The sequence below is a fragment of the Thunnus thynnus genome, chromosome 18 (assembly GCF_963924715.1).
Source record: "Thunnus thynnus chromosome 18, fThuThy2.1, whole genome shotgun sequence".
NCBI classification, from domain to species: Eukaryota; Metazoa; Chordata; class Actinopteri; order Scombriformes; family Scombridae; genus Thunnus; species Thunnus thynnus.
In genome coordinates this window covers 21,452,279-21,513,226 of record NC_089534.1, presented here as the reverse complement: position 1 = coordinate 21,513,226, position 60,948 = coordinate 21,452,279, and the positions used below count along the sequence as shown (strand labels likewise).

At 40.5% G+C, this 60,948-nt stretch overlaps 2 protein-coding genes across 3 annotated transcripts in view; one reads left to right on the top strand and one right to left on the bottom strand.

Annotated features, from left to right (window-relative positions):
* The first annotated feature begins 383 nt into the window (after nt 1-383).
* On the top strand, nt 384-36,339 carry slc24a4b (solute carrier family 24 member 4b). 2 transcript variants are annotated; one of them, XM_067572260.1, is made up of 17 exons: nt 384-1,799; nt 7,159-7,263; nt 18,429-18,505; nt 21,299-21,373; nt 21,468-21,552; nt 21,654-21,757; nt 22,083-22,157; nt 22,278-22,303; nt 22,897-22,950; nt 25,453-25,544; nt 28,388-28,557; nt 28,744-28,879; nt 30,202-30,368; nt 31,026-31,140; nt 31,633-31,745; nt 31,910-31,975; nt 32,893-36,339. In XM_067572260.1, exons 1-17 carry the CDS (start codon nt 1,643-1,645, stop codon nt 33,040-33,042), a joined length of 1,767 nt encoding a protein of 588 aa, XP_067428361.1. In that variant the 5' UTR covers nt 384-1,642; the 3' UTR covers nt 33,043-36,339. The 2 variants fall into 2 exon arrangements, with proteins under 2 accessions (XP_067428361.1, XP_067428360.1); XM_067572259.1 differs by having other exon boundaries at nt 537-1,799; nt 28,738-28,879.
* A 21,621-nt stretch (nt 36,340-57,960) lies between these two features.
* tmem121ab (transmembrane protein 121Ab) overlaps nt 57,961-60,948 on the bottom strand; it is a 3,284-nt gene continuing 296 nt past the window's right edge. The window contains exon 1 of the mRNA XM_067573041.1: nt 57,961-60,948. This exon is cut by the window's right edge and continues 296 nt beyond it. Coding sequence (XP_067429142.1) covers nt 59,117-60,061 — 945 coding nt within the window. The 5' untranslated portion in view covers nt 60,062-60,948 and the 3' untranslated portion in view covers nt 57,961-59,116.

Here is a 60,948-nt window from a genome sequence, read left to right as displayed (position 1 = left end):
ATATTGATCTTTTTCTACATTTTCAAGTCCAGGGAATGAGTCCACAAAGTGACAGCTCCAGGTGACAACAGCTAACACCAAATAATAGGTGTGCAATGACACTTGAACTTCACCAATCACCAGCAGAGCAGGCTGCAAGTCCAACACTAATAAGGGGTGTAGCTGAGGCTAAATCCATGTCAGCTGAGCATTTTAAGCTGACATATACATTTGTGGAAAATTCATACTATACATAAAAGTGATGTGAATAACCAAAACAGCATATTAACCTAATGCTTTCCTGAATATACAGTATTTTTTTTTCTTATAATAGTAATTATTTTCTTTATAATGATCCCTGACTGCAGGACATATTTTACCCACATCTAATTTACTGCTGTCACACTGACAAAAAGGTCCCTTTTACATGATTCATTTCTAGTATGTACAGGTCTGTTTGTGTGAAGCAATTTTCTCAAGAGCAAAACGTACAAGCCATTATAATCTTGGCACAAAAAAACCTTTAGGCAACGAGAAATTATTTCATGGTTGTAGATTTGAGGATGGGTGCCCGTGAGCTGGAAGATCTATAACCTCAATTATTCAGCATGATATCAAAATGAGGATAGCAGGTAACTTGTAGGCCGGTTATTAAAGGGGCTGTGCTCGGGACCCAGAAAGATATTGGATTTGGTTTCATAACACAGCATTGGGATACGGGTGGTTTTGTGTTGGGCTTGTTGTGAGTGGCATGATAGGGCTTGCCTCGGCGCACAAATCCTGTACGTTTGGTCACACGGCGACGCGCAAATAACGTGAAAGATTTCCGGACTCCAGGGTCCAGAGTGATCGATGAGCAGCTGTCTTGTGGGTGTTTCAAGGTGGGCAGTCGAAGCAGGAGCGACATGATCTTTTTACAGGCTGTTTGCACATGCAGTCCTCGGGAAAGTTAAAGGAGCCCCGGTCTCATTGAGGGAGGATGAAGGGCGCAGAGTAGGAGAGCAGCTGGAAGCAAAAGGGAGCTGATGGTCCTCTCTCATCAGCGCGGCTTTTCTGCACTGAGGAGGAATTCATGCGGAGGGGGAGGCGCCCGAGCGAGGCGAGCAGCACGACTGCTGCCCGAATTTAACAATTAACCTTGATGAACACAGATTGGTTTCACTTAACAGGCGCAGGTGCGTGGAGTTTGCGATACGGCGCAGCTGAGCCACTCCACGTTTATGACTGGACACTGACGCATTTTATGCCAAACACAGAAACTACAGGGATAGAAGGATATTGCAGCTGATGTTTTTTTTTTTCTCACGGGACAGGATGCAGGTTGCAGCGGGAGCCCGTCCGATACTCATCATCTTGCAAAATCCGAATTCTGGAGCATTGTTAAATTGATTTGGAGACCCATATCGGAATTTGACCGCCGTGTCATTGCTTAGTCTACCAGTCCCAGCGGCTAAAAAGGCATCTTCTCAACGGCGGAGACGAGAAGGAGAGAGAGAGAAAAAAAAACCTGTCCGCCTCACTACTCTCCATCTGCGCCCTGGACGGCTTGAAATGAGGACCACATCCCGACTCTGTTCCGTGTGAAGAGGCAAGCGGGGCGGCAGTTTCTTCGGCTCTCAAGGACGCAAAAAAAAAAAAGTGGCCGCCGGCCGAGCTGAGAAGCATGGAGCGGGACGACACCGTGAGCGTGTCCAAAAAGACAATAATTGCGAAGATATTTAAAGTTCGCAAGAGGAGGGAGATGCTTTTCGTACAGGTGTGCTTTATCTGCAGTGTCCTCTTCGTGGCGTGGAGCATGTCGGCGCTGTTGACCAAGACAGGTGAGTGGGGGAGAGACTGCTGAGATACATCGGGGGCACAGAGAGCTGAGGAGGGAGCGAAACGGCTCAGAAATCTGCAGTATAATCATACACCCGCAATATGGGACCCACATGCACATCAATTAATTGTAATTATAGAGCTACCTCCAATCGATTACAGAGACAAATGAGCTGTAATGTCAAGGGCATGGGATCAGAACATAGTAGCCTATGTGTCTGTATTTTCAAAAAGGAGCAGGTCCGTCTTCCTGCCCAAAAAAAAAAAAAAAAAAAAACACACATGCGATGCCTCTGATTGTGGATTTCCCCCAATTTAGGTGAAGTGTGCAGGTTGCATTAAAATGCATTGAATAGTCTAGGATGTGTTTGGTGTTTATGGCCCATCACACTCAGTATAAAAAGTCAGCTGCACATGTTATTGTCAGGTTTGTTTTTTTTTTATCTCAATGTTGGGGTATACATGCGTCTGTTTGTCCGTATATGCCGCAGTGTGCGCGCTGTGGCAGCGGCACGTTTTTAATTTGAGAGGCAGGCTCATAATCACAGCACACGCACACCTCATGGTTCACACGCACATAATGATCGTAACCGAGCCCATAACGCTGTTTGGTTCTGGTTTGTTTGCGCTTCGCCTTTTTTTTTTTTCTTCCCAAATTGTGCTTTTTTTTTTTTTTTTTGGCGCCAGGCGCATCGTCGGTCACACTACACCGGAGCTCAGGCTCGTGGTTAATGCTGGCATCATCGCGTGTGCCCCGGAGCTTCAAACACACACACACACACACACCATTGAACACACTGGATCACCTCAATCACTCCCGAGCATCATCACGCGTCCAGGTTCCGCATGGCGATCGAGGGATGCCGATTTTACGCAGAGGCCATTGATCCTCATTGAAAGAGGGGAGGGAGGAGGAAGAGGAGGAGGAGGAGGAGGAGGAGGAAGGGGGGGCGTAAACACGGGGATGCTTTTTTGCTCTGCTGTATGTTGCAATATTCATAGTTGATGTCCGAGGTGTGCGCTGAACAAACGACTCAGATGACTGGTCATGCGTGATGCGTGTGATGCCCCATGCAGGCACACGCACACACACACTTCAAACAACATGCTCCCCTATGCACACGTCAAAACTCTTACCTCAGGCCCGTGCAAACACTGACACGCAGAGCATCCCACACGCCTCACACAAGGTTATGTAATCTAACGGCCAACCTTGACATTTTGCTGGTGAAGAATGATATCTGCCACACCACTGGGATCAGAGGTTAACTAGTCAAAACACACCCCAAGGACAGCACTCTTAATAGACGGGGAACATTAACACCATGCTTTTGCTTCCAACATGAATTTTGCAGTGTTTAGTTGAGCCACATTGCAGGAGGAGACTTGCTGCTGCATTTAAATCATGAATTTTTTTGCATGTGTGCATGAAAGAGAAGAGTGGCCGGCTTGTTTGTTCCCCCCGCCCCCCCTCAAAGTGCTTCTAACCTTAAGCCCATCCCCAGACCCTCGTGCTATCTGTCCATCTGCAACCACTTAGGCCCCAGGGCTGGAAGCGGCTGTAAATTCACCACAACTGCCTGAATGTAGATCTCTAACGGATGTATCAGGAGTTTTATTAATTACATTAAAAACAACAAGAGGCTTAAAAGATTATTCTGGAATGATATCATACAGGCGAGTGCAAATCTCTTATCTCCAAAGGCAGGCTCTGGAAGCCAAAGTATGTCTCTCCCCCCCACCACCATCACCAACCCACCCCGTCCCCCTCACCAGTCACTAATGGCTTGCCTTTATTCATTTAATCAAGTTCGTATGACCCTCACAATGATTGTCATGTAGGGGTATGTGACAGAAGGCGTTTCTCATGAATTCCAGCTGTGGTTGACCAGCAGCAGCAACAGCAGGGGTGGTGGGATTCTCAAGGTGACACGCATGAGAGGTGTTTTGATGTGAGAGAAACAGAAATTCCCTCTGAACCCGTGAGACCCAAAGCTCACCATAATCAGATCTGTCTAATTGAATAGCTGCGGCCCCGCTCATCTTTCAGCCATCACAACAAGCATTTGTCATGTCACGGTAAAACCTGTGCCCTGTGTTTGCCACCCATTTGATTGATAGTAGTGTGGGGGGGGAGTGTTGATGTGCTGAATGGTCCAGATGGATGGGATTTGATGTACTACTCCAGGGTTACATCTCCATAAAGAGGGGTGGGGCGCAACATGCTGTTGTGCATGACGATCTGGCTGTGTGTGTGTGTGTGTATGTGTGACGGAGCTCTGCATGGGGGAGGGGGGGGAGAACAGGTGTTTTTGAGAGGCAGGGCTCAGCTCTGACAGGTAGGTGCAGCGGGCTGACGGTGATAGCTGAAGGGGGGAGAGCACAGCAGGGGCAGCAGGGGGCTCGACAGGAGGCGGATACTCCATATAAGGGAGCATGCTCATAGCACAGGAAGATTGATGGATAGCTGTCCTTGGTCCATCTCCCTCCTGAGCTGATTGAACAGAGCTGGAGGATGACATTACCACAGGGCTATTGTCACCCACTTTTGCTCCCTCTGCTTCTCACTACAGTGTGTTGGATATGCAGGAATCTGCTTTTTTTTTTTTTATCCCATTTTAGTTAATTTTGTTTTGTTTCTGCTCAAAAATAGCCAAGTAGCTTTCCTGTCTCCTTCTAATGTTGTGTTAATACGCTGCATTTATCAGAATTTCAGGTTGGCTTTATGTATACAAGGCAATGTAACACATTCTTACAGATGCACCAATCTATAGAGCATCTTGAGGACACACACAGAACGTAAACCTCCACCAAAGCTGAGCAGTTCTAAACCTTGTGTTTACACCTTTATCAGACCCTGAAGATGAGTTTATCTCTTGACCCCATACAGAGAAATTTTAATCAAATGTTAATTTTCTATTGGACCTGCACTAATGACTTTCATTGTCAATTAATCTATTTTTAAACTGTTTAGCCTATAAAATGTCAGAAAAATGTGAAAAATAACAAATATATCAAAGTTTCATTGACATTAAACAGAAAAAAATCATCAAATCCTCAAATTTCTTTGACAAACTGGAACCGGAGAATGTTTCCAGTTTTGCTTGATAAATGACAGTTGACAGTTTTTCCTGTCAATCAACTAATCGATTTAATATACCGATTGTTTCAGCACTAGGCTTGTTGATTATTTGAGATCTTAGATCTAAGAATCGCATCACCACAGTCATTTCGTTGTGATCTGATTCTTGGCTCCAAGTCCCTGTCCACCAAATTCCACTGAAAATTTACAATGTGTTTGAGATTTCCTGCTGACAAATGAACAGCGGTTAATCAGGGAACCTTCAAGTTCTTTATGACACCAAAACTCTGATAAATCATCTTATTCTTCATGTATGCTGACCAAAACGAGTCAACTGGGGGAAGAAAGCGGCAAAAGTAGAATTAGCCAGCAACATCATGCCTGTAACAGCCCTTATTTTACCCCAGTCTGCCTAGAAATACTGACAGAATTGCGTCTCCGTTATTTTTTCTTTCAGATGCTGGGCAGGGAGAGCACAGCACACTGAATGGCATGCACACACACACACACACATGCACACACACACACGCACACATGCACACACACATGCTTCCAGGAAACATAATAGAATCTGTGTTTGTTTTTATAGTTGTGGTCAAATGATTCCACACATAACTGCCAGGAGAAATTGCATTTAGATGGAGTGTAATGCACAATTTTCCAAATAATTAAAATGATCCACTATGTTCAAAGCTGTTGCGTAAATGTGAGCGTTCACAGCCTGTACCTTACATATAATTCTGTAATTGTGATAAAAGTGATTAAAAAGCCATCATTTGGCACAAAGTGTCCATATGTTTTTAATGGCCCTGACATTATTCTTCCTCTTAGCCCCATTTCTAAAAACCATCTTTAAGAGTAACATGATCTTAGCCCAGAGACTTAGAATTTGACAGAGATGATCTTAGCTTTCAGATGCTTTTGGGAAACGCTGCACTGGTTAGTGAGGAGGAACAGGTTTGAGCGATGACTGGAGGGTTTGGTCTTTTGGATTGGATAGCTGTGGGAAGCAGCTGCAGTCGCCTTGTGTACAATCTGTTTGTCCAGTGCCTGCTGATCTTCAGGCTGTCTAACCATATATTGGATTGAAAGCCATTTAATGAAGACATTTCTGTGTCAGTACATTGAAGGAAAAAATAAGTGACGTTGTCTAGAAAATGAGGAATTTAATCCTGGATGTGGAAATGCACTTGGGGTTGATGTTGAAATTCACAAAAATTGATCTTATATTTGCCTGTTGCAGCTGGTTTTAGTGAAATAGCTCTGATAACATCTACTATACAATACAACATGTTGCTAGAGGTCTATACACTGTCTAAAAATGGCTTTTTAGGTCAGTATGCTTCAATGTATTACCCTTTAAAGTAATGGTTGTTTAAACCATTACTTCCTGAAAGAAGGGGAAAGTACCCTGCAGAGTCAGAGTGATCACACGGAAACGTTCACATGGTTGGAGACATTTACAAACACTGACATCATGTGAGTCTGCTGCTAAATAGGCTGTCTTTCACAACCATTGTGCAACCTACGACTAAAAGTCAGACAGATGTGGTCTGTTATAGATCAACTTGTATATGAATTAAACACAGGCTATCTCTCCTCAGAGTATTCCCTAGTGATTGACTCATAATTGTGTATACAGTAATAGTTTTTTAACTTCCTGCAATAAAGTTACTGCTTTGTCGACTCCAAATTGCGTCTGTATGGCGACATTTTATGAAAATTACAAGTTTAAAACGCTGCTCGGCTGGTTGGTGTGTTTTTACATAATAGATTTGGGATTGCAGTCTTTTATGTCCTCATTACAGAGGCTTAAGAGCAGTTTAATGAAAAATGAAACTTGTACGCTCCTCCTCCCCACTCTCACCCCAAAACAGAAATGGCACAGCAGCTGCATTTTGATGTGTTATTGCCGCCGTCTGATGAAAATGGCATATCTAAACTTTTTAAGGGATTAGGAAAAGCAACCTTGTTTGGATTAATGACCGTGATCATGATCATAGATTTTTTTGGGTCATGAAACATGCTCTGTAGCAGCGGCCATGATAGTTTTGGTTGCAGTGTTGTTGTTTTTTTTGTTGTTGTTGTTTTTTTTTTGTTTTTTTTTTTAATGTGTGCAAAATGGAATTACTCGAAAAAAATAAAGACTTTCAGATTTGTCCCAAAACATCTTTAATATGTTGTGTACTGTAGACTTGCATATTTGGCTACAAGCTTAGATACTATATGTATGTGAATGTATGATAAGCTGTTGAAAGCTGTTTGCGTTGTGTTTGCAGGCCATGGGATGATAGTGGAAGGCCATCCAAACCATGAACACTGGGGAAGACGGCTAATGGCTTCAGCAATGGACAATGAAACGGAGAAGAACTGTTCAGAGCCAGGTACGGTGTTCTGTGAAATTAAAGCTGCACTAATCAGTATTTTTATATTAACAATGAATTAAATGTGTAATATGAAAGAGGTACTTGTAGCGATGAATGCTCAGCCCTATACAGTGTTTTAGTGTCTTTCAGCTCATTGTTTTGGTTTTGCAGCCCACAACTTTACCGTTTTGGTTCACTCTCACCGCTCTTACGTTTGTCATGTGACCTGAAACATGACTCCAAATGAATGCTAATGTTGCTCCGTGTCTGCTGGATGTGTAAATATGCATTTTCTAACACATTAGTCATAGCAACCTAACATGAAAATAGTGTGTGTACAGCTTGTTCCACTGTTCCCAAGGGGCCAAAAAAATCAATGAGTACTTTTTAAATGAGACATTTCGTGCTGAGCATACAGTCAAGATGTCCTTACTGAGTCAAAAAACACAAGACCAAGTCAAGCCCAAAACAAATTTTCAGACTCATTAAGCCATGAAAATTCTTTTTAAATGTAAAAATGTAGATTCTCAAGATATTTCATGCTCTTTGTGCAATAGGTTAGAATTGATCAATTAATGCACAGGGCATGACCAATGCAAACCTTTAAATACGCATGTATCTATAAGTCAACTCTATTTAAGGGGATGTAGTGTTTAGGAAATATATCAATAAATTGTTTGGAAAAACTCAAACATCCAATACTTATGGAGTTTGTGTTTATATGCTGCCGTATTTCACCTCCTCGTTGGGTTTATATTGCTCTGACTTTTTTAGATCACTTCCGCTGCAATAAACACTGAAAGAGCTATTAAAGGGGTTGGGTATTGATTATGTTACAGAATCTTTGGTACATTTAAAGGAAGCAGCATTCTCTATAATTAGTTATACTGGATTGTATGCTGACACTTCCACTGACACTGCTGACATCTGCATCAGGCCATTAAAACCTGAAAGCTAAGTTGTTGTTTTTTTTTATGAAATTATTGATCGAAGTGTAATTTGTTTGTCATTTCCATCTGATTTGAATTGACTCAGTCTGTGTTTTGTCTGGCATGGCATTAATGCTGCTAAGGTTAAAGGTTTAGTCCCATTTGGTCATTTTTGTGATAAATGTATGTAGCTCTGGTCATGTGATTATTAAGGAGGATTTTTAAGCTCCATGAATAATTATCTTACTAAATAGGATGCAGCTCAGTTTTGAGGCTTGTTTTTACTGTTTGTATTTGACTAGCATACAGAGGATGACACCAGGGCACAGACAATTTGGAGGTAATTTGAAGTGTTAAATTTCCTGTTGACTGTGGCATCACAGTGGGCACTAACTGGCTATTACTTCATTACTGGTCACAGCGGGCAGAATCCCTCAGGGATTAGTGAACTCACTGGTGCTGAAACCAGCTATTTTATATATAAACAAGCAAAGCAAATACTATTTGTGCACCCCTGACATTGAATGTAAACTTTTTTTTCAGAGTCACAGCAGGGTCCTATTGAAATGAGTGCCAAATGACAAGATTATGTGCTGGAAGTTTTCCTCCTAATCCTCAAGGATTACCTTTTTTTTCACCCCCCTTTTCAAATGTCTTCTGCACTGGAGGCACCAGACTGTACTTACATTCCACACATTTCTCATCGGCTCTAGTCCTCCTCCCTTTTATCCCACCACTGTTCTGCCTTGTCAGTGTGAGCTGATCATATGACTGTTGTTGCGTCTTGATCTTGTGAATAATCCTTCCATAGACGCACACTTCAGGCACATTAGCTGGTTGCTCTGTTCTGACCAGTATGCGTGGTTCTGATTATTGCAGTGCAAGACTATTATATATATGCAAAATAATTTTTTTTTTACTACTTTGGTATTGCCTTTATAATATATTACACTGCAAAACCAGCATTTTTAACAAATCATTAAGGCATTTAATATGTATTTGTTCCTGTGGCTATAATCAACATTTTCACATGACTATGTATGTGTGACTCGTGGTGACAAACCCAGAAACAATTATCACCTGACTCTACAATTCCCCTCAGCTCTATGGAGTGTTTTTAGCATCTTTGAGCTCCTTGTTTTGGTTTCCTGACCAGCAACTTTGTTTGCAGGAAACTGTTTTCAGTGGAAAAAGCACTAAAATTCACTGTACGCTACTGTCCAGCACCAAACAGCAGACCAAAAAGTTGGCCACTAGCTGGCGAATGTAGTGGAGAGCCAGATATTTCCCTCAGCAGTTAACAACCAAAAACAGAGCTAAAGGTAGTGTGAATATTGGTCTTATATTTGCCAGGTGGAAAAAAAAAAAACACAACTCCAAATGAATGTTAATGTTGCTCTCTCTCTGTTGGATGTGTTACAGTGACACACAACTGAACAAGCTACTATACTAACTTAACAGTTAATAGGTCAGTGTTGTGTTTACAGCTTCATGTGCCCCAAGTGACCAGAAAAAGATCAGGTTTAAGGAATTTTCTGTAGAAATGAGTCTTAGTATAATAAACCAAGAAGAGGGAATAAATCAAATCAGTGCACAAGTATCAAGAAAATCACTCATAATTCTTGAAAAGTCTCCAGCTCATTTTGTTTTCTGTGTAATAAAATTACGCAGCTGGTGTTTTACACTTGTTTCAGAAAAGATGAATAAAATGAACTGTTACAGTGACAATATTTTAGTGGTATACATGACTGTGAGCTAACATAAACAGAGAAACCCAATTAAACAACTAGTCTTGTCTGAAACTAGTCTTTGATGTAAAGGTGGTTGAGAACAGGGAAGCATTGAATGACTGCATATTGCACTTGTCAGGGGGAATTTTTGCTATTGAAACAAAATTCCATCAGGGAGACAAGGAAGTACAAATACGACTGTTTCTGAAAGAATCAAAAATACTACTCTCAGTGAGGTGCATGTATGTATCACAATCTGTGTGTTTCAGAGTCTCTGTGCAGTTGTTTGTTCAGAGCTGATGATCCAGCAGTGGACCAGCGATACCATTGGACTGCACCCCTCCAGGGAAAAGCACTAACCGTGGATGAACCCAGGCTAGATTGAATGAGAATTTATTATTGGAGGCTTATTGGAGGAGTGTGTGCAACATCTGAAGCTCCGTTTTAATTAGGCTGCTGTTTGTGGGCTGCATAGATTATACTCAGCCAGCTTTGGTCTCTCTTCCTCCTCTTCATCATTATTTCTGTGATCAGTGAGGGAGTCTTTCTGGGTTCATGGCTTGGTAATGTTGTTTTCCTTGTCCTGAAACTAAGGCTAAGCCATTCATCATAAGTGTCTCTTTTATTGGCCATTCAGCAGTGGTGGAAAGGAATTAAGTACATTTACTTAAGTACTGTACTTGAATACAGTTTTGAGGTACTTGAACTTGAATATTTCCATTTGATGCTACTTTGTACTTCTGCTCCACTACTTTTATTTGACAGCTTTAGTTACTTCCCAGATGAAGGTTTGACACAATGGATAATATATAAGAAGCTTTTAAAATACAACACATTGTTAAAGATGAAACCTCCAACCTTTCCAACCTTTTTTGCTTTTGACGTCTTACAAAAAGCTGTGTTCAGATGTCTGAGTTGTTAACAGCATCACCAAATAGTGATTTTTCCCTCTAAACTTCTCATATGGTTTCATTTCAATAAATGTTCAAATGATCCAATATTTCAGCAAAAATCAAAGATTAGAGAAAAAGTCCAAAAACTGAAAACAGATTTGTGTATCATAACTTTGTTTTTTCTTCTTTCCTCTCCCAGTAATCATCTCACGACCTCTCAGATTTATCTGGTGACCCTTTGGAGGGACCCGACCCCTAGGTTGGGAACCGCTGGACTAAACTAGCTAACTGTATATAAAGTAGTTGAAACTAGCTTTACCTCCAGCAGCTACAACAGTAACATGCTGCTCTAACACTGATGCTTCAGTATTAATAATCTAATGATGTCATATATAATAATATATCAGTCAGAGGGACCAAACCACTACTTTTACTGCAATACTTTAATTACATCAAGCTCATAATACTTATGTACTTTTACTTAAGTAGGATTTTTCATGCAGGACTTTTACTTGTAATGAAGTATTTTTACATTGCTGTAATGGTACTTTTTAGTTGAGTAAAGGATCTGAATACTTCTTCCACTATTGCCATTTAGTAATAACACCTTGAAAACACAAGATGCTGTCCAGACTATTTGGTGCGCTCCTGCTTGATTACAATGCATGCTTGTAATCTACAAAGAACTAAACCACACTGCACTGCAAGAGGCCGATAGAGCCTCTGAATACTCCTTATTTAAGCATCACATGCTGACCTTAAGTCATGCCACCCCTTGAGGTGCATTTCCCCCTGCATCAATCCCATGGTGAAAGGAACTAATGCACTTGCACTTTTTCCACCTACATTTGGCAAGTTGCAATAACTCTGGAGCAAAAACAATGGCTGTTTTATTTCAGAATTAAAATGTTTCATGTGCTATCCCAGGCTGTGTGAGGAGGGATCTGTTTGCTGAGGAAAGATGACATGAGGTTCGCTCAGGGACACAGAATATAACACAGAATACTGTGGAGCATACAAAATCGGAGAGTGGGCAGAGCGCTGTGCTTAATATTCTGTAGGAGGAATAATTTGCCTTTAATAAAGGTGCTGCTAATACCATATATTGAAAACTTCCCCTTGAGTGGCATAATTGGGCTTGTAAAAGTAGAGTGCAGTGCAAAAAGTTGAAGTGAACAACAAAGTTAGTATGGCTATGAATTAATCTCACAAGATTCAATTGTGTTTTTAGATATTTAACACTAATCTGCTCCATAAACGGGGGTATGAGATGTAGTGTGGGTGAGGAGGAACTGTGTTACTCTGGCCTGCAGGTACTGCAGTGTGTTGATTCGGTATAAATGTTTGTCAGTGAGTAGAGTGTGAGTTCAACGGTTGGCTAGAACAAAAAAGCAGGATTTTAGGCAAACAAGGGGATGGACGATACTGAGTGTTTTTTCAAGGGGAACAGGCAGGAAACTTGGCGGCGACATGAGGGCAAAGCTGCCAGCGAGTAGCGGCCAGTCCATGTTGGAATGCAGGTTCGTCAACTCCAGGGAAACACCAGAAGGAGGCTTTTTAAAAGGGAATTACACAAGCGGGGATTATGCTGCTGTGCATAATGGAAACTGACCTCGCTTTTGCTTCTCGCTCGCATGCCAGTGGTGGAACAATGCAGCGGAGAGAGGGGAGCGCAGGCACGAGCACCTGCACAGAGCACTTTCCGCGCTGTGCAGTTCAAACACGCCTGACCTCTTTCTGTATTTATTCATTCACATTCTGTTCTGCTTCAGATTTGCTGGCTTTTTGTTATTCATACATTTTCATTCTGATCTGCTTTCGGCTAGCATGGAGTACTTTTTAATTAACACTGAGACTAGGAAGCACATTTCACCCGGTTTAAAGGCAGTTCTGTTGTGCCTTTTGTTGTGGATCCATACCTCGGCCTGAGGGAGTTGTTTACCTAGTTCTCCTGTGCACAATAAATACATACGTTTCACAGTGGTGTCCCCTTTAGGTTATTGAACCTTCTGCTCCATCAACTTAGCCTCTTTCAACCACTCACTCTCATACACACAAATGCATAAATGCTGAAGGGAATTCATGCTAAAAGTAGAAGTGTAATAGGTATGCGAGTGTGTTCATGCAGGTAACATTGCATGTGTTTAAGTGCTTACATGACCATGTGAGAGCAGCTGTACATGTGATGTTTGAGCATGTGAAAGTATTGACCTAACAAGAGGATAATGGTGTGTGTGGGTTGGGTGGGTGTGTGCGTGTGTGTGTTTTGGGTGAACCAAGCTCCACAATATTCATAACGTATGGTTTGTTTTTGACCTAGAGATTTTCCCATAAGGAGAGTCGTGATGCTGTCGTCATGTTTACAAGAATGGCTGCTGTCAGTCACAAGCGAGTGATGCTACACGCTGCTGGAGCAAGCCAATTATCTAATGCACTAATAATGACAGAGTTATCAGTATCCTCTGAAGAATCTCTTGAATATTGTACTGAAGTGTCAATTGTGTTCTGTTAATGACTTGGCTGGTCTGTTGGTCGATGAGCGGGCTGGGCTGTGACAGAAGGTAGCACCGGGCACTCTGCCAAAACATCTTGCTCACATCATAATATTTTTATTCAGCTGTATAATATGTGACGGCACAGTGTTTTGCCCAATCAAAATGATCTATTTTAAGATTCCTCAGTTGTAGACCACAAAATTTTAGAAAAAAACAACAACAAAAAAACCTGTATACCTTCGCATGGCTCTATCCCAGTAATATTTGGATGTTTTGCCCAGGCCACCGCAGTAGTGTTGTTGAAGACTGGCCTGCAATGTGCACTGTCCTGCCAGTCGTCCCCTCTCTGGGACAACAGACGGCACCCGATACTGAGCTCCATTATGTAACAGCACCATAATAACTGGAATATTACCAGATTATGGAATAATAATTGCACAAATGTAAAGGATGGCTGGCATGCTCTGGCTTTAATACGTCAATAAATTAAGGCTATCTGAGAGGATTTTTGCATATTAAACAAGACTTAAAGAGGTTAGACTAGGGATAGTTTGACATTATGGGAAATATGCTTTTTTTTTGCTTTCTTATTGAGAGTTTAATAAGAATTATACTACCCATGTCTGTATGGTAAATTACAACCAGCAGCCGGTTAGCTTAGCACAAGGACTGGAAACGGGAGAACCAGCTAGCCTGGCTCTGTCCAAAGGTAACAAAATCCACCTACCAGCAGCTCTAAATTTCACTAATTAACACACTATAACTCATTTGTTTATCCATACAAAAAAGTGTCAACAAGAGCCAGGCTAGCGCTTTCCAGTGTTTTTGCTAAGTTAAGCTAACCAGCTACTGGCTGTAGCTTCATATTTACCGTACAGGCAATGAGTGTGTTATCAAGCTTCATATTTAAAGGTGCAGTGTGTAGAATTTAGTGGCATCTAGCAGAATGGACTTGGCAGAAATGGAATATAATATTCATAAGTAGGTTTTAATAAGTGTATAATCCCATGAAAATAAGAATTGTTGTGTTTTTCGTTAGCTTAGAATGAGCCCTTTATATCTACATAGAGAGTGGGTCCTCTTCCATGGAGCCGGCCATGTTGCACCACCATGTTTCTAAAGTAGCTCAGAGTGGTCAAACCAAACACTGACTCTAGAGAGGGCCTTTTGCGTTCTTTCACAGCCACTATAGGTTCCCCTTCACACATGGAAGTGGAAGGAGCAGAGTTTTCTGTTGGTTGCAATCTGCAACCTCACTGCTAGATGCCACTAAGTATTATATACTGGTCCTTGAACTCTTGGTAAGAAGGCAAATCAGTTTATTTCGCAAAATGGTGAGCCATTCCTTGCCTGTGTATAGACAATATTTTAAAATGACTGAATGTAGAATTGATTTTAATTTTGTGAATTGTGTAGCAGTGCAACAACAAATCAAAGAAACTAATAGTACACCCTTGTTTGTGCCACATAGAATAAAAGCAGGAGTTTGAAGAAACTAGGTCTAACTGACCATGGTTTAGTCAATAATGGCCTTCGTAGCATTAATGTGAACTGTAGCAGCACTGCGTCTCATAAAATCCTCCAACACTTCTTGTGAGGACTCTGTGTGGACTTGTAATTACTTCTGGGGTTGATAAGATGAGGGAATGGGTGTTGGACAGACACATGAACAAAAGTGTTGCCAGTAATTTCTTGCATAAGCGGCACAGTCAGGTGTCCAAACAGAGAATCCAGGGTTTATTTATAGATTTGTAGCTTAGCTTCTGGAGAGGACTTGTATTTTTTTGCCTCCTGCCTTCCGTGCCAGTCCAGACGTTCCTCTTTCACGCTCTCCCTCCCTCGTTCCCTCCAAAAAGGACAGCAGTCACATGCAAACACAAGAACAGCAGGATACATGCAAGTTTGTTTTTTCAGACATTTACAATCACCAAATCTTTGCCCAGCAGAATAGATTTGTTATGGAAGTAGCTTGCTTGGCGCCATTCATGTTACACATATTTACATGAAGATTTAGAATTTCTGGCCGAACTGTTAATAAACTGGCTCACATCATTTGATTCAAGATGTCAAATATTTATGTACCAATTATAACTCCTAGTTATTTTCTAATATTTTTACTAATTATTTCCATTATAGATGATTCTATTCATTGTTCTGAAATAAGTGATATTGTAATTATCAATCATGTATTGTATAAAGTCTCATGATGACTGATCATGTAACAAAAAATTAAGTATTCAAGCAGACTCCTCAAATTCATGAAGCTCTAATCAACAAATGGTTGGCCATTTGTGCTCACTAAACTTTAAAGATTAAATTTGCAAATCATTTTCTGTCAGTTAATTATTTCGCAGGGTAGAATGAGGTGCCTTCTCCAATTTATTTCTCCCATTTCTGTCAAAATTACATTTCCCTGCTTCCATGAAGATGCATATTATTTATGATTCTCATCATTTGAGATGCACTGCTTAAGCAATCTGTCTGTTGTCCTCCCGTGTGTACATATCGTCCTGTCCTTGTGTGGGAAATGGCTGTGGAAGCATGTTCATGTCTGGTTTGACCTCCGCAGTGAGGAGACGCAGACGAACCCTGCAGACGCTGTCTAGTTGAATGTTTACAGGGACTGGGAGGTGACCCCTGCTTGCCTGTCATCTCTGCCTTCCCAGTGCTGGCGTCCTTTAAACACCTTTGTGATCACCAACTTTTAACAAACTCTCAGTCAGAGCTGATTGTACACAGTGGTAAGGAGGCTAAACAAGTAACTAGATTGCTATGCCATTTTAATTATTGGTCGGTGACAGACCTGCAGGTTTGGTGGCTGAACATGGAAGCAAGATGTGTATGGTCTTGGACAGCAAGAAAATTTAAACCTGCTTTACTGAGACACTTTTGTATGGTCTTATGTTTTTCAGGACAGGCAACTTTCTGCAGCTTGAATAATGTATGTGTGTGAGGTTGTTTGTCCATGAGGTATCAGTAGGAGTTCAGCCTTCTGTACTGGCATCAGTTTGTTTTCAGTCACCTCTGAGGCCACAGCTGACAAATCCTGTAATTGATTGTGCCTTTGCTTGAGGCAGTCGGCTTTGCGACACGTTTCATTCAGCACATAAACCTGTCAGAAATGAAATGAGCTAAAGCCGCCTGCCACAGTCAACGTTGCTATAAGATTCCAATGTCAGCCAGGTGTTTTCCAGCTTCTCATTTTATATTAAGGTCATAATCTATGTTACTCATATATTCAAGTTTTTATTATTGTGTCCTCTAATCTTATCAGTTGCATTTACTGTCATGAAGTCAGTCAGAACACTGCAGTGTTGGCAGTGAGATACCAGAAGTCTTACAAATCAAGGTCGGATTAATTTGTGCCCTACAGCTAGAAATGGTACTGTAGTGTATATGTGTGTGTGTGTGTATGTCTCATTACTCTTTGTTCAGTTGCAAATGTAATGTGTTAAATGATACATGGACTTAACAGAGATATAAAAAGGTTCTACATTTCCATATGTGATGTAATTGAATGAAATCCAGGAGGCATGCAGATGATCAAGACTATATCCTGAGGATATTTGGTTTGCCTGTGCAGTGTTCCAAATGCTGCGCTTATTCAGACATGTGTGCACACCATCAAATATTATAAAAACAGACAACAGTGAGGGTTGGGACAGATGCAGTGAGAAGTCTCAGGTGAGCACTGTTCCACTTCACGAGTCCATATGTGACAAAGGCCCAAGTCTTCCTTTATTTTCCTGTTACTGCATTGTTCTTCTATGCAGTAGTACAGCAGCGAAGCAGTCCCATCTATTTGAATTTTTTTCTTTTTAGCCATGATAGCGGCATGGTTCCAGGCATTGTAAGGTCAGTCGGTCCCACACATTCATCGAGAGGGAAATATCTCAACGACTGAATGGATTGCCATGCAAATTTGTAAAGACCTTCACGGTCTCCAGAGGATGACGCCTACTTTGATTATCACCTGCGCCACCAGCAGGTCATAGTTGTGGTTTGGAGTGAAATGTTTCAACAACTTTTCTATAAGATTTGGTACAGATATTTATGACCCCCACAGATTGAATGTCAATAAAATTTAATTACATACATTTTAGTAAACATGTATGCTAACTATCTTAGAATTGTCCTTCTATGTTGGTATAACATTTCGCTCACAGAGCTGCTAGCATGGCTCTAAACTCTTAGTCTTGTTTTTTTTCAGCTGGATAGTTTATCCTGCCTGCAGTATAAGGCTAACTAGATCTTATTGATAGCTGTAGCTTGTGTAAGCAATATGCTAGTAATGTTGCAGGCTTCATACAAGGCAAGACGAGATGAGAGCCTGCAGTCCAGGTCCAACAGGAACAGGTCAGACAGAGGCTGTTCCCCACAGATGCCGGGTCCCGTCAGGGAGACGGCCAGCTTCTGTCTCCAGCCAGGTGCACTGCGGAGTGTCTGTGCTCCCAGAGATCTGAGCCGTATGGTAGTACCATGATCACACTGTGTTCCAGCTGGAGCTCTGGATGATGGATGATGAGTCCTCAGCATGGGAGGTTTTTCTGCCTGCTTGCTTTAATCCTGTATGACTTCAGGCTCTTAATATAGCCCAAGCTTTTACATTTGTTTTTGAGATGTGATGGTTGACTGTTCTTGTTCTTTTTTTAATTTTTTTTTTTTTCCCCACCACCAACTTGGGCATAAATAAGTATGAAGTCATTGATTACTGGGTGGTGTGACATACTGCGGGCTGAAGATGATTTTCAAAGTGTTTTGAGCCATTTCAGTCCTTTTGAAAATTCAAAGCCCTTGATGTTTTCTTCCAGCTTTTTTTGGATGATGATCACAGGCTGCTATTTAATTTGCATTTAACCCTTCCTGGCTGTGTTGGCCTGTTTTTAGGTAAACAAGATAATTTTGCTGTATTAGATAATCCAGTGGAATGAGATGTAAGAACAAGAGAAGGAATAGCACTCACATATGTGCTGCAATGAGTTCAGTGTAAGCGTGCTGAACCAACAGGGCATCTCAGGACTGTTCCTCTGAGACCAACATCCATTGTGAAGTCATACAGTCCTCTCGGGGCGGGGATATGCACCTTGCTGTCATGCTGCTGATATGTGGTGACCGTTACATTTCCTCTCTCCTCAGCAATACACGAGTTCCCCGAAGACTTTTTCACCAATAATGAACGGAAGAGTGGGGCCATTCTGCTGCACATTACGGCGGTAAGAGGAGTCTCTCTCTCTCTCTCTCTCTCTCTCTCTCTCTCTCCCTCTTTTTTTTTTTTTTTTTTTTTAAGAGGCTGCACCTGCAACTCCCTTCACCTTGGTCCCCAGTCAACATTCACTCAGTGGAGCTTAGCGTGGACTTGGAAGCTTTTCACATAAGTGAACTTTTCCAGCTCATAAAGCCTGGTTGTTAAGGTGGGGTTGCAGTAGTAGGTTTTGCTGAGCTAGACTTTAAAGATGCCACAGAGGATGTTTTCATCGCTCACATGATGATACACTGATGGTACACTCATTGTCATTAAAATGAACAAGCGCCAATTTTTGTACAAAAACTCAGACACAGATCATGTATTTAGTCAGGAAGGTATACTGGAGGGAAAAAGAAAAGAGGTGTAAAGCAATTCAGTGGTACTGAAAGAAATCTTGCAGCTACATTTGGGATTGAAACCATGAGAGCAAACAAATGGAAGTGTCAAAACATCTTACTAAATTATTTAAGTCAAGGCGCATCTGCATCTAACTTGTAATGTAGTAAACAAACAAACACAAGATCTAAGCTTACTGGTTAAGAAATACAAAATGCAGAACTTCATTAAAATCAACCTATATAAGCCATTAAACAAGTTTAATTTGTGTAATTGTATATACTATGTAGCCTTTTTGTGGATGTATAGAATGCACATTGTTACAACTTACAAAACATCATTAATTTAATTTTATAGTTCCGAGTGTTGTAAAATGATGTCTCTCTATGGAGAACTTCTACTCCTTTGAGTGTCTGTAAAAAGCTTCATAAATATGGTAGTACTTCTCTGAGGTTGAGGTATTTTTAGTCTTAGTTCAAATGTGAGCATGATTCATAAGAATGCTTGAAATATACAGGCACGGGTCAGGAGTTAAGGACAGGCAAATGTCTTTTTCTTTCTTTTTTTGTGTGTTGGTATAAGCTGCTTCTCCACGTTAGAAACCATTACTGTCTACATTCAGTCCACTGACTTGACATAAAACCAGCAGTGGATTTCAATGGAGAACCCAGTTAATCATATTGTTCATTTTAGTGCACTGGTGAATGAACTCTTCATGCTGGATTGAACTGGCTTTAAAAAGTTTCTCTTTATCAAATACACCCAGGGCTGCAACCAGGATTATAGAAACACTGAGGTCCTTAGTCCCCTCAAACACACTTCCCGCTCCGCTTACAACATTTTGACCAGAGACCAAAAAATAAAAGGAATAGTTTGACACTGAACCCCCTGTAAATGGCGAATTGCCATTTTTTACTCTTTGGTTTTTGTACAGATTAAACAAACAGGATATAATTTGTTAATTTATGAGCTTTAGAGGAGTGGGTAGGCGGATTTTGTTACCTTCAGGCAGAGCAAGGCTAGCCGTTCCCCCCCCACCCCCCCGTCTCCAGTCTTTGTGCTAAGAAAAGCCAACTGTCTGGAGGCTAGTTTCAAATTTACCACACATACATCAGAGTGCTATCAATCTTCTCATCTAACTCTCCACCAGAAAGTAGATAAGAATATTTCCCAAAATGTTAAACTACTCCTTTAAATGCAAATTAAATTTTATTTCCCAGCATGAGGGTTTAAATGTTTTATCAAAGCGGTCTCTTCACTGTCAGGAATTAAATTCTGGGGGAGAAATGCTGAAGCTTTTTAATAATGTATTGTTTTGATGGCTTAAAAGGCGTCACATGTAAGATTCATTGAGTTAAACAATATCAGGAGCAGCTAATAAATATGCTTTTTAATTGTAGAGACTCCCCCTGGGTTGCTTAAACCCTCGAATTCACAAAAGAGAAAGGAAAATAAGGACATGACCTCACTGTCATCAGTGGTAGGGAATGTCCTGAGCACACAGTCTTGTTACACACTGAGAGCCTGTTTGAGCCAAGGTGTAGATGTAAGAACTATGTTACCTTGCCTTCCCTGCATGGTTGAGCACTGATTTGCAGAAGCAGGGGAGTAACCTCCCTTCTCAACTCAGTGAACGCATGCCCTCATCTCCTGCTAAATTGACCGCAACAGTGATGCTGAAATAAACCAACATTAACTACAATATCAGCGGTCCTTGTTGGAGTTTGTGTTTGGTTTACCTTCAAAAATTATGAAAATTTCTCCTCCAGTAACACACAGAGGAGTGTTCATGATCAGGATATAACCAAAACTGACATTTGAGCTTCAATCCAATATACTAAACTTACTTTTTGTTAGCTGTCCCCATCTCTACTGTATGTTTGATGCTAAATTACGACTTAATATTGTCCTGGATTCAATACTAATGAGGATAAATGTGTTGGAGTCTTATCATATTGCAGTCCTGCACTGCCCCCTGTGGATAGCATAGAGCAGAGCACGACTGTCAGAGCTGCCGGGCCATGATGTCACACCTGATCTATAATTTATAGATCTCGCCTCAGCCACTGAAATAGGCTGCCTCCCCCTCCTCTCTCACAGCGGCACGAGTATGCAGATCCCGTAGATTTTTCACATTGTAAGGAAAACGGCTCGTCACTGAATTGACATTTGAAATGAATGCAGGCCCTGTTTTAATTGGGTGCTGTGCTTTGAGATTCTCCTTCACCCGTCCTTTAGCAGCAGAACATCTTTGCTCTGCCAAGGCTCTATTAACTCATCTAATTTCTGCTGATTAAGGATGTGGCTATGCAAGCATGCACTGCCACACACACAGTTGTATTCTCACTTTTTGCCCTTGTCTCTCACACACACACACACACACACACACACTCTTCAAACTTAACTCTACTGCTTTTGTCCATAGGCGCTCTACATGTTTCTTGCCCTCGCCATAACATGTGACGAGTACTTTGTGACATCGCTGGAGAAGATCTGTGAGGTACTTAAAGGAGTTGTAGTCTTTATTTTTAAGAGTTAGTTACAGAGTGTGGGTTTGTTTATTTAAACCAGCCATCTTTGCTTTATTTATGCAGAAACTCGATCTGAGTGAAGATGTTGCCGGAGCCACCTTCATGGCAGCTGGCAGCTCTGCACCGGAGCTGTTTGCATCTGTTATTGGTAGAGAGCCACACACACACACACACACATTCATACTCAAAGGCATTCCCAGATGGTTGGTGTTATGGCTGATTCTGATTGGCTATTTCCCCTCTGTGCAGGTGTCTTCATCACCCATGGTGATGTGGGGGTGGGGACCATCGTGGGTTCAGCGGTCTTCAACATCCTTTGCATCATTGGAGTCTGTGGGATCTTCGCTGGACAGGTGTGTGTGTGTGTGTGTGTGTGTGTGTGTGAGAGGCATTGACTTACTGCCGCGGCTGCATCTTCTGTTTATTTATAGACTGCAGAACAGCACATATGTGGTAGAAGTTCTTTACTGAGGGGAAACAAAGAAGTTTTCACAGAACTGGTTTTATTGGAAATGGAGAAGTAAACTCTGAAGGCATACACAGATCAGAAGTCTGTGTTTCTTCTCTTATGCTCTTCTTCAATTTACACATTAAGTGCTTTTGATAATTCCATATGTATGACCAAATACTCCATAAAATATCTCAAATATGACTTGACTCTTCTCTGTGGATTCTTAGGTGGTGGTGCTGACCTGGTGGGCGGTTTTCAGAGACTCCTTCTACTACATCTTGGCTGTTGTGGCTCTTATTGCAGTAAGTTGGACAAGAAAACCTGCTCGTTACATGCATTTATAAATGAAGACCAGCAGTGATTTACTGCTTTCATTCTTCTTTTTAAATGTTTTAAAAGAAAAATGTTTCTTTATTTTCCAGTTCATCTATGATGAGAAGATAGTGTGGTGAGTTATTCATCCAGTTGATTTTTATTTTTAAAATTCCAGGTTTACATTTACTAGAATTTGAGGTTTGAAAGAACCTTGGGAGTATCTTGGTTAGGGCTTTAACTACTTTTTTCCTGATGGTAAAAAAAAAAAAAAAAAAAATGCACAACGCAGGTTCCTAGTGTGCATGTTGAGGTATATAAATGAACTTGTTTTGTCTGACCATCTGTCTAAATCCCAAATTTATTCAGTTCACCATCATTAAAAAACAAAAATGAGCAGCAAATCCTTACACTTGAGATGCTGGAATAGATAAATGTTTGGCATCTTTGCTTAAACAACGATTAGTCGGTTATTTTTTATATTTTGTTAATCATCTTATTGTAGGTTTTAATCTCAGTTTGTTTAATGTCAATCTCAGATTCTGCCCCCTGCTAGCAGATCTAACTCGGTTTTTGAAGCCCTTACTCTGGTCATTATCCCAAATAATGGTTGTATTAGGCAGATATAAAATCAGGAGACATTCATATAAGCTATAAGCTTAAGTGTGTAAATTGTGTGTGTCAAAGTGTGTCATTTTAACCCTCATCCTGTATCTTCTTCGTTTTTAGGTGGGAGAGTTTAGTGCTGGTTGTAATGTATGCGGGATACATCCTCGTCATGAAGTGAGTTCTGCACATTCTTCACATCTCTTCTACACTTTGTTTCTTTTTTTTTAACCAAGCAAGTTGGTTGATGACAGATTCCCACTTCAACAGCCTGAGTGTATGCATGGGGAGAGATGCTTCCACTCTTGCACACTAATACCTGTGAGCTGTTGAATATATCCAATCGTGCGCTCAGCAGTTTCACAAGAGAAGAGTGGGCTTCCAGCTGAAGGGGAGTGTCTCATTCACGTCCGCTGCCCAGATGTTGGCAGCAGACTCTGCTCAGGAGCCCTCTGCTGAAAACTTTGCACCTTTTTTAATGAATTAAGCTACAGCAAAAGCAACTTCCATTATGTATTTTATTCAGTTAGGACACAGTTTTATAGCTTATCATAGCAGCACATTGACTTATTTGACAATTATACCAGGTATCAAGATTAGAAATCTAAAAAATACTGCACATAGCATCTGCCAGTTGACAATTTTCTATTTTTAGTGGCTTGTTTTGAACAGTTAATTTACCTCTAAATCCTCATTTCAGATGTAACACATCTGCTGTCCCATGAAATTTACATGAATCTATTGTATTTCAGTATTGTAGCTATTTAAGAAAAGCATCAGAGTAGGGATGTTTTAGTAGTCAGCTACCCGGCTACTCTTGTCTGTTTACAGTATCTGTCAACTTTTAGCTTGTATGAGCAAATTGAGCATAAAATGCAGATTCAATCTATTATGCCATGGCTGTGTCTTTATAGTCCAAACAGCATAATGCCACCACGTCGTCTGTGCTGCTGTCTCTGTCCAGCTGATAATCTGTGTTACATTCAGCAGCAGCCTGCTCTCTCCCTGCCATAAGAGTTTAATCTTTCTCCCTCTGCAGTGGCTAAGAGCACAGGCTTAACCGGATCACTCCTCTCCTTTCTCATTTGGAGGAAAGAAGTGCTTACTGTAGGATATGCTGTCATATGTCTCTCCTCTCCCAAAATATCCACTGACCATTTTGGGCTGTTCCAGTCAAAATGGAGTAGAGTGGGTTTTATATAGCGCGATCAGTGCTCTGAGGTGACCTTCCAGGGCTGGACAGTGATATATTTTTTTCCTTCTCAAATAGCATGTGTGCTGCAAATTAAAACTATACCAGCATAGGGCAAAAGGTAATGGTGCAAATGTTAAAATAAGTAAAAAAACAACAACAACAAAAAAACCTTATTGTATCTCAGATCAGGAGCAGTTGTTTTTGGATGTGATTAGTCAAATATACTTGTATAGGCTTTAATGTATGGAGGCCCAAAACTGACTAAATGAGCTGTACAAAATATAATTAATATGAATGTCTTCTTTAGAAGTCTTGGACTTTATTATTTCATCCTTTCCCATGACAATTTGTAGATATACTGTATGCAATTAAATGCGATTTCATTTCTATTTTCTTATAACTTCAAAAAAACCCAAAACTTCTAAGTAGGATTAGCTAGGTAACTTTATTAGTGTTTTTGACTGCTAAAATGCGTCAGCTACTCCTACAAAAGTTTTTTGCAGTGATGCAGCAGTACACAGTACTGTACATCGAGGATTAACATTATGTGCACTGTCTAGTTGTTTTATGATGAAAGTTAGCTTCAGCTAGCTAGCTATCTTGCTGAAAAGCTGGTGTTCGGTGTGTTTTCAGTTAAGCTTTCTTTAATCACACATTGGATGTTGAAGGAAAAGTATAAAGCTTTAATTTTTTTTAAACTTATTTTTAATTATTTAGCTGAAAGTATTTATTTGTGTAATTTATTGTAGCCTATTTTTGACTCATCTGATAATCTGCTGTCAGTTTTAGGCTCGATACTTTACAATCTGTACAAAACAAGCAAAACTTCTCTGTTCTCAAGCCCTCAAAAATCTCACAAAGTAACATAAAATCTGGAATTGAAATGCGAGTAAGGCATCCTGTGCACCTTCTGTGAGAATCTCAGACATTTTGAGTTTGAAGGTAAGATCAAACTTTACTGATAATGTTGGCCTCTGAAGGTGTAGAAGCTCTCACAGGGATAGAGCATCTCTTCTGATGTTGCCAGTATTACCTCTGCACACATTATGTTCAAAGGCAGCAACAGTGTGTTCAGAATTTGTGAAGCATATTTAAGTAATGGCCCTCATATGGTCCTGCAGCGGATGAAAGCCCTGTGATTGGCTCTTTGAAACATTTCCTTGACTTTCTCTTTCTTCTCTATTCTAATGCCAAAAGTAAATTTCAGATATTTTTTTGGACAGTGTAATGCTGGTTCTGTTTTTTAGAAAGTAGGCCATCTTGCTGTAAACTCACTGTATAGAAGTATGCAGCATAAACAGGTTATTTTAGCTAATTAATACATATTTCAAACAAGTTGGAGCCTTTCATCTAGCTGGTAAACCCTATTTGCAAATATGAATCTTGACACTGTATCTCCTATCTTGTTTATTTTTTTCCCTTTTAGGACTCTAGACTGATCTATTTCAGTATAATTTAGGGATTATGTTTCATCTTTTTACTAGATTCAACTCCAGCATGCAGAGATTTTTCATGGGGAAGTCCAAGAAGAACGTGGCCAATGGTAACGCTGTGGCCAGCAATGAGATGGAGGACGGTAATGCTAGTTATGACTATGTTTGGGATGACGACCCGTCATCGCCATTACTCTCAGCAGGTAAGGTTAATCAGACAGGCTGGATCCTAAAGACTACTCTTGTTGAAATAAAAAAAAAAAGACTTTGGAAGGCTGTGGTTGATATCTCCTGCTAGAGGCTCTGTGGCTTTAACCTTTCCTCCTTTCTGCTGAACTAACTTGAATTGCTTTAGCTGATAGTCATTCTGCTGAAAAAAGATTAAATACAATATGATTCTGCTAAATTTTTCAAATATCAAGAAAACTTCAGTCCCATGACCTCAATGAACTGCACTACCTCAAGAGACAGTTTGGCAAATTTTCTCCTTACTTTTTCCCTTCTTCTTTTAGTAATTTAAAAAGTTATACATGTCCTTCCATTAAATTTTCCTCTCGGCCTGCTTAGTCCTTTTTAGGATGATAAGCAACTGAGGCTTATCTGAGCATACAGGGGGCACAAAATGAAATGTGTTTTTAAAATGGGAAGATATTAATCTTCTTTTCTGTAATGCAGTTTAATGTCAAGGGACTTTGTTGTCTTGAGTCTTAAACTTAAAAGAAAAATTTCAAGAAAAATCAGCCTTTTCTAAATAATATCTTTAATGTTATGTTGGGGTGAAAGTTTCCTTTCTTTTAGCCACAGTTCTCCACTTCTTTTCCTGCCTTTGACCTTTCTAGAAGCTTCTAATCAGCGACCTTTAACCCCACTTTGACTGCATTAGTGTTAACATGCCTGTCTGTTTAGCCTTACTAAACTTATTCTTGCTTATTGTCAACAGTGTTGTGTTGCTGTGTGCCAGTTCTTTCTGCTTGCATACTACTTTTCTTCTTCTGGTCTCTGGGGCGTAGACCCACTCCCTCCTGAAGTGGTAATGAATTTCACAAGAGGAATGTTTATACCGGCTCTGTTTACATAGTTAATTTATGTGCATTCTTGCATGCATAATAAGTCAAATTAAGGCTGAGTTAAACTAATAAGTGCACTGTAGAACTTTTTTTTTTATTCCCCATACAGCACATCTTATAGCCAACTGTGAGCAAAGAGCAAATGAGGAATTATAGGATACCAATAAAACATTTCTTATTGTCAGATCAATCAAAACAGACAAAAAGTCTGAAGAGGCCCCCACATGTGTTTTAAAATGTCCGCCACCTGCATTACAGTTTGAGATTCAGCTCTAAGATGCCAGAGGTTACATCTCCAATGTCACAGATTTTGAAATCAATCTTGGTTGTGCCATAAATATTCACAACTAGTAGGCAAACTTCAAAGCTACAAGATGCAATTTGGGGAAGCTATTTGAAGTTCGGTGCTCGGAAATGATGTGATGTGTCGATAACTGCACACAAACACGCTCATTTCAACCGACCCAGCCGGTGTGTGACGTTTTTATACCAAAGGCATGTGAGGGGCAAAAGATTCAACGCTGGTGAGTCCAGGGAATGAATCCTAAAGTTTCGACACCCGTAATATCCGACAATATCCGTGACTATTCCTTGTTTACCAGCAAGTGACTCAGTGGACGAAAGAAGACTGTTATGCAACTGCATGTAAACTAGATAATTGATTGACGTCGTCACATCATTACTGATTTTGCTCAAGCCCAATAGAAGTGTCACAGCCACTCAAGGTTTTTCTGCACATATGTGGGTGTCACATTTGTATTTACATGCATACACCTGCTACATCTTGCACATACATGCAAGTTTATGGAATCTTAAAATGTTCTCATAAGTGAATCTTTTACCACATTGTCCTCGTCCAGGGACAACAGTGTATCTACAAATTTGATTCTGATTTTTTAAGATAAACTGAAGGAGTAGGTGAAATTCCCTTACTACTTAAAATAATTAGACCACTTGGATTATCTGAAAAATGCATTGTAATGATGCTAAGAAAAACCGTTTTTCCTTTACAGATTTTTTTCTGGATAGCGACGACATGTTAAATGTTCTCAGACATTGGCAATAAATTTGAGTGGACACACTATTTTGTAAGACATTAGAATTAAAATAGGCCAGACCTACATACAGTATGATGATCCCTTACAGTACAACCTGTTTCCTGGAAAGAAAATGCGTGTGTGTGTGTGTTTCCTCAAACTATACTACCAAGAATCACTTTCCTCATCTCTGAGACAACAAGCAACATAAAGGCACATCAATTTCCAGGCCATAGATGGAAAGAAAAAGAGGAGAGTGTAATATTCGGAGCTTTACCACACTAAGTTGTCAGACCAGATCATTCACTCTGTTAAAGAGACGTTTTTGCACTTTCATTTGATTTGTGTAGGCATTGAAACTGTCACATCCAGGCCATGGTGTGAGTTAAGGTGATAGGGATGGTGTACATTGACATAAAAACTTGCCTGCTGCAGCTTTAACGTTGACATAGGAATATTAATGGATGCACTGAACCGGAGACATTTTGTCACTAAGAAACTTGGCTCTGTAGCACTTGAAGATAAAAAAAAGAAAAATGACACCATAAATGTTTAAAGGACACTACATTGGTTTTATAGCTTTTTAAAGATTATCTGTTTAGTTTTAATACTGGAAATAATTTGCACTTTAGGATGTTCCAATCAAGTGTAATTGATTAATAATGAACTTTTATATGTATATGACTTTTCCAACACATGACAAAACACTTCAATGTCAGGAAGGTATCAAGTATAAGCAATTAAAATGATAATTGAAACTGCAAATATGATCTACAGGAATGAAAATACATGTGCGGTAGACTTACATGTTGAGTGAACACAATCTGTTAACTCATTTAAGATTATTACTCATCTTTGTATCGTATCCCTCCACGACTTCAGTCAAGCCCAGCAAGGCTTACAGCCGTGGCTCTGTGGTGATGGTGGACGAGATCATAAACGCCAGCCCTTCAAAGTTCAGGTTTCCAGAAGCTGGCCTGCGTGTCATGGTCACGAGCCACTTTGGACCCAAGACCCGTCTGCGCATGGCCAGTCGCCTCATCATAACAGAGGTACAGATGGGAGTTGTTGCTCCAATGTGTTAATGTCACTGCTGTTGCTATCTTCAGTTTCTTTTGATTAGACTATTTTCAGCTTTGTGTCAAAAAGGTTTCCTTATCTCTCACACACACAGTGAAAGTAGCAGCGTGTCTGCTCATGTGCCCTTTGACTTAGTGTTTTTTTTCTGAAAGCGCCAGAAGTTGGTCCAAGCTGCCAATGGTGTGGAGACACAAGTGATCGACGGGAAGGTTGAGATTGAGAACGGAAACGTGCCAGAGGACAAACCCACCGAGGCGGAGGAGAACGACACCATCTCCCCATTTCATATTCCAAGTACGTGATTCATGTATTTACTTGATGAATGTGTGTAATTTGGCATGCATGGATGGATACTTCGGGTGCAGGATGAAAAGATGTAGGAATAAAATCATCTTGACATTTCAGTCATGTTTACAAATCTATTTTATTTCGACTATGTGCTTATTTTAAGAACTTGAGGTCTCATTCAGTTGAAAGAAGTTTTTAGTTTGACAGCTCTGCTTGATCTGCTTCAGAATTTCTTGCTGCTTCCGAAATGATTGACGTCCTCACTCTAATTAGTCAGAGGCTTCATAATATACTGACTAATGATCATCCTCTTTGACAGCTCTGAGCATGGCTGCCCTTTTTATCAGTCAGTGGCTGCTGATGTGAAAAGAATCCGAGTTTGGTTAATCTGATTTACCACGAAACAGACAAATTCATCTGCGTGTATGGAAGTGTTGCATTATATTGGTTTAAAAGGCTTTGAAAAGAAGAGGAAGGGTGGGGGGTAAAGTTTTGGTGTATACAGTCATTTTAACATCAGTATTTACCACATTGATCTGACCTCAAAATTAAAATCACTGAGAGGATCAGCAGACTTGAACAGCCATTAAGGTTGGATTTCATGGAATATAAAATATGCTGAAGTCATCTCATGTCACTAAATAGGAAGAGGGCGCTCGACAGCATAAAAGCTTTTGCAAAAAAGCTTTGTGTTGTGGAAATGGCAGATGGAGGGACGTGTTTATCCATTTCACTTAAGCCAAAGAGGACAGAAAGGCAGACGGGACATGGTTTGGGTACAAACAGAGGCATCCTGCAACCTGAAGCGAGAATATTATTCATTCATTTATTACCTTTCAACTAAACAATATTAACAGAGCAAAAGCAGAGAAAAGAGAAAAGAAATTGGGTGACTCTCTATGTTTAGAGTGTAGGTGTAACATAAAGCCTATTCATACATGTAATGACTAAAGTAGCCCAAGTTTAGACCCTTTTATATCATAAATATATTGGTGCAGGAGTAGACTGCAAACAATTCGAGGATTGAGGCAAAAAATAAATGACAAACAATATCCTAAAATCCAAAAATAATACATGAGAAATGTGTATGCCTCTGGCTCCTAAAATTGAAAGATGTAAATATGTCTGCTTAATGATGACATTAGCAATCAAGCTGCTAGAATGGTAGATTCTCCACATAATGATGGGAACTTCAGGTTCTATATCTAAGAGGCTACCGTCATCATAATACGGTATTTAATACTTCTCATACAGAGCATTAACTTAAAATGTGTTTCTGATCAAAAACACAAGACCGATCTTATTGCTAACGTGTGTTTCTGCTGCAGGAGGTATCGGCAGCAAGGTGAAGTGGCTAATATCGTGGCCTCTGCTCCTGTTGTTGTTTTTTACCGTCCCGAACTGTGCCAAGCCTCGCTGGGAGAAATACTTCATGTTGTCCTTCATCCTGTCTACTGTCTGGATCGCTGTCTTCTCCTACGTTATGGTCTGGATGGTGAGTGTAATATTTATGGTGGAATGCAAAACTTAATGAGAAATGCTACTCTTCAGGGTGAGGCGTTCAAATATTTTCAGCCCCCTGATCCACCAGGGAACTTGAGTGTTTACTTGAGTGCTGAAATAATTAGTTGATTAATTGATACGTGGAGGAACAGGGTATTAATTGACAACAATTTTGATAACTGATTTATCTTTCAGTCATTTGTCAGGCAAAAATGACAAACACATTCCATGTTCTCAAATGTGAGGATTTGCTGCATTTCTGTTTTTATACAATTGTTAATTGAATATATTTTGGATTTTGTGACAGTTTATTGACTAAGCAGTCAATCTGGGAAAATATAAATTTTAAGATAGTGTTTGTTGGAGACTTACTTAATCTTGCATTGCTTGCCTCATATTAACTTTACAACTACAAACAAAATGGAGATCTTTTAGAATTAGCAGTAGAAGTTTACTCTGTAAGTCTGTGCTTGGTTAATTGTGTGTTAATCTACAAGTAGATCCTTAAGATCTTAAACAATGTTCAGATATTTCCCACTAAGTAAGGGAACATTAAAGTTGAATATTTGATATGAAGGTTGACGTGCACTTTCCCAATGCAGACAGAGAATTCCATTTGTGAGCTCTGACAGTCTCTGTGCACTTTCAGGTGACTATAATTGGCTACACTCTGGGAATCCCTGATGTCATCATGGGGATCACTTTCCTGGCAGCAGGCACCAGTGTCCCAGACTGCATAGCCAGTCTCATTGTGGCTCGGCAAGGTACGGTATACCTTTCCCTCTGAGATGTGTTTAAATCTTTGGTTATAAAAAACTCTCGTGATCCCTGCAAGGTCTTTGTTGGTGAGTCATTAAAATAAACTTACTAAGAATAACACCAGAAATACTGTATAGATATAATGTCTACATGGTTTTCATCAAGTGCGCATACTGGATCCAGATATGTAAAGATTTGCACTTGTGAAAAATTTAGTGAAACATACCTGTGTGTCCAGAAATCTCTATTGTCTCCTGCACAGAACCCAGTTATTCAAGCAGGGATGTACAAATTGGCACAGAGCTCTTGAACAAAAGGGAATAGTGCAGTACTGTTTATAGATATGACAGTACAGTCATGCGTCACCACTGCCCTTGTGAATATCAAAGTACAGAATAGTAAAACGGCCATCTTCAGTTGTATCTGGAGGAAAAACTTATGGCGTAACATGAACGTTTCTTGTTTAATAACTTGAGCTGGTCTTTGTTCTGTTTTAGGTTTGGGAGACATGGCGGTGTCCAACACTATCGGCAGTAATGTGTTTGATATCCTCGTGGGACTCGGGGTTCCCTGGGCCATACAGACCATGTGTGTCAGCTATGGATCAGAGGTAACGGACTAGTTTGCTTTACAAGCGTTCAGACTTTGTCATCTCTGCATGGCCCTGTGTGTGTGAGGAGAAAATGAATCCAGCGAATCCTCCTCTCTGATGTTGCATAATGAGTTTGAAGAGCTGCTGATGATTTACTGATCTCACCGTCTCGTCTGTTGCAGGTGATGATTAACAGTCGGGGGCTGGTGTACTCAGTGGTGCTTCTGCTGGGCTCTGTGGCCCTCACGGTGAGCAGTCATTAATAATGTTTATTTACACTAAGCTGGTGCCACGGTGACATGTTGACCATTTCCAGGAATATTTCTGGTTTACTACTGTCGTGTACTATACGTGTCTAAAGTAAAACATCAAAGCTATTTTTATTTAGATACATCTCCATCTCATCACCTTCTGATGCACTGTTACATAATACTGCCTAAACCAAGTTATGTACTCTAGTTAGCTGATTTAAATCTTTACATTTGGCATTCTGAACCTAAAGCTCTTTCCCCTGAAAATGCATAAAAAAATTATAATCACAACACAGAGTCTTTATACTTCAATAAACCATAATTTGGAATGTGAAACATCCTACTAAGAAAATAAAACAACTCTTTTAATTCAGAGTTCCTAGTTGGTCTAGACAGTTGGACATATTTTCTTTCCTGCTTCATGATGTGAAATTGCATTCTTTAAAAAACACTTTTTGATTATATACTGTATATCCAGTAATACTGTCCACATTTTCCCACCATGGCAGCTGAAACACACCCAGATCAGTAATAGCACATTTCCCGCAGCATTAGCATGAGCAGCAGTAGTCACAGTGGTTCAACAAAGAGAGTCAGCTACAGAAACTCTAACTTCATCAACAGAAAATTGGACATGCTGCTGAGATGTAATAACCAACCAAAGATGGATATCAAAAATGCTTCCTGTGGATTACCGTGTTAAATATATTGGCTGAACAGTTAAGTTTTAATTTGATATTCACACAACCTTTTTCAAAGAGACAATTTTCCGAGAAAAACTGAAGTCAATATATCAGCGCGGGCAGCCTTAAATTTTGCTGTTTCTCGGTACATTTTTATCACTCCATTTTAATTTAGACCAGTTCAGTGCCTGAGCCTGCACAAGCACCTCTGATGTGTTTGTATGTGTGCAGGTGTTGGGGATTCACTTCAATAAGTGGAGGCTGGACGTGAAGCTGGGCGTGTACGTCCTCGTCCTGTACGCCATCTTCCTCTGCTTCTCCGTCATGATCGAGTACAATGTCTTCACCTTCGTCAACCTGCCCATGTGCATGGAGGAGTAGAGCACAGCAGCATGCCTCGGATACCAAAACCTCAACACTCCCATTGCAACCCAAAACTCTTTCTTTTTTTTTTTTTCTTTTTTTTTTTTTCTCTCTCAATAATACTGGACCTATCTGCAGACTTTTTCTCCTCCCCCACGCTCTCTCCCTTGTAATCCTTTTAGTCCCAAATATGGATTTAATTTTCCCATGAGGCAGTACGCTGTAAGAGTCTATGTCTCTGATTTGTCCTCTTGTCACACAGTGCCGGTCCTTAATGCTCATGTTTTGGGCATTTGCCTGTTACTGCAGTAAAGGCTTTAGTTCCTCTGTTCACCTGTTAACTTTCTACCCATCTAGCATGCCTTTTTAGATGTCGGGGACCTCCAGAATCATAAGTGCCCCTGTTGATTGTTGGTGTGTGTTTTCAGTGTTCACATTGTAGATTTCCACACACCATTCTAAAGCCTTTCCACAAACCAAACCACAGTCTATGTAGAAAAAAAAAAATCCTATCACAAATTCCAACCAAAACTCCCACTTAGAGATAATTCTCCTTGAAGTCATTCCTAAAAGATTTACCAAGTTACTCCAGCACCCAAAGAGAAAAGTACACTCCTTTTGTCCCTCTTGACCCCTGGAGGAGGGCCTTGTCCTTGGCAGCTCCCCTCCTCCAGCCTGGACCTGACTCACCTGGCATGGCCTTTTGGCATCAGGGAGCAGACACTGTTAGCGCTTCACTCACTCTCTGCAACCTTCTTCAACCCTCATCTGCTTGATCAAATCTGCTTTGTTTTCTTAAAAAAAAAAAAAAAAAAGACATTTTGTCAGGACACAAGATATATCACAGTCCAAATCAGTTGACTGTGAGAGTGTTATGCATATGCAGCACTGCACAATGTAAACTTGTAAACACTTTTTTTGGTTTTTTGTATTTATTATTTTCAAAACAAGGTTTTGTCCAGTATGACATACAGAGGAGAGCTTGTTGCAAATATAGGACATTGCCTGTTTTTCACTGAAACAAATTGCACATGGAAACGCTTTTCTCGCTTTGTGCTGTAAGGAGATTTGACCACTCAAGAGGGGGTTTCTGGCTGGTGGTGGCGACGACTCCACTCCAGCGTTATTTTCATTCAGCAATGGGTTGTTCCACTTTTCCCACTGCACAACTTCAGAGGAAAAAACTGGCTCCAGGTCTGTGGGATGCTTCTGATTTTTGTCATCAGGTGACTTGTTCTCATCTTGAGACAACAGCAGCATGGAGGTAGTCAATTTAAAAAAAAAAGTAAAAAAAATAAATAAAAATGCAAAGAAACCAGACGGTTCTCAACACTGACTGTCTGCTATAACACCTTCTGGCCAGTGGGGGGTGCTGCAACCCCTCCACCCAGGGTGCCAACCACAGCCGTCAGTTATCAGGGAAACTCGGAGATGGACAGCTCCAGGAGGTGGTGATGGTCTTGATTTTGAGTTACATGTAGATATTGCACTTTAACAGCCATCCTCTCATTCTGAATCAACTAGTGCTTCCTTCTGTGTGTGTGTATTTTCAGTGTATGTGTCTGTGTGTGTGTGTGTGAGAGAGAGAATATTGTATGTATGTATGTGTGTGTGTGTGTGTGTATGTGCGCGTGTGCTCAGTGCGGGCCCATGCTAGGTTTCTCACACCGGGCTCTCGACTCTTGAACACACCGGAACCTCGTTAACGCCATGAGCACACCCGCCTCTGTCTGCAGTGCATGCTGGGACATTAAACGCAGCTCCTCCACAGCACAGCGAAAAAGGCTGAGGGCTTCTGGGCATCTCCATGGAAATCGCCCGACCCATTTTACAAAAATCGGCAGCTACGAGCTACACTGCAATCCAGACATTTTGACATCATGCAAAAATGCCTGTGAGGAGTCCACAAGTGAGGCGCAGAGACTTAAACACTAAAAAGCGTGCGGGGTGGGAAAGTGGGGTGTTAAGTGTTGAAAATATTCCTCTGCTGCCGTTTGGCAGCAGGCACTTGTATATGCAATCTCAATGTAAAGAATTCTATGTGACACAAGGCCCCTGCAAGGTTGCCACAATGATGGGGGATCCTGTGGAGATGTGACGTCGGTTTGTCTAGTAGTACTTGATGTGTGAGCTCACAGGTGTGTGTCTTGTGACAGCCGAGGAACTCAGCCAAAGGTGGACATTTCTGGAACAGTGGCTTTTTGGGAAGTCTGATTTTTTTTTTTTTTTTTTTTTTTTTTTTTTTTTTCTCCTTCCTATACCACACTCCCTTTTCCTCAATTTCCAATCCCTCTTGCACAAGGGCATTAATTCTCCACCGACCCGAGCTGAGGGGCAGCAGGGAACACATGGATGGATGGCTTTCCTCCACCGCTCTCGGGACTTTTGTCACTTTTTCAAAGGACCTGGATGAGAGCACTTTCAAGGAAAAAATAAATTGGACCCCCTTAAGCTGCTCCTCTATCGGCTGTGTTTACTGGACGGAAGTGACCACACAGGGCCTACAGACTCCTCCACACACACACACACACACACACCCCCACTGACACCCTTGTACACGCACCCTCCCCTCCACACACTTTACAACCTTTTCAGTGGGTCTTCTGTACATACAGGACCTTTTTTTTTTTTTTAAACTTTGATGCTTTCTGTGTGGAAGGGATGTCTGTACTGTACTTGTGTTGATTCAGAATGTGCAGTGTTGAGGGCTTTTTTTGTGTGTTTATTTATATTTTTGTTTACTCTGCTCTGTGTGGTCATGTCCCAGTTGCCAGGTTCCAGTGTGATACCACCACAGCAGGGGGGAAAAAAAACACTGTTCCTCTTTTTGTCCTCATCTGACGCACAGCGTACATCGTCACCAGTTGTCTGACTCGCATCTTTGTTACCAAGTCACTTTTTTTGGAAGAGGAGAAAAAAAAAGAAGTAGAATTCAAATGCCATAATTGTCGTAGCTCAGCATAAAACCAGATTGTATGGAAAATCCTGTGTACAAAATAAGCGCACACTTTAGAACACACACACACACGATAGAAATGGCAATTGAACACAAGAGAGGACCGGTATGTATTTCTTGATTGAATGCGACCTGATGCACTGTGAGCTCAATGTGATGTGGGAGTTGTTTGTCAAGAATAATAAATGATTAAAAAATATATTTAATGTAAAGTTAGTTACTATAAAACATTACTGAGGACATCTGTATAACTTATATGAATGTATTGTCTTGCTATACTGGACATATCCAACCAATGCATTTTACTGTAAAGCAATAATGTGAAGAAAAAAAAATAAAATGGCAAACTAATTCCTGTACATTTGTCTCATAAGTTCTTGGATTGTTTGTGAAATACATAAATTAAATGAAGCCATTTGTTCATGTATCCGTTGCTTGTTCTATTTTGTTTCTCCCTGCATGTACTGATATGTTGTAAAAGATTAAAAGGGCATTGTGTCTCTTTTCTTTACGTCCTATGTTGGATAAAATCAGCTGTGGAAAGTAAATGAGTACATTCACTCAAGTGCTGCACTTACGTACAATTTTGTGGTACTTTTCCATTTTATCACACTTTGTACTACAATTATTTCAGAACAATAATTACTTTTCTGGTTGAGATGTTAGATGAAAACACAGGATAAGTTTATAAAATACAATGTATGTTTTTATGATTAAAGCAGTGGTAAAGCAGAGCGTCTAGTTGGGGCTTCTTGTCACGTTTGAGGCCTAAAGAGGAAAATCTGTCAGATAAAGTAGTTAAAACTAGCTCCACCCTCCACCTCCACTAACTAAAAAATAAAAATGCTCATTACACATTGATTAACAACTATCTAATAAGGTAATATGTGATTTACAAAGGCCAATTTTCTACAGAACCGGTACTTTTACTTTTGATACTTAAGTATCATAAGTACATTTTGCTGATTGATACCTTTACTGGTAGTCCAGTGATTTTAGTATTGCAATTCAATAAAGTTAGTTGCCCTGAGAGAAATAAATACATAAAAACGAATCAATAAAAGTGATGCAGCAGATATCCTAACTTTTAGTCTCAAGTATGAGGCACAGCCCAAAAACTCAGGATCTCACATGACCCATAATGCAACTTTGCAACCTCAGACTTCACAAGCTGTATTCAGTAAATGTAACTTCATGTGTAAAAAAAATGGTGCATTTTTACATTGTAGTATTGGTACTTAATCTAATCTGAGTATTTCTTCCACCACTGGATAAAACTGATCCTTCCTCTCACTAATTTCTACATATTTGTTTAAATCAGTGCTAAACAGAACAACTGATTCAATCAAATGCTGTATCTCTCAGCTATATCTTAGATTAGATTAGATGTTCTTTATTGTCCACAAGGGAAATTAATTTTGTTCAGGTCGGTATCACGTTAAAAGACAAGAAAATAAATAGATAAAATAAGTAAATGACATCACAGTAAATATCAGGAGGTATGTGTGTGTGTGCCTGCATGGGAGGGTGTTAGCACAACAGAGCCAGTTCTTCCAAGTGGAGGAGACAAGGAGGTTCCAGGGGGTTATGTTTGTTAAGAAGTATAATGGCAGAGGGGATGACGCTGGCCCTGTTTGTTTTGAATACAAGGGCTGCATATCTCCGACCAGAGTGCAGATCTGAAAGCAGATGCTTAAGTTATGAGTTGAGTCCCTTGGGATCTTATTTGCGTTTGTCACTGTCTTCTGGTCATTCAGCCACTGGAGATGGTATTGGAGATGCTAATACATGCTTTTATCTCTTCACGTCTAGACTACAGTAATTCTCTTTTTACCTTCCTTAATAAATCTTCCTTGGACCGCTTACAAACTGTCCAAAATGCTGCCGCTAAGCTTTTAACACAATCCAACAGATGGTCACTCATTAGACCTATTTTAACCTTTCTACATTGGCTTCTTGTTAATTTTAGAATTCATTTTAAAATCTTGGTGCTCACTTATAGAGCCTTACATGGCAAGGCTCCAAATTATATCATGGACCTTCTGCACCCCCACACCACGAGCCAAGTTCTTAGGTCCTCTAACTAGGGTCTTCTAAGTGTCTCTTGGACATGTTTTAAGACTCTGAGAGATTGTGCATTCCAGTTGGCAGCACCTAAGCTTTGGAATAGTCTCCCTAAAAGTCTGAGGTCTCTGGACTCTGTGGACTCATTTAAAAAGCAGTTAAAAATCCATCTGTTCAGACAGGCATTTAGGTAGCATGTGGTATTTTATGTTTGTGTTTTATGCCTGAATTTTTTCTCCAGTGTGTTTTATCTGTTGTTTATCTTTGATTTATATATTTAAAGTCTTTTGTGTGCCTGTGAAGCACTTTGTGACTGGTATCTACGAAGAGGCGCTATATAATTAAACTTTAGTACTTACTGGAGGGTTGAACACTGCTTCCCACAGAGCTTGGACCCCAAGGTGATCACCCTCCGCAGTTTGGCCTTGTTGGTCTCTGAGAACCCCTCATACCAAACCAGAAAAGAAGAAGCGAGAAGACTCTCTATATGCAGGATGTTAAAGCTGCGGAGGATGGGAGGGGCTACATCCAGATGACTCAGCCTCCGTAGGAGGTACATCCGCTGCTGGCACTTTTTGAAGATGGATTGTGTGCTGTCATTGAAGGTCAGCCCGCTGCTGATGGTGGTCCCGAGGTACTTGTAGTTGCTAACCCTCTCCACGACCTCTCCACTGAGTGTCAGTTGTTGGACAGGGTCAGCCTTCCTCTGGAAGTCTATGAGGAGCTCCTTTGTCTTCCTCATGTTTATCCAGAGAAAGTGCTCCTCACTGGTGTAGCTTCTTCTTCGCTTCTTCCTCAAAATGTGCAGGGCTGTTGGAGGTGTCAACTAATGCAGTGTCATCTGCAAACTTCACGGCCATGCTCACACTATCTGAGCCTCTCAGGTCATTGGTATATAATGAAAACAGGACTGGGGAAATCACTGTCCCCTGGGGGACACCAGTGGATGTAATCATGACAGGAGCGGTGGAGCTGTTGACCCTGACAAACTACTCCCTTTTGAGGAGGAAATCCAGTATCCAGGGGGTCATGTCGGGATCCACCTTGAGCTCTTGGAGGTTGATGCCGAGGATGTGGGGCTGTGTGCAGTTAAAGGAGAAATCCACAAACAGGATCCTGACATATGCGCTCAACTTTTCTAAATGACTGTAGGTGGTATATAATACAGTCATCACTGTGTCCTCCACTGAGTGGTTTTGCCTGTAGGCAAACTGCAGTGGATTGAGGGTGGGGCTTACTTGTGAGAGGAGGTGGGTTAACGTTAGTCTCTCCAGGCACTTTACCAATGTGAGGGCCAAAGATCGGTAGTTGTTCAGCCCTACAGGATGGTTGGTCTTGGGGATAGGTCTTATCTCGGAAAGCTTCCACAGTTTAGGGATGGTCTCGTACCGAAACTGGCCTTTTATGTAATTGATTCTAATTCATCACTGTAAAATTTAATTAAGAGAAAGGGGACAACACTGGAGGACAACTTCAGACCTGCTGACTTAATTTTTTTTCTTCCTTAAACCAGAGGCCAAATGAAATGGTGCAGCTCAGAGTTTTGAGAAGATATATACTAAATCTTTCCTGGTGAAATGACCCCTACGGTAAATTTAATGAGTTTAGGTAGTCCTAATGGCTACTTTGTTGCACCAGCAGTGATTAAAGCTTTTTTATGAACTAATTTATGAACCCTCAAAAACTCTTTAATATATTCTGGCCATATCACGATGGCTTGACGATGTCACTTCATTTTTTCATTCTGCCGGCTGTGCTTTTCTTCAATACAAAATTCACTGATTTTTAATTAAAGTTGTTGGATAAATTCATACTCAGCCAACACTCAAAGTAATGCCTTGCAACAATACTTTTAATTTTGGGATATGTGTGAGATTAGATGGCAAATTAATCATCTGCTATTTGGTTGAAGCATCCCTGAGAAGAATATCTAAATGAATGAATTCCACTTATGATTTAGATGTTGCTGCAATAGCCTGTATTTCACCCTGAATGAAGGATAAATAATGATTTATTGGTCCTTACTGGAAACTTGTCTTGTGCAATAATCAAGCTGAAGAGTGCTGTACTTAGCCAGATAGGATGATTGCAAACAATTTGTTATTTATGGTGATGGCTGGCAACATGTGAGGAGTCCATGGAGGGGCAAGTGATGAGAAAATTCATGTCTGACTGCATCTTGCCTCCATCAATCTGGATTTCCAGTCATTAGCACCAGTAGGGGGCAATGTTGCAACAGGATTCATTTTCCAGTGTCACAGACAAACTTTGTTAAAGCTTAGAGTGAAATAAAATTGGAGCTCCTTTGCCCAAGTGAATAAAACTCTGGCACTCTATGATATAAAGTTTCAAATATCAACTGTTTGACAAAGCCAAACCATGACTGAAATCAATGGTTTCTATATGATTTCCTGTAGAAAAAATGCACTGCACATAATTTGCTAATGATGGATGTCCATCCTTCATCAGCCAGACAGGCAGCCATCTGGTGAGACCAGCATGGCCTGTGCAGGCTACTGGTGCTTCCCCCTAATGAGCCACCCTCTTGGCTACCGTGCTGCTGTTAACAAGCTTCTCTGTCAGCCGTGATCTTGTGCACTGATGAGTTCCCTCTCTGCCCCCTAACAAGCCCGTTTGGGCAGCTACTGCATCTCCTGTTAATGCCGGCTTAGCTCCCTTCCACCATTTGTTGTGCCACATTAAGACACAAGGCCCACGCATCCTGGCCTCGACACATACAGCAATGTAATCTGACTTTGAAAAGTTGTTTATCTGTTCACCCACAACCCCCGCAGTTACAGTTTGGGGACATTTTCTTTCCTTGTTTGTGCCTTGTCAGTATTTTTGACACCACTTTACTGTTTGGGTAAATTGCTGTGCTGCAGTGATGGATGGTGAACAAACTAGGTTGTTGCTGCCTGCTGCAGTCCCTCATAAAGCACATAAGGGCACTCTGCTGCATAGGAACACAAGGTGTTGTGGGTCACCCCTGTGTCCTTAACCACTGGTTTGGTTTAGCTTTAACTACAGTATAGCCTACTGACACTGCCTGGTGAACTTTCACTCTGTGTATTTATTGGTTATAGGATTGGTTCACCCAAATTATAAAAAAAACATTCTCACTCACATTTAGAGGTCCAGGTTTTGAGATATTCACTCAATAAAATGTGGTGCATGGAGTTTTGCTTCTCTTAGTGTTGAAAGATTTAACGCTATACAACATTTAAAGAATTCAGCAGCAATGTCTCTTCCTGCTGTGCCAGTAATGTGCCAGTAATAAGATAATCCACAGACCTCACTGTGAACAGTTTTAAACACTAAAATTGTTAAAGCAAGTTCTTTGGATTATCCAGAATAGCTTATCTGTTGTCTAAAATAAAGATGGTTTACAATGTTCAGCCCTCCCTCTCCTGTCTCCTGTTGTAGGCATCATGATGCAATGGCTGCCACTTGATTGGCTTCAGTCTACAAAGCTAGTGACATTTAACCCAAGACATTTTGGAGTTTGTGAGAAATGTTTGTTAAAGTCTGCTGAATGCAGAAAATTCTAATAACATTATTCAATTGTTTTTTTTTAAAGGGGACTGATTTTAGACATCAAGTTACTCTTCATGGGGAGTACAACTCAGCCAGTGAAAACAGTGTTTTCTGTGATTTTAGAGGGAGATGTCTGAAATCTGAAAAAGCAACCCTGATGACATCATCAGGGGCATTACAAAATGCAGAATTTAGTGTTTTTGAAGTTTGAAAGTAGACAAAACTTTTTTTTTTTATTTCGTGTTGGAAGTATCTATATAAAGCAGGGAATCTCTGCCTGTCTGTCTGTCTGTATGTATGTATGTATGTATGTACTTCCCATATCTCAAGAACCGTGTATCTGATCCACTTCATACTTGGCAGGTGTATTGCCAGGGACTCAAGAAAGTGCACTCTTGAGTGTGAAGTTGTTTGGATGAGCGGTTCTCGAGAAATATATAAAAAATACCTCACAAACAACATTTTTGCTTCTTCTTTTTCTTCTGCCTATGGAGTTAACGAGCAGAAATACGGACAGGACTACTCTGCCATTGCAACCCACATTGTGGTCGGAGGTGGGATTACATCTGTAGTGATAATGACTTTAAAAAGTTTAAGACTGTTTTAACTGTTCATCCGATCAACTTCACACACGGACCCAAGAACGTGTGAAATTTGGTGCAATTTGGACACGTGACACATTTAATATTAATGAGCTGTGAATAAATAGCGAACAACAAGCTGCTCAGCTACATGTCTGAGTGCGGAGGGGGCTGTTTGATATAAACATTACATCACAATGGGTTGGGGCTTATAGGCTCTGATTTGCTCAGTGGGACAAAAGCACACACCCCACTCACTTAAACTGCCCGAGAGAGAAGGATGAGCACACACAGGGGAAAAAAACAGAAGCGGAGGCAGTAAAACTAGCCAATAGGAGCACAGACATGTTTGATTGACAGCAGAATCAACCAACGGAAGGCCATAAACTGCTTCTACAGTTCAACCTCAGTTTAGTCTCACTGGTGAAATTTCTGTCTGTAGTTATACCATTTAGTTTATTAATTCATTATTGTTTTAATTTATACATTTGTCAACTGACACATACATATTCGGTTCTCGAGAAGTAATTATCAATCAGCCCATTCCAAACAGTCACGTTTGGGGCACTGCATTAGTCATACTAAAACAGAGTACCCCTTAAAGATTTACAATCCCTGCCTAGATAAATGGAGTGAATCACACATTTTGTTAAGCAAGATGATATTGTAGGTCTGAGGTCACTTAATAAAGATGTGTTGTTTCCTGACACATTTAATGTGTAAATGGCAAAATAACACATTTTGTGTCAGTTTCAGCAAATAATGTGTTGCATGCTGTATCCTCTTCAGCACACCCAAATGTGTTACATTGATAACCCCATCACATTGCGTATCCACCGTCTGTTTGTTTTTCCTTGGCTGCACCTCATGCAGAGACTTTTTGGACTACCACCGATGCAAGAGGACATGAGCAGCAGAGCTGAAGGACATATAAAATTGATGTTATTGTGTATTTAATGCAATTCATTCACAGCCATGTGATGATGGAACTAAGGCAATGCAGAATCAACCAAGAATCAGCCTGACTAATGTTTGCTCGCTCACCTCAAGGTTTGATGGCTGTAGTGACTGCTGTCTGACAGGTGATATATACTTACTGGAAAAAACTGAACATCCGACTCCTTAGAGGGTCTTTTAGTACAACCAAACAATGAACGAGACTTTTTTAGGTGACCAAAATGTTACAATTAACTTCACAAACTGAAAAGCTATTACTACTACAGCTACGCCTTTACTCTGAGAATCTGGGGTTATGCCATTGGTAACGTTACCTAACCAACCTTGTCACTGTGGTAACGACTTGCGGGTGATGGCACCCACCTGTCACTCAAAGCAGCCACGCCTTTAATAATGCATAATTTTAAGCCTTGATAAAATTTAAACAGGTGAGTTATATAAAAATTCACCCCCTGTACAGTTGTCAGAAATCGGGAAATTAACTATAGAGACCAAAACCATTTTTTGTATCAAGCTGTAAACATGTTTATCATGCTGTAAAGTTGGGCATTTTAACATGGGGGTCTATGGGGATTGACTCGCTTTTGGAGCCAGCCTCAAGTGGCCATTCTAGGCTGACTTCATATTAAGTAACAACTAGCTTAGCCTATGACAAAATCACCATAAAAAATTGAAGCCTATTGTGATTATTATTGACCTATCTGCATATTTAAGCCAAGTTGGGTAACATTAACATAATTCATTTTGTCGAAGTATTGATATTGAAATGGCCAGTGCAGTGCCATGCCATTCTGGTTTTGGCCATTTTGGCCAGCTCTCTTAACATGCACCATGGCGTCATTTTGTGGCGTACTCTTCTAATGCAATAATGAATTATTTTCAGTATGTAACATCACTAGAATGACTTTCCATGTTATTGGATATGATTATTACCATGTGAAATATATTTAAATGAGCCAGATGAAATATTTAATGGGGAATGGGAAAATTTGCCAGTGCTTTTGACCATGTGACATCATCATGATTGTAACCCTCATGCGCCCACCTTGTGTTCATTAACATCAGCCCAATTCAGTACTGCCATCATTGGCAAGGCTTGAGATCACAATATGCCACATAACCCAGCTTTATAAGAATACAGTACCACTAGACAACTAGGCTAGTGGGCTTGCTAGCATTAGTATTATTATAATACATATAATAAATTTTATTTTTTATTTTGGGACAGTTTAAGTAACAATCAAAATTGAGAGACCTGTTGTAAACTCCACTGAAGTTGGATCTTTGAGAAATTTAAACATGGTCTCCCAATATGGCAGTTTTGAGCTTCACAGAAGTACTGACTTGAATAGCATATCTTATTCACTTATTCATTTTGACGTGTCATCACAGCACCAGGTGTAATTAATAACATCATGGTCCTGTTCTATGTAGGTGTGCCAGGGCCAGGACCAAGGTATTGGGCATGCTGTCTCACTGGAATAGCTATAACACACCTAAATGTAATGACCATAATTAGTTATTGTTTACATCTGTGTTTACTCTGCAATGACATGTCAAAATGGCCACCATGAAAAGGGCCTATGCCCTGTATGCTATGAATGACATTATTTTCCCAATGTCTAATCAGTTTTCATGTGGAGAGGGGTGACTTTTACTATGAAGTTTGTCCTTACATTTTGTACTGAAACTTTTTCCTTTTTCCTCGGCAGTAGCCTAAATGGAGCTATCTGAAAATGACCGTCATCCACTACCAGACCCTGGACCACTGGCCAGGACAGTGCTTGTATCCATCTATAAAGATGGCTGACTGACATTGACTGAAATGTGCAAAGAACTTTTTAGTGTTAACAATGCCACACAGCCTTTTCAGGCCTGTCACTCAGAGTTTTCACATCCAATGCAATTAGAAAGGTTTCTTCAGTATAACAATGACTTCAAAAACTACATCAGCTGTGACAACTGTGTGAGTTTGTGGAGTTTCAGGCTCCATATGTTGAAAATGAAAAGGTGACCACTTTGAAGGATTCCATACTGTATAGGCTGTATTATTTTTTTTACACTCACAAATTTTAGCTGACTTATTCCACTTGTGAAGAAATTGATGCTTTGGATTTTGATATAGAAGTGTATGCACCCTGTTCCAGGTCACTGAGGGGCTTGTTTGTTATTGTATTTTGTAGAAGGACCTAGCTGTACAGCTGAAATCTCTTCTGGAAAAGAAGGCACCAGACAATGCTGACTGAACATCAGCAGACAGGCACACTGTCCAACAGCAGCAGAAAGAAGCTTGTCAAAGTGTCAGTGACCTTGTAAAGAAATATGGATTATAAGTTGTTCTTTTGATATAAATTCTAGATTAAGTTTCCTATTTTTGTTCAGTGATTCAGGTCTGAGCACAAGTGGATTTAAAAACTCCATAGGATGATCTCCTGACTGTACATGAGTTGTCATATTAACACAACATGCTTTCCGGCTTGGGAGTTTTGAAGGAGCTCTAAAGTCTGTCATCTGAAATGCAGTTTCGGGACGTTTTGGAGGTTTGCACCATACACCAGCACCAGCCACTCTCGCCTCGTTTTGCACCAGCCACCAGCACTGATACCACACTTTGCCTTGCCTTGTGATTCCTTTTATTTTTGGACAGTGCAAACCTCTAAAATATCCTGAAGCTGCATTTCAAATGGCAGACGTCGGCAACATGTCTATCCCTCCTGCAGTGTGGCTGGCGTGTGGTGGTGCGGCTCTTCAGTGCAGCAGCACTCCCAGGAAAAGAGATCTGACATGGAAGAAAGAAAAATTCAGTGCCCCATATCGCTATTTTCCAAGCTACACATAATACAGCTTCTATACTGACTCAAAGTCCTTCAGAATTAACGTTTCCCATCACTCAACACCAGACACCCACTGAACATACAGTTAGGAAATAGCAGGCTAGCTATGCAAGCATAGATATCTGGCCAATTCTAGCGCTTGAATGCTACACAGGACGTGTCTTGCCAAGATAAGCAGTGGGATCCATAATAACGTGTCAGAGCAACGTGAGTGAGGCTAGCTGGCTGGCTTTAGCTTATTTACGTACCCTTCGGTAAACTCAACCAGGGTCCATATCCGACAGCTACCAGTTTATTGTGTTAAAAAAATGCTTCACATTTTGGTTCAGCACTGATTAAGCAGGTGAATATCTGTGAAAGACGGAGGAGAGACGCTGAATATGTAGAGGTGACAGCTCGGCTTAGCTTTGTTAGACAGTAATCTGGTGTTAGCTGGTTCTGGTTTATATAGCATGCTAGCTGCTAGCCTAGCTGTAACACTGTATTTAATGGTAACTTTTATGTACAAACAAGCTATAGTATATATCAGTGGAGGCTGGTCCATAGAGGCAGAGGAGGTTGCCCCTCCTCTATTTTTTGAGAAGCAAGAGGGAGATCAAAATATAAAAAAGAATATTTGGTTGAAATAAACCATTACCAAATCTCAGTATTATTTATAAAAAAAAATTTCTCTCTTCCTTGAAAAAATCCATTATTGACATTCTTATTAAAATGCTCCAACAGTGACACCTGCAGGGCAAGAGGAGAAAGAGCAGTCTGTTTGAAGTGGTGGTGGGGGGCAGCTCTCCTCCACAGGGTGAGATCTCTTACATCAATTGAATGTACTTCATTTTTTTCATGCTAATCTATGATTGGCCAAGACATGTAAAATGATGCTCCAAGGGACGATGTCTTCCCTAACCAATCAACAACCAGAATGCAATATTGACATTGCGTTGGTCCGATGATAGTTTCCAGATTTCATCTTCAATTCTCTCCACTGTAGCGTACGTGAGTGTGATGAACCAGTAAGAGAAGAAGACTGGTAAAATATAGATAAAATAAGTTTCACTTCTTTTATTGAGAGGTAGATAGCTGCTTCCGTTAGCCAACGCAACAGTTGGCTTGTTGTAGCAGCCCTGAAAGACTGTTCAGGATTGTTGTTAAGCTCACCAGAGAATGGATTTGGACTGGGGGGCGCAGCAGTAGCAGGACGCTACCGGGGAGCAGCTGGAGGGAGAAGCAACCGGAGAAACAACCAGGAGAGTTGGCTTGTTTGTCATTGTTGCTAACATAGACTGTACATAAAGATGGACATCATGACAGCTCCCCAAGAGTGAAGCCAAAACATCTCGATCGCCCTTTGGTGGCTGGCTGCAGTATATGTCATAAATCCCGCCCCATCCCTGTTAGTGGATGGGACATGAGCCAAACTAAAAAATCAAAGTACACGTCAAATAAATTTTTCTCAAAGATGGTTTCTGTCATTTCATGTAGTTCTTATCATGCTGATGTTTGTTCAAGTGCTAATTTTTCTCGTAAGTTTGTTTTTAATTAGTTATTTGACGATATAGAAAGGGGGTCTGACGTCATGATTGACAGCGGTGACAGCCGCTCTCAAACCTCCGTCAGGGAGCGGGACGGCTGAGGGGGCGTGTTCCACAGGCCGTAATCCCGCCGCCCGACTCTACTGCGCAGACTCTGGCTCCAAATGACGTCACACAAGCAAGATGGCAGCTCCCGGAAAGGAAACATTTTGGCCTCACTTTTGCATAGCGGTAGGAAATGCCGACGCGTCGTCCATATTTATATACAGTCTATGGTTGCTAATGATATCAGACTGGTTAACCAGCAGCCACAAAGTTCTGTTAACTAACAAACAAGATGACCAACAGCCACAAATGGACATTATGACGTGGATACTTCATCTCCATGAAACAAAGAAGAAGGCATCAGATAACGTGAGTCAGACACAGCTTCTCTCTCTCTGTCTCTTTGGTTGCTAATTTCATCTCTGATGGTTAATTGTTTCTCTGTGTGACTGTTGTGTGAATTTATCTCCTTAACGAGAATGCAGCAGAGATCATATAATGTGCTGTAGGTAGTTTGCTTGTTGAAGTTATAGTGAGCTATTTGGAATTTATCCAGTTTTTAATTGAGTGGTTGTTCAGTCACCTGTTGATGTTGTGTGATTTGTGAATGAGTGTGCAGGAGGTCTGGCTGCTTGCTTGTGACAGTTTCTTCAGTTCGTTTTTAAGCTGAGTCGTATATTGAGTAATAAGCTTAAAGTAACTAGAATAACAAGTGTTAACATGTCAGCTTTGTAGACTATATTTTTTATGTGGTGCATATAGATACGAGTGTGTAAGTCATGTATTTGATACATGCATTAATACTTTTTGTGAACCTACACTTTATATCCGTGAATGTTTTTAGTGTTCAATCGTTCTGGTATTCAGCACTGATCTGTACCTGTATCACATTATAAGCTTTGTGGTACTTTATATATTTCAGTACACTAAGAAAATACATAGGAAACACGTGTAAATCATATCATATATTGTCTGTTTTTGATGAGAACATAAATCTTGTTGTCACATTAGAACAATACTATAAATTTGAATTTAAGTTTGTTGATAAAATGACACATTCTGAACCACTCCATGGCTAAAATGAACACTTTTTCTTCTTATGTATATGTTTTTGAAAGCAAATTGTTTTATTGGCATATAAAATTGCCCCCCACCCCTCCGATTTCATCGGGTGGGGGACAATGATATAGTATGATGTGGTTTGTGGTAAGATTCCATGTTGGTTTTCCTCCTTTCCTCCCCAATTTTTTGAGTCACCAGCTGCCACTGGTGTGTATATATATATATATATATATATATATATATATATATATATATATATATATATATATATATATATAAGGAACAAATACAGTACTTGAATATTCATATTGAACCGCCAAATCCAATTTCACTGACAAAATTCTGAGTCAAGTACAACCCTACTACATTTGCCTGTTTTGCCTGAAACAGTTAAATGAAAGAACAGTTGGCTTTGATTATGGGTATTCAAATGAGAAAAACAAACCCAGTGTCATCCTCAATTTGAGGACATCAGAGACTGCTATTAGACAGACTGAAGCACAAATGTGGTGTCCCATACAAACCTTACCTTTCCTTCTTGGAGACTTGGTGAATCCAGAGAACCTACACTGGCAATTATTTCTATTGCTACGTAAAATATGCAGCATCATTTTTGCACCTGTGGTAATCACAGAGCTTTCTGTGTATTTGAAACTGCTCATCATAGACTGTTCAAAGAACTAAACACTTATGATGCATTATTCCACCATAATGGTCTTATCTGGACCACTGTCCAAACTATGGTGTGTGAGGACAAGCACATGTTGTTGTGTGCAACTTCAAGAATATATCAAAGACACTGGCATACAAAAACCATGTTCTTTAAGTGCATTGTTGGAGTTTTGGTCAACCATGGGTAACAAAATGTGTGTTCCAAATGTATTTCTGGTTATTCTCGGATCCCCAGAGAAAGGTGAACAGTCGATTGATAACCTCAGGTCAACCCTTGAAGGAGACATTGCAGAAACAATGTGTGTTTCTTACACGGTGACTTTGTGTGGACATGCGGAATGGGACTGTTGTTATGATAACAGCAGCCAGGCTACTAAAAATGAACCAGTCTTTGGAGAAATAATTCATCTTCTCCCACAGATAGACAAGGGCACTGCTCTATCTTTTGTACGGGTTGTGAATGTCAACTGTTTTGATGACTACTTTTATGTTTATGCAGTGGAAAGAGCTGATGAGTTCATACTTGTACAGATTCCTGGTGATTTGTCTGCTTTTAGACCACTTGACTTTGATAAATGTTTCAAGGGAAACCAGATCTGTATCAACCCTAGATATAATGTTTTGTAAAGGACTTTTTAATTTCATGAGTTTAATATAAATTGTGAACTAAATGTCTCTTTGAAATTATAATAATAAATATCATCACAAAATAATTCCAAGTGGCATTTTCCGTTTTATTCATCGTATTCAACCATTTGTGTAGAGCAACACACGCTTGTGTTGAGTGAAGTGAGATTTCTGATCACAATGTGTAATTTAGAGCAACACATGAATGTGTTAATATTTACACATTATTATAACTGTGTTAGCATTTACACCTCATTACACATCTGTGTTAATCTATCTGACAGTCAGTGTTAATACCCTTGACACACTTAATGTGTCGCAATTAACATATGTTGTCCCGAATTCAACTCACTGATGTGTAGGAATTTAACACACGTCAGGCTGATACTGATACATCCTTGGTAAGAGTGTAATGTGCGTTATTATAAATGTCAATATGATTTTGAATGAGTTATTACAGCTGGAACAGACCGTGGAGGTTCTTTCGCTCCCCATACCACTTGCTGAGTATAGTACTAAGTGAGTATTCAAACTGAGACATTTGAACCCACGAACCACAACATCATATACATAGACATTTTAAAGGCAATTTTGCAAGCTGCTCTCCCAACACTGGTCGTGTCACGTTGTTTCCTTTTATTGGTTTTCTTGGCATCGTCGCCCAAGAGCTGTTTTCACACGCGATTTGCTACCACTGCATATATGCAGATTGCAAATAGAAGCAACATCATGTTTCACAAGTTATTGTAAAATATTATACTTGAGTCCTCGGCTCACTTATCCTCCCGTTCAGCAGCTACAACAGTAAAAATTCACTGACTGGCTGCGTTTAGGATCCCTTACCTGACAGTCCACAATCCTGAAGTGACACATTGCTTTTGTAGTCTATTACCACCTTGTGACCTTTACTTGGTATTTAAAACATCTGAAAACTTTATAACTAGATAAAATTGAAATAAACGGAATGATGATGAGGACAGTGACATTATCAGAGCTGTAACCTGGAGTCACTGGCTGTTGTGGGCTTTTTTTTTGTGGGAGTAACCCAGACGACAATGAAGGCCCTTTATAGATAACATAGAAATCAAGCCATAAACTCAGAGGACAGTCAGCTGTTTTAACAACTAACAGTGGGACTCTCTACCACAATGCACGCTCAGCTTTCATTTATGCTTATCTGTTTATGACAGCTACCATCGTCTGTTCCCCTGTGCATTGTGGCTCAGTGATTAATCCATTCTGCACACGCCGTACAGTTCATGAAGGTAACACAATACCTTATCTATGTATGTATGAATATTAAGTAGTCAGCCCTGGTGAAGCTAGCAGTGTGCAATGGAGACTGACAGTTCTAATAAGACCATCTGCAAAAATCAACTAATGGTGAGTCATTCACTGGGCCCTTTAATCAAGGTTAGAGTCAGGATGTGTAATGTGCCATAGATTACTGAGTGCTGCTGTGGACTTGTATTAGGCTATTCCACCGACATCCATCATTACAGCAACACAGTGTTGGGTAGAGTCCAAGGTTCGCATTTATTGTAGCCTGTAATATAGATTCACACTCATAATTACATCTAATTTTGAATTAAAACAGTAAAGCTGACTTGCATACTTTGCTTGGTTTTCAGTAGAAAGCATAGTCATAATTCAGTGTATTGTTATCTGTAATTAAAATGGGATACTTCCTCCTTTGTTGGTGAATATATGTTTTTTGTTAAGTTTGGTAAAAGATAAATGATTGCTATAATCCGTATGTGTGTGAGTGTAATAAATCTGCTTCTGGAGCAACAAAGATTTTTCTTTCTTTCTTGACATTAAAGTTGTTGATGGCATTTAGATGTTTTGTGGCAGCTATTGGACTATTTCTGTGTGGCAAAATATTTGTTTTTCTTTCTTCTTTGTGCAACTTTTTATTCTAACTTCTATTTGTTAGATGTTTGTTACTGTTACATTTCTTTGACATTTTTTTTAAGCATCTACTGTATGTCTAGGTTGATTTATTACCATTTCCTTTTAAATTTATTCTATGCCCTATTTCAAAGGCAGTGTTTGACTTAATTGTTTGCACCTGATTTTACCGTCTTGTTTGAATCTGCATTTGTTTTTTTTTGTTTTTTTTACCAACTGACAGCTGCAGAACAAGCTGAAAACACAACAACAAAATATTATCACCTAATAATGTTGATATGGAGGTTTTTGGTCTCCTCCAACTCCTAAGGGAAATATCTCTTGTTAGCTGCTAAATGCTCCACTATGTTCACAAGCTAATAGCTAACTTTGTGTGTCATTTGGTACTGGACAGGTACACAGTAGGTTTATCAGAGTTTATTTGCTTTTTTGACAAACTATGATTCAAAATCGACTAAGAAGCTCTGTAGAGCAGATGGAGACTGAAGAGTTGGATGGAAATTCTTTCTCTCGGATTCTGTCGATACAAGTGACACCTTTCACATTACATTCAGTCATTTGATCGACTGTTTTTATAAAAAGTATTGATTAATGTGGTTTTAAAGGATTCATTTGACACTCACGGTCAATATGGTTATTCACTTTGTTACTGAGAGTTGGATGAGAGGATCGATACCACTCGCATGTGTGGAGTATGGAGCTAATGCCGGGAGGTGACTAGCTTAGCTTAGTATAAAGACTGGAAACGGGGGAAACAACAGGCCTGGCTCTGTCAAAAGTTCAAAAATGCGTCTATCAACACCTCTAAAACTCATTGTATCTCATTACTTTAATCTGTACACAAACAATTTTAAAAACAATTTCAAGGTTTTAGGGGGAGTTGCATGCTGTAATTCTTGGCGAGCTCCTTGCAAACCCACACAGGTGTCTCCAATTACTTTTGCTAATTAGACCTCTGCTCAAGTTAAAGATGGGTGAAGCCACACAGGCATTTACATGATGTTACTAAATACCATGCACTGCACACTGAGGAGCGCATTAGCCAAAAGGTTTGTGCTTGTTATCTTTCTGAAATGTAAGTGGATACACCAATTATTGGTAATTCTATGAGATTTGAAAACACTTAATTTTGAGAGTTAACTAATTTGCCTGTATTTAGGACTAAAGTACAAATGATGTGTGATTAATAATGTTAGACACACTTAATGCATAATATAATCTTTAGGCTAGAGTGTGACTTCAGTAACTGTCATGGAGAGTAGTGAATATTTGGCTAAGTACTGCTGAAACGTCAGTATCTTAAACACATTTTGTCTCATTAACTTTTAGCATCATTGTTTTGGATTGAATTTCTTGTTGACAGAGCCCCCAGTGGACAGCACTTGCGTTGCAGTTACTGTGCACTGCAGCTTGTACAGTTGAAGGTTTGCGTAGCCAGCAAAGTGATTACGGTGTGAAAACAGACATTTACTAAAAAGTATGATGTCAGCAAATACAAAAGTGGTCAAGGGGACAGTCTGTAATATTGGCAACACCTTCATCCAACTTAATTTTGCTGATATTAAGTGATTCAGGAAGTCATAGATACACAGTAAATCACAGTTGGAGAGAAAAAGTGCTTTTTACCAACTTATTACATATGGAGAGAGTACAATTATATTCCTGATGCGCAGTCCTGGTGATTTATGGATGAATCCCTTGCTCAGAGGGTCTCAGAAAGGTGATCTGTTGCAGATACAGCCACAGGTAATTTATTCTATTCCCAAGTTTGCCATTTACTTTCCCCCCTTCAACCACTTGCGCTGACAAGATTTATTCAAACAATAGCGGCATTATACTGTAAGCCTAACAATGAGCTGTGATCCAGACCACAGCAAAGATTTTCATCTCAGATTCGGTCTCAGTCGCAGACATACAGGTTCTAAATGGTAACAAGGACCAGTTCTGCGGCTCTTATTCATACAGGGGGACATTTTTAATTAAAGTTTGGACCTGGTTCTCAATTCCCTTTCTTTGAAAAAAAAAATTGCTGAGTCTACTGTTCAGACAGCATAAGAGAGATTTAATAATGTGAGTTGCCACAGAGAGCCAACTGGGCCATCAGCTGCCAGCGTAGGCTCCAAATTCTCCTACATTTTATCACCTCACATGCTGCATCTATGGGCCTGTTATAGTTACAAGATAATAACTGTGTCATTTCCACATTTAAAGTTATAGCCTATTTAACAAATCATTTTGCAGTGCAGGAGGTGTGTAATTAGATTTTTTAATCTACTTGTTTATGTTGCAAAGTGTCAAACCTAGATTAACTGCCGTCACAGCTAGCAAGGATGCTCTAAATACAGAGACCTAGATGTGACAATAAAGTGTAAGGTGACAAGATTTTGATGGATTATTTATTGGGGTAGAGTTATTTGTCTCATTCTAGATGATTGACTGTAAACAGTTATGCAATGTGGACATTAATATAAAAACAGTCAACTTGGGTATCATGAACAGATCAACAGAAACTGATGGCAGACTCAGGGTGTCTGCACGGGCAAAAAAATATAAAGGGCACCTGATACATTCAAAGGGGCCCCATCAGCAGAGAACAATGATTAACACCCTATAAGATTAACATCTTATAGCGTGATTCAAAATATAAGGAAAACAGTACCTGTGTATTAAAAAGAATTTACTTTTTTAAAAAAAAAAACAACAAAAAAAACTTATTACTATAACATCTGTAATTAAATTCAGGGAATGGGTAACATTTTAAATATTTATTTCTCGAACACATCTGTAGTAAAAACATGGAACTATTAACATTTTGAGAATTAGCTATTTTGAGCAATCTTGTCAGGGAAGCAAGAAGCAAGCCTGGTGGAATTAAAGGAGAATTCTTTTGGCATGAATTTGTAAATATTAATGACCTAGTCATGGTCAATTGGGATGTCCCTCTCAATGGACAACAGCAGAAGATCTGAGAGCCTTCCTTCTCCACATCTGTTCCTAAGCTGGGTCTTGATCAGCTTCAGTTTGGAGTATGATCGCTCAGCTGATGCAGTTGACATTGTTAGCTTAGGCTAGAGTGAACCAAAGACAAAAGAACAATCTAAAGGGGGGATGGCTGAGCAAACTAGTGGAATAATGTCAGCTACAACAACTACAAAATGTTTTTAAGGATGCTTTATTTCCCTAATGCTCAGCCTACATGAAGGATAGATTCATTTCTACCATAATGGCCAGTTTACTCCATCGTAAGGACATCTTATAGCGCAAAGTATCTCATGTTCTTCACTGGAAGGGCACTTTAGGCACCCTATAGGGCACTTCATGCTTCCGGCTCTACAGTGCACCTTATAGAGCGCTTCATCATGTTTTGCAGCTCTACCGTGCACCCTATAGAGCACTTCACCGTGTATTTTGTTCATTGAAAGGACACTAATCATGGCATCATGTTTTCTAACCCCTGGGGGCACCCAAGAGGGCACTTTTTCCATTTTTTTTTCATTAGAAGGGCATCCATGCAGAACCTCCAGCTCACCCTATTACAACGGCAACTCATAAGGCACTGCAATACATCTCGTGGGGATACTTTACAGGGCACTATCACATTTTCCTCCACTGGAAGGGCAACTATGAAGGCGCTTCATTCCCGATTGTCACATATAGAGGCGCTCTATAGGGCCCTTCATCCTGATTTACCTATAACTAAGACAGTGATTACAGAACGTTGGTATGTTTTCTCCTTTGTGTGTTCACCTCAGAGGGCATTTTATAATGTTTGCTCTACTATGACTCCCCCGCTGAGTCTGCCAGTGCCTACAGCATCTCATGTAATGATGCCACAGTGGTGTCCTGGGTTCGAATCTGACCTGAACAACCTTTGTCACTTTTTAAAGATAATTCCTGTTCATTACAGCTTTGTTCTTATATTTTGTTTATCTTTTCTATCAGCCATGATAACATTGTACTCACGGAAGTAACTGCTGAAATATGGCAACAATGCGATGCCTACAATAAACCCACATTATTATAAGCTGAAGTGAGAAACAGAAGCATACAGAAGATCCGTCAGGCTGGACACATGCCACCAGATTATCTAAATCAGTTGACAGTTTGGGTAAAAAAACCCCATTTTTTTCTGGAAATTATGTTTGAAGAAGTGGGTCACGTATTATATTCAAGGACTAGACATCTATTTACGTATTCAACAATTACACTACAAAGTGTCGCATTATGTTCAAGTCTGTTTATAGTGTGTCTTTTAGAGTTATTCAGACCTAAAACTGTTTAGCTAGCTCAGTCTAACCTGTGGTAGTTTCTAATGACTTGTGTGATCTGTTTTGCTGCCGTGGAAGAAATAAATTCCTGATGAGTGAATATGAGTCGGAAGCATCTCCTAATGTCTTTACTGCATCAGTGGACTGGGGACCAGATCATCTGCCATACAGCTAAGAATTACGAGTGTCATAAAACGTCATGACAAGGAGCTCAGAAAGACAGAGGACATTATTCTGACTGCTTCCAAAAGCTTTACAGGAAAGTGTGAGTATGTGACAGATAGACAGAATGAAGAATTATCTACAACTGAAAATAACTAAGACACGCTATTCACACAACACGCTCGTCTTGTAGCCTTTTCAGGCCTATATAATAATTTTACTGTTTTTCTCAATTTTCAGTGTCAGTTACTATGCCTTATACTTATATAATTTATTAGGCCTTCTACTAGAATAAGACAAGAGCTGAACTGAAAACAGACAACTAGAATTAACTGGATGTGCCCGGAGAGATATGCCTCAGAAATATTTAATACTCCACCAGCAAGCACAATCAATATGTTTCTACAGTGAAGATTCCAATAGAAGAGACTGACAGTTTGTTCAGATACTGTAAGCCCCAAACTGATCCTGCTCACTCACAGTTAAACAAGCAGTTGTTTGATGAGCTTGAAGCAACAGTGGGCAGGGGGAATGAAATCAGCACTTCCAAGTGAAACTTTAGTTTCTTGCGGTGACATAAGTTCCTGCACAGGGTTTTGAGACTTTGCCTCATTGTGTATTTTGCATTTTTTTTACAAAAATCTTCCTTGTGAGCAAGCAAAGATAAGTCAGGTCTTCATGCAATTTGCTGACCAAGCAGAATTTCACCTGAATATAAATAAATATATAAGCTATTACAATGGCGGTCTTTACTTGCCATAAGGATATTTGGAAATATACAGAGCAAACCTACTTACCTACTCCTGGAGTTGATTACAAAGCAAATTAATGTTAGCTTACAGTAAATGCCAGAGGCTGAATTAAGTTAAATATACCTTTGTAAATTATAAGTTTGTTCAAGTCTTTGCAGTCCAGTCAGTCTGATTTAGCTTCAGTAGTTTAAATAGAAACAGCTCTGCAGAGGAGCATTTTCAGAACCATGAAATAAACCAATATGATCTTTTTAAACATGTCTTACATGATGGTTATGCCAAGTGAAGGGAAACATTACTCCGCTGCTAGTCATCCAGTCCCTTTGTCACTCTACAGCCGACAGTTATTGTTTAAGGAGTGGGGCCCTTCAGGGTCTGAGCGCGTCTCCGTGAGCTGAGATCAGCAGCTAACCTTAGTTAACCTGCTGCCAGTAAAGTGACTTTCCTCATGTGGCTTACCTCTCCACCTCCATCCACGACACTTGGTTCAGTTAATACATTTCTCTGTAGAAACACAAATAACACAAAAATTCCATTTGATAACTGATATGGGGTCAGCGCAGAGAGAGATTAGTGTTAACAGAACGAAAGGGAAGCGGGGGAAGGTGATAATGAGAACTGGGAGGGAAAACGAGAAACAATTTGAGAAAAGGTTCATACATTTTTATCGCGTTTTAAGGACAAATCCATTGCTTGCTTTCCCCAAATGTATAGCCCGAGGGGTAGAACATTAATGCCAAGGAGTCCATGAGGAGGTTTCTTCCATGCAAAACATGAAGACAGAAATGGCTTTTCAGTGATGTGGCTGTTATGTTGTTATATTGCAGTTGCTTTGAAGTACAAGCAAGAGCACCAAATACTCTGTGAAAGTCATTTAGCAAAAAATTATGTTTTATTTAATCTTAATCAACAATATGAAAAAAACAAACAAAGCTCTCATTATTAGTCTTTTATTTATACTTTTATTAAAACATCATCGGCCTCCAACAAGTAAAGAATGTACATAATAATAATAATGATAATAAACTGAATTACATCCGAAAAAAAGTATTTTCTGTTTGTATATTATTGTATTTATGTTTTTTCTTTTGTCAATTCTTCAATGAGGCGTTCTCTGGACTCTGATCTCTGCATTCTCTGACTTCAAGGCTTGAGCTAGTTTTAGAGGAATGTACAGTACAGGAAACAAAAAGCATCTTCTTCCCATCTTGTTTTTTTCCTGACATCACTACATAATATGTCTCATTTGCAATTCATCACACACATCAACCACCGGCATCTGTTCCAAAACAATCTGAAATAACCTAAACCTCCTGTGACGAACGCGCACACTTTTGGATGCAGGCATACGTTCTCTATATACTTGTGTGCGTGCACATACACATGCACACACACGCACACACACACACACACACACACACACAGTAAAACACACACTTGGATGCCTGCAGTGGATGGTATATAGTGCTGAGCTCCGGTGCTTTAATCAGACCTTTGGTCGTAAAGCGTAACACTGACCGAGGCAGCAGCTTCCCGACAGCCTCTTTCTCAGCAGAAGACAAACAGAACCAAAAGCATTCGTCTGCCGCCAACCTCGCTCTAGCACAGCACAGATAGCCCCTCATGACTGACCCTTGTCATTCTCTGCTCCTCCTCTCCGTCAGAAGCGCATCACGCTGAGTGGGATGTCCTTTGGTGCTGGAATTCAAAGGAAATGCCACGGATGCACTGTCGAAAAAAGTGACCTTTTAAAATATATAAGATACTCACTGAGGGGGGACCAACTGTCCATTTTACACAACATAATGTCACTGGGCTGCAGAGTACGGAGATTGTCTCTTATTACAGTTTAAACCTTTAAAACATCTTTAACAATTAAAAACACAATAGCACGATAAAAACCTTTGTTTTGACTTTAAAGTCTGCACACTGCACTCAGAGTCAAGTGAAGGTTTACAGTATGTTCTGACAGGCAGGTGATGCTGAAAATCTCTTTTATGGTTTCACAGCAGTTCATGTGAGCTTGACAAGAGCAGAATATCATCCTGTCATGCAGTTGATTTCTCTATCTACCTCCACTCCAGCAGCTTTCATAAAAAGCAGTCAGTTTCTAATGGTGCTGAGTCCAGCGCTGGCGGTCATGTGTCAATGGCGTCTTGCGCTGGTGAAGGTTCATGGGGCAAACTGGTGGCATTGGGCAGCGGCTGAGTGTGGCTGACAGAGTTCTGTTGCAGCTCTAGCGCCATGGCGTTTTGCGGATGTGGGAACTCCTTCACCTGCCTGCGGTACTCCAGGAAGGTGGACGCCTTGGTAGCAATAGCCACAACATTCTTGCCGACAAAGATGGTGGAAACACGGCTGTCCTGAAACAACACCATGTTTACACCTCGTATGAGGATGGTGACCACGTTTATGGTGACCAGGCTCAGGACTGGGTACAGCATCATCTTCTGGGGCGACATGTGCTCCCCCTGCATGCTGATTTCACTGAGCGACACGCAGGGCAGAATGAGCAGCAGGATGTAGCAGTAGAAGAACATCAGGCCCTCGGCCCAGATGGGCAGGCCTGTCCGCTGGGGCTCCCACAAGTTGGCCTGGATATCCAGCAGGTCCAGTAGGTCCAGAGCTACCCAGAACAGACGGCTCCTCATGTCCTCCTTCTTCCGGAAAGTTCTCACATATTCCATACTATCCAAAGCCACTAGAACCAAGTATAAACCTGGCACACACACAGATAATAATAACGTCAAAGCCTTCCGGGCCACCGTCTCCAGACTCTTCCTGTCAGCTTTGCAATTCTGAAAGACAAAGTAGAGCTTGATCTCCAGCACAAAGATGTACAGAAACCAGAGGATCATGGCGTATCCTCGTCGGGCGGTGCGCACCTCGGCGCCGACCCACACTGCCACATATCGCAGCACTATGAGGAAGCATACGTCCCCTACCAGCACTATGATACACACACCGATCTTCCTGGGACCCTGGTTCTGCTCCACCAGGTAGGCGTCCATGAAGGCCATGCTGGTCATGATGACAATAGTGGTCAGGCACACGTGGCGTTTGTCTGGGGGCGGCAACACCATGGCGAGGGCACCTGCTGGCTCTCACTCTCAGTCCACGGCTTTCAATATAAAATAAATTCCAGAAGGTACACACGGTACTGTGTCTGCTCCAAACCTTTAAGGTTGGAGAATAAAACTGTTTAAGGTGTCGTGACAGCTCTGGTGTGCACAGGAGCAAATGTCCAGCTACAGTGTGTCCAACATTAAAATAACGCTGTAAGTCACTGCACTAATAGTCCATTGAAGAGGACGTTATTGCAACGTAGAAGCAGAGCAGTCTGTGGAGTCAGCGCAGAGATGCTGGCTGCTGATTGCTCTCAGACCATGTGAAAACAGGAACATCACCTCGTTACTCAGCGGACCTCCATTGATTTGGCTCTGCCCCTGAGCAGCAGCTACACCGAGGGCTCAGCTGACACACCATGACTGAATGTAATCCACAAACAGTCAAATGGAGAATACTCTGAGAGCAAGCTCAGTCTAATAGACATGTGATGGGATTGCGGGACACAGTGCTGCAGTGCAGAAATGTTTATGGAGGTGTTTATTTTTATATGAGACACTGTGCAAAGCGGTGATCCAGCATGTAGATGTATGCGTGTGCGCACCCGTGCTGCAGCTCAGCATGTGCGAGGAATTCCTCTTTGGATACTCCTGCAGATGGTGGTGCAGTGTGTGTGGTTCCTCGCAGTCCTGCAGTGTGTGTGAAGGGAAACGGAGGAGAGAGAGGAGAGGAGTCTGCAGTGGCCAGAGGCCCCCAGCCGCCATAAATCACAGAGACAGCAGGTCAACGGCCCATGAGGCCTTGCGTCCGACGCCGGCTTCCCCGGGGGGAGGCTCTTACACTGGGCTGAAGATCCATCCTTCCCCCCTCCTCTCGCCACGTGCCAGCCTCTCCACAGCCTAGA

Coding starts and splice junctions, on each gene's coding strand:
- slc24a4b (XM_067572259.1), top strand. CDS start 1,643: ATGGAGCGGGACGACACCGTGAGCGTGTCCAAAAAGACAATAATTGCG. Junction 18,506..21,298: donor TTCTGCTGCACATTACGGCG/GTAAGAGGAGTC, acceptor TTTTGTCCATAG/GCGCTCTACATGTTTCTTGC. Junction 28,558..28,737: donor GTCGCCTCATCATAACAGAG/GTACAGATGGGA, acceptor TTTTTCTGAAAG/CGCCAGAAGTTGGTCCAAGC.